This window comes from Triturus cristatus, chromosome 7 (genome assembly GCF_964204655.1).
Source record: "Triturus cristatus chromosome 7, aTriCri1.1, whole genome shotgun sequence".
Taxonomy (NCBI): domain Eukaryota; kingdom Metazoa; phylum Chordata; class Amphibia; order Caudata; family Salamandridae; genus Triturus; species Triturus cristatus.
Genome location: NC_140590.1, coordinates 105,601,470 through 105,673,558, shown reverse-complemented (window position 1 = coordinate 105,673,558; position 72,089 = coordinate 105,601,470). Strand labels below are relative to the sequence as shown.

General features: G+C 46.8%; 1 protein-coding gene across 3 annotated transcripts; it reads left to right on the top strand.

Moving 5' to 3' along the window:
• Window positions 1–51,003: 51,003 nt before the first annotated feature.
• Window positions 51,004–60,208, top strand: LOC146808940 (maternal B9.15 protein-like). Of its 3 annotated transcripts, none has more exons than XM_085614257.1 (5): window positions 51,004–51,565; window positions 53,659–53,864; window positions 55,821–55,958; window positions 56,663–56,864; window positions 57,455–60,208. In XM_085614257.1, the coding sequence occupies exons 1-5, from the start codon at window positions 51,548–51,550 to the stop codon at window positions 57,641–57,643; spliced, it is 753 nt and encodes a 250-aa protein (XP_085470383.1). In that variant the 5' UTR covers window positions 51,004–51,547; the 3' UTR covers window positions 57,644–60,208. The 3 variants fall into 3 exon arrangements, with proteins under 3 accessions (XP_085470383.1, XP_085470385.1, XP_085470384.1); XM_085614258.1 differs by lacking the exon at window positions 51,004–51,565 and adding an exon at window positions 52,229–52,640; XM_085614259.1 differs by lacking the exon at window positions 55,821–55,958 and having other exon boundaries at window positions 57,455–57,938.
• The last annotated feature ends 11,881 nt before the right edge of the window (window positions 60,209–72,089 follow it).

Sequence of the window (72,089 nt, the reverse complement as noted above, 5' to 3'; positions counted from 1 at the left end):
GGGGGATTTATTTGGTCCGCTTTTTTGTAGTATGGTGTTTCTGGGTAGTACTACAACTAGCGAGTTTTCAATCCACGAGGAGAACTTTCTGTTGGCTACTGAAGGGTTGGGGTCATGGGTGGGTATGGTTAACTCCAATTCACGAGTCCAGTCTTCTACGATCAGTTTGGGCCAGAGGCGGGCTTGGATGAGTGACGCTAGCGAATGGGAGCCCGGGGTGAATGGGTGCCACGAAAAAGGGACTAGGAAGTGGTCTAACCAAGGAAAGGGGATGGGCTCTTTCCTTTTAGTTCTGCTATGCTTGAGAAAATAGGGTCCAGGAGATGACCTTACATATGTGTGGCTTGATGAGTCTTTAGGTGTAACTGGTAGGCTGCGAGATCGTGGGCTAGGTCGTCAGCCGCTTTGTCTAAAGGGTCATCAAAATGAAAATTAAAATCTCCAAGAAGGTTAAAATTGGGCGAAGCACTGGCAAGATTTAGGACAGTTTCCAGTAGCGAGCTGCAGAATTGTCCCTGTGCTCCTGGCGGGCGGTATAGTAGAATGCCAACAAAAGTAAGGGGCATATTATCAAGCAAGGCGTTAAAATTATTGCCGCTTTAGCGGCAGAAAACTGCCGCTAAAGCTGCGATAATGGGCTTGATAATATGCCGCAGTGAATTCCAATAGAAGCCCATGTTGACACCAGAACATGTGCTTCTATGGGATTTCTCAAGGGCATATTATCAAGCCCATTATCGCCACTTTAGTGGTAGTTTTCTGCCGCTACAGCGGCGATAATTGTAACGCCCTTTCTTGATAATATGCCTCTAAGTGAGGGGGTGAATTCGATAGAAAAATTAGCGTTTTTGCAGTCTAGGAGGGGGCTGTCCAAGATGCGGCAGATTATATGGTCTTTGTAGATGATAGTGATCCCGCCGCCCTTACTACTCGTTCTATCTAGGTGCTGAATCAAGTAACCAGGAGGGAGCGCTTTCATCATAGTCTAATGTAGGCCTCTAAAAGTTGAAATCACACACACTTTTGTTTTTTAAGATACTTTAAAAGTTCTGACTTATTTTATTTCAACAAATACTTCTTTTAGCTTTTACTAGAGAGTCTGTGCATGTGACTCTCTGAAATCATTTAGATAAAATTAATTTTATCAGTGATCTGCTAACAAAACGTGTTTAAATTAGGGACTGTCACAGTGGCTAACTTCAGATAAAACAAATGCTCAAAACTCCCTGCGTTGGCATTTTTTTAGCTGTGCTAGTTAGAGCTACATACAGAACTTGGCCTCTGACCCTTAAACCTGTTGTCCCTTGTCTGAGCAAGATTACCCCCATGTGGCCATCACAACTCAAAGTAACTCTCCAGAAGCAGGACTGAGGGTGCCTCCCTGCTCCGTGCCTGTGAGCTGATATTTTAAAGGTAGGATGTAACTTTTGCTGTTTTATTCTTTATTCTTGTGCACTTTGCTTTCTAGCACCTAAAGAACTGGCTCAAAATGTTAGTTTTCAGAATGCCATAATGCACCCAGAACTATTGTGCATTAAGGCGTGCAATGTAATTCACATGTCTCTAGAGCTACTCTCTTTGCATAACTTTTAATAGCCTTTGTATTTGAGACTGCAGACATTAAGCCATACTAGAAATCATATTTTAAGTTTGTCACTAAGATACAGTAATATTGGCATTGTTAGAAAAACTAATATTCACCCTTTTAATTTGGTGCACAACATATTTAACAATTTAAACATTGAAATCTTAATGCGCACTTTGCACATGTTAATTTTTTACATTACTAAATTTTATTGAATTTTCACAGTAGGGTTATTAGACATTTTAAAGATCATGAAAATGCAAAAAAGATTTTAGTGCAAAGACTTTTAATAATATTTTACATGTAGTCATTATTGAATAATAATCACTAACTCGTTGGTTGTTTCTATGTATGAAAAGCAAGCCTCATTCCGTTCATTTTCTCTTTAAAAGCATTTATTTATAACACTTACAAAACTTCTTTTGAAGCTAAGCATAGAAGCTTTAATGAAACATAGAAAGTTATTTTACCCTTTTGGAAATAAGCCATTATTTACCATTAGAACCACAAATGTGCTTCTGAGGAAAGAAAGTCCTGACTTTCATCCTTTTTCTTTTATCCAAAATAATGAAGTTATATTTCTAACTTTCAAGACTAGTTGTCTGTATTGTACGTGCTTTTATGTGCTATTTGATACTAATTTAAAACCTAGTTACCACGGTCTTTACTTGTAGCTTGTGCCTGGGTAGGCCCTGTCTTATTCATCTAGCTGTGTTTTATGACTGACAGGTGTCAGCTTCTACATTTTTTCAGGAGAGAAGGCATCGTGTTCTAGGACTCATAAATCCTGTCTGACAATTAAATGACACAGTCTCCCAGCTGACCAATATGACAGCAATGTGCTGTATTCTAATGTCTTCACAGAAACCCATATTACCTCCCTCTGCTCAGACAGTCAGCTTCCTTCGGACAGACAGCTTTAGCAGCTGGTGTTAAGACTGAACTCAGTTTATTGTATTAAAAACCAGGAATACCAAGCCAGTCAAAATCAATTGGTGGCAGTTTTGTAACCGTTGAGTTTGAGGTGGGATGAGCTCATCCAGCTAGCGACTTCTTTGAGACAGGAGCACAGTTCCGTTGAGGACTGTTCCGCCTGGTTCAATGCCACGATTAGCTGGGTGTCATCCGCGTAGGTAACTAGTTGGATTCCGAAAGGGGCTACTATCTCTGCCAGTGGGGACATGCACACATTAAAAAGTGTGGGGCTCAGAGACGAGCCCTGGGAAACCCCACATTGCAGCGGCACTGGTTGAGATCGGGTGTTCCCTCCGAATACCTGGAAGAATCTTTCTTCCAGGAACGATTTCAACCACAATAAGGCCGTGCCTGTTGCTCCCACTTTTTTGAGACGGTGCACCAAGGTGCAGTGGTTTACTGTGTCAAAGGCTGCACTTAGGTCCAGGAGGATGATGGCTGAAGATCCTCCTGAGTCAAGAATCTTTCTAGACTCGTCCCCCACCGCTATCAGGCCTCTGTGCCCTGGCCAGGGCGGAAGCCAGTCTGAGAGGAGTGGAGCAGTTTAAATGTTTCGAGGTGCGCAGAAAGTAGGCGGTTGACATATTTTTCTGCGTCCTTGCTAATTCCAGGGAGTAAGGAGATGGGGTGGTAATTACCCATCTCCGTTGGATCTAAGTGTTTTTTTTTCTTTAGTAGCGCCTTCACCATGGCATTTTTCCAGTCTTGGGGGACTGTACCCGATGCTAGAGAGGCATTGATTAAATTAGTGATGGGAGAGATGATGGTGGGTGTTGCCAACTTCAGGATGTTGAGAGGGGCAGGGTCAAGCGGAGAACCGCTCTTGATCGAGTCTAGGATAGGAGGGAGTAGTTCCTCGGTGAGTGGAGCATATGATTCTAGGCGATGGGTGTTATTCTGGGGTTCTAGTTCGTGGGACTTGGTGAGTGCTCATTGTCAGTGAGTGGGAGGAGATTGAGGATATTTTGGTGGAGAAAAATCCTGCTAATTCCTCAAAACAGTGGCCAGACGGGTCAGGGGCTGCGGGAGGGTCAGGGACTTTCATGAGTTTTTTTTCGATCCAAAATATTTCTCTGGAGGAGTTGGAGGAGGATAGGATTTTTTTCTCATAATAGGAAGCCTGGGCTGCTTTTACTGCTACTTTGTAAGAGGCAAAGGATGACCTGTATTCTGATATTTTCTCGCTTGCAAAGTCTTTCCTCCATGCTCTTTCTAATCTTTTACACTGTTGTTTCAATTTGAGAAGTTCAGGGGTGAACCAGGGGGATTTATTTGGTCCGCTTTTTTGTAGTATGGTGTTTCTGGGTAGTACTACAACTAGCGAGTTTTCAATCCACGAGGAGAACTTTCTGTTGGCTACTGAAGGGTTGGGGTCGTGGGTGGGTATGGTTAATTCCAATTCACGAGTCCAGTCTTCTACGATCAGTTTGGGCCAGAGGCGGGCTTGGATGAGTGACGCTAGCGAATGGGAGCCCGGGGTGAATGGGTGCCACGAAAAAGGGACTAGGAAGTGGTCTAACCAAGGAAAGGGGATGGGCTCTTTTCCTTTTAGTTCTGCTATGCTTGAGAAAATAGGGTCAAGGAGATGACCTTTCATATGTGTGGCTTGATGAGTCTTTAGGTGTAACTGGTAGGCTGCGAGATCGTGGGCTAGGTCGTCAGCCGCTTTGTCTAAAGGGTCATCAAAATGAAAATTAAAATCTCCAAGAAGGTTAAAATTGGGTGAAGCACTGGCAAGATTTAGGACAGTTTCCAGTAGCGAGCTGCAGAATTGTCCCTGTGCTCCTGGCGGGCGGTATAGTAGAATGCCAACAAAAGTAAGGGGCATATTATCAAGCAAGGCGTTAAACTGATCGCCGCTTTAGCGGCAGAAAACTGCCGCTAAAGCGGCGATAATGGGCTTGATAATATGCCGCAGAGAATTCCAATAGAAGCCCATGTTGGCACCAGAACATGTGCTTCTATGGGATTTCTCAAGGGCAAATTATCAAGCCCATTATCGCCACTTTAGCGGTAGTTTTCTGCCGCTAAAGCGGCGATCATTTTACCGCCGTTTCTTGATAATATGCCCCTATGTGAGGGGGTGAATTCGATAGAAAAATGAGCGTTTTTGCAGCCTAGGAGGGGGCTGTCCAAGATGCGGCAGATTAAATGGTCTTTGTAGATGATAGCGATCCCGCCGCCCTTACTACTCGTTCTATCTAGGCGCTGAATCAAGTAACCAGGAGGGAGCGCTTTCATCATAGTCTAATGTAGGCCTCTAAAAGTTGAAATCACACACACTTTTGTTTTTTAAGATACTTTAAAAGTTCTGACTTATTTTATTTCAACAAATACTTCTTTTAGCTTTTACTAGAGAGTCTGTGCATGTGACTCTCTGAAATCATTTAGATAAAATTAATTTTATCAGTGATCTGCTAACAAAACGTGTTTAAATTAAGGACTGTCACAGTGGCTAACTTCAGATAAAAAAAATGCTCAAAACTCCCTGTGTTGGCATTTTTTTAGCTGTGCTAGTTAGAGCTACATACAGAACTTGGCCTCTGACCCTTAAACCTGTTGTCCCTTGTCTGAGCAAGATTACCCCCATGTGGCCATCACAATTCAAAGTAACTCTCCAGAAGCAGGACTGAGGGTGCCTCCCTGCTCCGTGCCTGTGATCTGATATTTTAAAGGTAGGATGTAACTTTTGCTGTTTTATTCTTTATTCTTGTGCACTTTGCTTTCTAGCACCTAAAGAACTGGCTCAAAATGTTAGTTTTCAGAATGCCATAATGCACCCAGAACTATTGTGCATTAAGGCGTGCAATGTAATTCGCATGTCTCTAGTGCTACTCTCTTTGCATAACTTTTAATAGCCTTTGTATTTGAGACTGCAGACATTAAGCCATACTAGAAATCACATTTTAAGTTTGTCACTAAGATACAGTAATATTGGCATTGTTAGAGAAACTAATATTCACCCTTTTAATTTGGTGCACAACATATTTAACCATTTAAACATTGAAATCTTAATGCGCACTTTGCACATGTTAATTTTTTACATTGCTACATTTTATTGAATTTTCACAGTAGCGTTATTAGACATTTTAAAGATCATAAAAATGCAAAAAAGATTTTAGTGCAAAGACTTTTAATAATATTTTACATGTAGTCATTATTGAATAATAATCACTAACTTGTTGGTTGTTTCTATGTATGAAAAGCAAGCCTCATTCCGTTCATTTTGTCTTTAAACGCATTTATTTATAACACTTACAAAACTTCTTTTGAAGCTAAGCATAGAAGCTTTAATGAAACATAGAAAGTTGTTTTACCCTTTTGGAAATAAGCCATTATTTACCATTAGAACCACAAATATGCTTCTGAGGAAAGAAAGTCCTGACTTTCATCCTTTTTCTTTTATCCAAAATAATGAAGTTATATTTCTAACTTTCAAGACTAGTTGTCTGTATTGTACGTGCTTTTATGTGCTATTTGATACTAATTTAAAACCTAGTTGCCACGGTCTTTACTTGTAGCTTGTGCCTGGGTAGGCCCTGTCTTATTTATCTAGCTGTGTTTTATGACCGGCAGGTGTCAGCTTCTACATTTTTTCAGGAGAGAAGGCATTGTGTTCTAGGACTCATAAATCCTGTCTGACAATTAAATGACACAGTCTCCCAGCTGACCAATATGACAGCAATGTGCTGTATTCTAATGTCTTCACAGAAACCCGTATTACCTCCCTCTGCTCAGACAGACAGCTTCCTTCGGACAGACAGCTTTAGCAGCTGGTGTTAAGACTGAACTCAGTTCATTGTATTAAAAACCAGGCATATCAAGCCAGTCAAAATCAATTGTTTGCAGTGTGGTAAAAGGTAGGATGCTTTTTTTTTAGCATTTTACCCATACAGCAGCCACCAATTACTCATACAATGTGAATGCTTTTAATATTTAATATTATGTATTTAAGGAGAGTGCTGTAACATTTTGCACAGGAGCCTTTTGAAACCCTAGGCCTGTGTGCGCATTTTACTGCTACTTTGACTTGGCATTTGAAACTACTTTCCAAGCTCTGAACCAGTGGCGGTTTCTGTGAATGGGCGTCGGGGGTCCGCCCCCTTTACATTTACAGCAATCTTTGCCAAAGCTGTTTAATTAAAATAATACTTACTTGCAAGGGGCAGTGCCTGTACCATTCAGCTTCATTGCGATGTTGTCTACTGATCCTTTTGATGACACACACTCATGGACTAGTGTGTAGCTGTCACTTCACGTGATTTACAGAACTTTCACTTTGCCCTTCTTCTTTGCCGGGCTGACAACCTCACTGCCCTGAGGGCTGTGATGTCATCAACTCGGCAAAGACTGAGTGCCAAGACACAGTCTCCACCCCTATTTGACATGGAGGTAAAGCGAGCCCCGGGCGTTTCCAATGCAAGCCCTGTATCACTAAGCCTCCACGTCCATCAGGGAGTGGAGATTATTGTCACACCACCCTTTTCTAACTCGTCACAGGGTGGGGTGGGGCCCATTGATTTCGGCGCATACTTTATCTTCTCTCTTTGTGCGCATTGCAGGCAGTAACGGCATTGTATATGAGGCGGGAGTGTCGTGGACTTAAGAGCTACAGATCTCCTGATTGACTCCACCTTGTGACCTTGGCTCCGAGATCAGCTGAAATAAACTAAAGGCAGTAGTCTGAGTCGCGAGAAAAGGCACGTAGCCACGGGATAAAAAACATATTTAACAGCCAGGTAAAATAACTTCATTATTCATACGTCATTTGAGAGTTTTTTGCTATGGTTGCAGATTAAGTGATTACCAGGCAAAACAGGCTTTATTCTACTTTGAAATACATTTTTCACTCTTGGTCTCGCTTTTACTCCACACATTTATGCACACAACATGGAAAACAGTAGTGTATGTCTTGTGTTACTGCATTTAAAATCACTGGGCGTTGCTGCAAAGGCCTGCATGACTCCTGTTTTATAGGAGGTGCAGAAAAACTGGAGCTTCCAACAAACGAAACGGAGTTGCAAAATAGGATTCATTACACGATAAGGTGCCATAAAAGAGGCCCGAATCGAACAAATACTGACTGATCTCGTGTAACCCAGGCTCACCCCTCTCTCCGGCGTGTTCAATGTGCGTCGTCGCTTCTTGGCAGCAATCTGCTAATTGCTTAAGTTTTCCTGTGTTGATTGTAGAGCTCCATCAATAGGCCAGTGATTTCATCGGACATGTCCATAAAGCAGCGATTCAGGGAGCATGTGTGGTGTTATCCGCTGGCGGTGCACTGCTCGCTTATTTGTAAACTTGGGGGCATATCAGCCACAACCGGCGATAATTATCGCTAAGCGCACTTAGCGCTAGGATAATTATCGCCGGCTAATGTGGATTTTTATCGCTGAGGTAGTGTGCTATTAGCAACGCTCATCTCAAAAGCGATAAAAATCCTAGCGCTAACTGCCTAACGCGAGATTATTGCTGGAAACCCAGAGATAATCTCACAAAATGTGCCGTTAGCTTGTTGATAGGGACCCACAAACTTAGCCATGATATCCACCTTCCATAGGATATTATGGCTAAGTCAGTCCTGAAGCAGGCGTAAGGAAAGTAGCGATAACAGGGGTTATCGCTACTTTTCTTGCCGCTATGCTTCATAGCGTGGGGCTTGATGATAGGAGAAATGTCGCTTAGCGACATTTCTCCTGTCATGTCAGGTCAGGAACGCCCACTTTGCATCTCATTAGAGATGCAAAGCTGGGCGTTAAGAATTTGTGTGCTAATGCAAGGTTTCACGCGTTAGCGTGACCTTGCTGATTAGGCGATAAAATTATCGCCGCTTTTCGGCCGAAAACAGCCGCAAAAGCGGCAATAATTTTCTATCGCCGCCTTGTAAATATGCCCCATAGTGCTGTACTGTAAGTAGCTCCCATTTACCACTGGTGGTGCGCTGCACATCGTTCTCGTGCACAGTAACAGTGGCCACTATACAGAACCTACGTACACAGGCAATCGGGTGCATTAATACTATTAATGGTGCACTATACGCCAAGGGAAAGATCCAGCTGTCTACATTATCTCGTTAACATATGGATGCATTACAAACAAATGCTTTTTATAACCCCGGTGACTTCACACACATTTAATGTACACAAGTAGAGTCCGTTGCTCACAGGACAGATTTCTAAGGAAGACGGGCCCTTTGCTTGCCCTGGGCCGGTATTTAAATAGAGATAATTGGGGATGGACACACAAATATGCCCTGCTGTCACTGCACCTGCTGCACATCTTACGGATGTCCATGTTCCTCATTTCACCTATGTTTCCTTCTCCATGCCTCCACCTTCTCGTCTTCTTTGTCCCTTTCACTTGCTCCTTCTTAGCTCCTTCCTCATTCTCTCTCCTTTCCTCATTCACTCTCACTTCCCGTCACCTGTCTCTCTCTAGCCATTATAACCTTTCTCCCAGACGTCCTTATTTCAGTCCCTTTTCTCTTCTTCCATTGCCCCTTTTTCTCGCCCTCCTCGCATTTCTCTTTCCCGTTCATAATTATCCCCTTCAATTCTGTTACTTATTCCTCTCCTGCTCTCTCCTTTCTGCCTTTCGCCTCTCCTTTTATTTCGTTCCTTTTGCCTTTCTTCTCCATGAAGCTCCCCTCCCTCTCTGCATGAGGTGTAGACACAGAGGTAGGCCCCAGGCAGACTCTGGTCTAAAACAATCTGAGCGAGCGGCCTATAAATCAACCGTAGAAGGTACAGGGCAGGATGGGCCTCCTCCCTCTACTAGACCCTGGTGCCACTGCACCAGCTGCACCACTCATAGCTACGTCCCTGAGGTATGGCAAACTTTGCAGTGCACGCGGATCTTTTTTATTACACTACCAAATAGTGAGCACACATCAGCATGATTTCATTTGATAAATAGGAGTAGTGTTAGAACGGATACCATGGGGCATATCAACAAGGGCTTTATCTCTGCTTTTTGGGCTTTAAAAGCCAAAAAAGGAGAGATAAAACTAGCGCCCTATCAACAACAGGGTGCTAACATGCAAATTTGCATGTTAGCACCCTTTTACTCTACGCTTCCCCTTGCATCTCTAATGAGATGCAAAGGGGGCGTTCCAGAGTAAAATAATAGGAGAAATGTCGCTAAGCGCCATTTCTCCTATTATCAAGAATGTCGCTAACCCTGTTAGAGACAAAAAAAGCAGCGCTAACCGCGGTTAACGCTGCTTTTTTACATCTGGTATTTTTCTGACTTAGCCATGATATCCTATGGAAGGAGGATATCATGGCTAAGTTTGCCTGTCCCTATCAACAAGGTAACGTGAGATTATCGCTGGGTTTCCAGCGATAATCTCACGTTAGCCTGTTAGCGTGAGGATTTTTATCGCTATTGAGATAAGCGTTGCTAATAGCACGCTATCTCAGCGATAAAAATTCACGCTAGCCGGCGATAATTATCCTAGCGCTAAGTGCGCTTAGAGATAATTATCGCCGGTTGTTGTTGATATGCCCCAAAGTGATTATGTATCATTCATATAGATGCAGAATGGAAAGACCTTACTTTATTTTCCTCTCACATTGCCTTACATTGAATTGTGATGGTTAAATGTGTATTATTAAGAGACTTGTGGTTCTAATTATATGAAAACTGTACTGCTTAAAGGTGGTTTGTCAGCATCCCAAATTTTAGAGCGGCACTGCAGTGATCGATCAAAGATACACATCAGTTCGTTTAAAATGCGTCATCACCAATCTATGTCATTTTTAACTAAAAGGGTAGCGTAACTGTGAACTAGTTTACACCGCGAAAAGTCCCTATTAAATGAACTTTGGCGCCCAGAGTGTGACCAATTGTCCTGTGTCTGTTCTTCGCATATTTGACGCAACATTTGCAGTGTTGCAGTGGCACTCTGGTTCAAGCCTGCTTGATTGGAGAGACCACCTTTTGTAAGGTGATGTGTCCATTGATGTCGAGCTGTATGGATCTTGGTTAAAATAGGGAATCAGCAAAATCATTTATGAAATTCAGTTACACACAACACTGTGTGCTTAGTATGTCACCTTGGGCTTCAGATTGCCTGAACTGGTCCCTAATAATTATAACATAGGACAAAATAAATAGTTATAGTTTAAAAATTAAGATCATTATAGTTTCCTTTTTATATAGGACTTGTAACCACCATTTTGTTCTTCCCTTGTGATTTTTTAAATGACAACTTGCCAGGCATTATTTTTGCTCATCTGTATTGCATTCTTTATTCTACCAGCCTCAGAATAACGTAGAGTGTAGACAAAAATGAAAGTCTTTGACGTTTTGATTTAAAGGTCTTGGCAGCAGCATGATTGCAGAAAATTCTAATATTGTGCACCACAATCTTGGCTTAGTGCATGAGCATTGCTACCACAAGCAGTCCTTAATTTGAGCAGGTGGTGCCAGATGGTGGGCACTGGCTACGTTTAAGAGATTTGGACTTTGTTTTTGTTATCAGACTTTGACTCAGGGCAAAATAAAGAAAAGCAGAAAGAAATAGTAAGAGAAAGGTAGAAAACCAGTCACAAGGGGAAAGCTGTGATGAAAGAGAACCTACAAGAATGAGGTAAAGGAACTGAAAGCGTATGGTGGTGGAAGAAAGAGGAATGAGGTGGAATCAAGATTAGGCGGCCCGGAATTCAGCAATACGCCATTCTACAGCCCTGGCAGTGGGCTCCTAAGAAGCCTTTTGCCCTCTACAGTTTTTCCTTTCTTTTCTCTTTTTTTTTTTTTTTATAAAAGAATCACTGGCAACAAGCAGATAAAAGCATTACACGATGGTCCATAAAAATTTGTAAAAAAGGAAATATTTCTTGAATATTTTTTCATTTGTTTTAAATAAAAGTTAACTGAGTAATTTATATTTAGGCATGTTGAATTATTGGGAATTATTTTAACGACAAGGCTTTAAATGCATCCTATCATGTTCAGAGAATGCACTTGCAATGGTTGTAAAGGCTATTCTTAACAACTAACACCATCCCACCATTTTTCACCTTCTTTATAGTGACTTTCCAGCCAAGTTATTTAATAGTCTATACAATTTAATAGTCCATACAATATCAAAGGCAGAGTAGAGTTTTGCGTACCCATCAGCAACCGGTGTTTTCCCCAACACTAAGGTTTACATATTTTCTTTCATTATGGACACTTTCTTGTTGCACTTATGTCTTTGCACCTTATGTAAATTTAACAAAAATATTAAACTTAAAAAAAGAGACAATGAAGGTAAGCAATGATAAGCACTGGCAAGCACAGCACATTTTATCTTTCAAAGTTATGGATTATTGCAGGAAAACCAATCAGTGGAACATTTAGCATTTTATGACCCTCTTCTTTTCTAAGGTCTTATTCCCATTAAAAGTTTGCTATGTTTGCCCTCGCAAGGAAGCATTTGCCAAACAAAGCAGTGTAACGTCCAAGACTAGCAAACCCTGCCCAACTCAAACCATGCGCGGCCTTTCGTTTCGTTTCTACCACGCCTCCCTCCATATACAAAAGAAACACACACACACACTTCTGTGTGTGCAGTGCTTTATGTGGGATGAAAAAACTGGGGGGGTCTCTCGTAGGGGCAGCCGATGTAATTATGAGCGTGGCTTAAAACTGCTAAGCTAAAAATCTGTACTTCGCATAGTGTGCTGCCCCACTGGTATTGTGCTTCTTCTGTCATTGCCTCCAGATATATAATACGAGTGACATTAAACCTACAACCAGCCAGGACTATAGGCTTTGCAAATTGTTGTAAGTTGCATAAGACACATAGGAACAAACAGCAGCATTTTTATTATTATATACAATGAAAACATAGGTGGTTCAGAGATGTGTTACAGGTAGGAGGCACTTAGAGGGCCTGTTTCCGTTGCTTGTATGTGCTTGGCTTGGGGGTCATTTTGCAAGCAGACCAGTTTGAGGATTTGGGCACATTTTTTTATTTGATTCTAATGTTTTCTTCACACTTGTGCTTCAAAATGCTATTTTTGGATCCCCCTTTTTTCAACAATTTGCAGTAAATATGTGGTGTAAAACCAACCATTCGAATACATTTTTTTCAAAATGTTCTTGCGGGGGAAGAACCCCCCTCACCCTCCTTTTGCCATTCGGGCTCGCTTGCTTCGCTCGCTCACTTATTACATTAGGGTACAACATTTTTCACCCCACTACTTTACAAATACACCAGCCGCCACTGCTCTGAACTCCTATTTTTCTAAATGTAAGATACCCCTAAAATGCTGGGTAGCTGATAGGCTGTACTAACAAAATGTTGGCCATCTATTTTTAACTTTTGTTAAGTCCTAGTTGTGTAAAACACACAAATTCGTTTTTCTCTGTGAGGCCTACTTTTTCCTGTTGAGTGCCCTTTTCTAGGTAAAGTTAGTTTTAACATTACTATGTTAAATTTATTATTATTTAGTATTATATAGCTCTAGCTATACCCAAAGGTATCAGAGCGCTTAATTTGCTATGAGATAACATTTACGAGAGGTACATAAAACATGAACAACCCTTCATACATCAACCATATACATAAACAAACACAAAATATCTTCTATGAAACACAGGACAATGTATGCAAAGTCCATTCTCTTTTAATATAGAATGCTAGGCATTTCTGCCTTGAGTTTTAATTCTAATTTTTACCATTCTGGGAATATAATAATTGAAGTTTCACATCTCTATACTTTGTTGCAGCTACACTTTCCATGGTAGCGCGCAACTACTTGACATATTTGATATCATTTACATTCTTACCTTTATTTGCAGGGCTATATGGTGATGATTTGTTTTGAACTTTTCTCTCCTGCCAGTTTTTAAACAACTTTCTAATGGGCTTACCATGATTTTCTCCAAGATCTACTCTTATGAAATGTGGTTGTTTTTTTCCCAATGTGCACTTACACCCTGAAAGAGGTCTCCTACAAAGGAAAAGTTGTTAGGTAGTGGATAGAATGAGTTAAAAAGAGGATAGTCAACAGTTATGGACCAGCCACAGACATCACATTAAACCATTTTGTTTTTCTAATTCTCTATTATTCATATTATTCAAAGAAACATTTCAAGGAATCAAAATCAGTACACTATGTAAATGCAGTCATTCATGCATGATATACTACGCATATTTCAAAATAACTTCCCTGTGTTCCGGTGCAACCCGCAAATCAGAAGCTCCACTCACTATATTCTGGGAGGGTTTCTTTTTCTGGGTAAAAACAATACCCCATCCTAGCACAAGTTCTCCTGTAATGGTTTTTATAAAACCCCTGAAGGGTCTAGCCATTTGTCAAAATGTATTTGTTAGAAGGTGGTTCTGACACTATGGGCCGCCCGGATTTTTCGCTTTTTGAGCACCTAATTGTTGAGCTTTTACTGTGGGGAAGCCTCATAAGTTGGGACTCACCCACAGTGAACTCAGGATGTAAGAGACTGCATGGGGATTTCACTGGTGTTCCCCTGGCTTGACCAGGCCACTGCGCAGCAGCTGGAGTAAGGGACACCGGGCTGGTTACATGCAGACACATGTGTGCATGCGTGTGTACACGTGTACGGGCTGCACAGGGGAGATTCCTACCGTGCGCAGTCCAGGAGCAGCTACAAATTGAATGGTGTGGCAGGACTTATGCAGTATTGGGTGGTGACATGGAATAGGCTTTATACACTGAAAAGAAACATGCCAGGGATAGTCAGTGTGTTTTACTGTGTTTTCACTTCATTATTCTCCTATGGGGATGTGGGGCCCATGGCTAGATTAACTTCCGTTAGGCCTACAGGTTCCAGACACGCACTTAAGTCCAATGTAGCGAATGTGAAAATAAGTATTCTGCAGAGTCCAAAGTCATATTTGTACTGCTTTTGGGTCATCCAGAACTGTCATATTTCTCTGAGCCAGCCATGACCAGACCCAGGCTGAGGGCTGACCTCAGCAGAATGGATTGATAACCTTTCTTCCACAAGCGAGGGCCTCCTCTCCACGAAGAGAAGATGGGTGGGGCTACAGGCCAATCCATCAACCGCTGTCGCTGGGTGCCAGGCACCAGGCTGCACCAAGGAGGGAAGGCAGCTTGGGGGGAAGGTGCTTCCAAGACATGTGGCCGAGACCCTGGACGACACCATTTTGAACAAACCCAGAGGCTGGACAAGAAGGAGGGAGCAGGGGCAGGAAAGTGATGTGTCGCTGTTTGATAGGACCAACAGGGACTTCCTGCCAGCCCCCTACTCAACTTTTAAAAAGTGCTTGCACAGGAAGAGAAGCTCTCTGGGGTGTGGTCTGCTGAGGCTGAAGGTGCTGGAGCCTGGCGCAATGGGCAGTTGGAAGGAGAGACCCCCTGACTGCCCCCAGGACCCTAACAGCACCAGAAGAAGAGCCCAGGACCGGTGCGCAGGAGCAGTGGCCTCTGCACAGGGAGAAGAGAGGCCACGGAGGAGAGCCAGGCGAAAGGCTGGCGCAGGGAGCCAGTGAAGACAGCACCCTGCTGAATCAGAGACCCCGAGGGCGGAGGAGAGTGTTCCCAGTGGCTGGGGCTGGTAAAGAGGAGCATGAAGCGCCCCTTAATGCCTCGCCAGGCATTTGGAAATCTGCCGTTTTGGTGCTTTGTGGCCCCCAGAGGAGGGGGGTCACCCTCACTTGTGAAAAGGTGCTGAGGGAGCTGCTGGAGAAGCGCAGTCTTCCCCTCCCCCACAGCACGAAGAAATCTGCCGTTTTGGTGCCTGGTGGCCCCCAGAGGAGGGGGTCACCCTCATGTGTGAAAAGGGGTGCAAGGGGGCTGCAGGAGCACCGCAGCCTCCCCCAGCATAAAGAAGAACAGTCCACCCATAAGTTTCACGGGGCATCTGAAAGAATAACCCCTCAAGGGCTCAGCCAGCCTTTAACACGTTCTAGGCTGGAACTTATGTTCTACAGCTGAGGGTGTACTATGAAGTGCATCATGGAGTGAAGGGCTGAGTTGGGGATGTCTGCAGAAGGGCATCCCCTGGAGGTGAAGTGGTGTAATTGCCCCGAAATGCATTTTCAATTGGTTATTTCTTTTAGGTGGATTGAAAGTCACATGTGTAAAGTGAAGTACCTATGTAAAGTGATGTTAAGCTAAATGGAGTTATATTGCTGGACCTTCCTGCTAGGGGGTCTGGCTGTATTTACGTAATCCCATGCTTTTACCTGTGATTCCTTTTCAAATGAAGAGTCGCACTGCAGGTGAAGTGTAGTTGCCAGGAGTACTTCTTTTGAAGGGACTGTAAGTCACATGTGTAAGGAGATGTCATAAGCCAAGTGGGGCTATGTTGCCAGACAGTCCTGCTAGGGATTCTGCCTGTATATGCGCAATCCTGTGATTTCATCTGTGATGCCTTTAGGGGCTGTAATTGCAATGCATTCAAATGATCAACCAAGGTGGTGAGTACTGTCATTCTAAAGTGTGCGTAAACATGGATTCTTGCTGCTGCGCTTAGGTGAAGACCCCTGACTGCTAGCCCTTAAGATATAGAGGTGCATACTTTATGGTCAGTAGGAGATGCTCAGTCAGGGTCATGTGTCACCAAGGCAGGTTTACCCCTTTTTAATGCTTGTTGAGGTAATGGGGTGGGTCGCCACTGGGATGGTGCCAGTGCGCAGGGCCCTTGCTCCAGGTTATGTCCAACTATCTGCATTGGGGGCAAGTTGATGTGCATACATGGGAGTGGTGGTACTAGACCCCACCCCCCCCTTTGCGGGAGGGGTGGAGATGTTATGCAATGTCACAAAGTAATTACAACAGCTTATGTATATTTGTAACTTGGTGCATAGTATTGAGTAGTGTGTGTGTTTAATAAATGTACTCTTACTTTTATAAAGCAAAGTACAGACTGGACAATCAACTATTGAGTGTTATTTTTGTGCACCTGAAAATGGCGATTACTAGCCCACACCACCTCCCTTGAGTAAGCCTCAGACTGCTCTGCAACGCTACCCACTGAGAGTCAGGCGCTACAATTGGGTGTTTGGTTCCCAGTGAAGGACAAATGTAGTCATGTTATTTGTGCAGGCCTCACAGATGCTGCCTCGTTTTCCAACAGTATTGACATAAAGTAACTTAGGGGGCCATTATGATGGCAGGCGCATCGTCACTGCCCGACCGGCGGTGGCGATCCGCCCGCCATAACTACCTGCCCGCCCGCCATTTCCCCCCCGCCATATTACCATGGCGGGGGGGTACCGCGGCAGATGGAAAGACCGTCCGCCGCTTTACCGCTGGCAGGCAATCGTCACGAGTGCCTGCCGGGCGGCAAAGGCCCACAATATGGTGGCGGTGCCATTATGATGTGTGCGGTGGAGATGCCTTTCCATGGTGGAAGCTCCGCCATGAAAAGGCATGCGGAAATTGACTTTGGAGGCCCGTTGGGGGCCCCCAGGGGATGTGGGGGGTGGGTGGCTGCACTGGGGGGTACCTGTGGTACCCCCCTTCATTGCCATGCACAAGGTGGCAGGCACTGCGCGGTGCCTGTCACGTTGTGCATTGCAATGCACAACATGCACCTTTAACATTGCGGCGGGTGCTATTTACAGGAATGCGCCCGCCAGTGTGGCGGGTGCATCCTAATTTGCCCCATGGGACCGCCGCACCTCTGGCAGTCGGTCCCGTTTTCCATTACGGCGCCATCGTGATGGGGCCCTTAGTTACTTATCAGTCACCTGTTTCACTACTTCTTATATGTGTAGGTACACATACATTATTCTCTAACCCAGGCTCTCCTGCAGTGTATGCCACATATCAATTAAGTATTAATACAGAGAATATTTTTAAAACATTCTCTACAGTCCCCTGTTTAGTTTAAAGGCCAGTTAATGCCCCTTTTATTAATACTATGTGTCAAATACGCATTTGAAAGACTGAAAAGTGTCACTTGCAGCAAGGCAAGTTAGTTATTTAGTTTACAGCTCACTTACTGACTGGTGACATCACAGTCCTCCAATGTCCCACTGTTTCTGACACCATTCTGATGGGGAGATACTGGCACACTCCCCAGCAAATGAATGAAACTCACCAGACATAGCAGGTTTTCTTAGAAACAGAGTGAAATGTATTTTATTGGTATCAGATCCAAGATGGCCACCGGAAGGTCGAGCCTCTAAGAGGCTCCGGATTGGGATCACTTACTTAGTCTATATCCCTGTTCTAGCCGACCTACGACGCCCTACCGAGACAGAAAAGCTTGCAGCTTACCCCTCGAAAACGTTGGAGCAGCCTGCCTGCCTGCCATTCTCCTACCGAAGCAGCGCCTGGATAATCACCCGGATTCATCACCTCACGACACCTGCCTGACCCTGGAAAATGGTGAACCCGAGGTGAGTGATACAGGTAGACACGGTGGCAGCTGGATAATCCTGCCTGTCTCGGTGTTCCACAACCCACAGCCCGGAGGCTGATAACAGGGCAGTCAGTGCCAACTGCATTAAACCTCTCCACTCGCTCCATAGTCCAAGGGTGCCCACCATCTTAGAAGAAATAAGTGAGGGCGCCTGACCAACACCTCACCTCACCATAACCTCAACTATTAAAACTGCCATCATCTCCAGATGCTGGACCCTGTCAAGGCCTCCAGTGCAGAATCAATCGCCACTCTGGCCTGTGCGAATCTCCGTCGTCAACGACATCCAGCTGAAAGCCCTGATGGATTCGTCTCTGCCTAATTTGGGTTAAGGACGAGGTCGTTAGGCGCAATCGAAAGAGGACTAAAGTTCTGCGCTGCAGTCACTTTTCTGCAATCGCCATTGTCTTCTATTGCACAAAATAAATAAAAACTCTTCAAAATAAATGGAAATCTACAGTGGCACACCTCATCCAAATGGTAGATTACGTGGGAGCTGCATAGTGCAACACAAATTGTCTACCCTGCTTCGAAGAAACTAAATACACCGGGCAATTTCTAAACGGCTGATCTGCCAATTGTGAGTGTCATCCTTTGTAACTTCATCTGGGATTCCGACATCAAAAAAACTCTGGCTCCCATCGCTTCGAAAACAGTGCACACTTTTGAAAAGGAAAGCAAGAATAAAAAAATTAAGTTTCAGCGCCATCTTCTCGCCCTTTTTTATACATCTGACAGATAAACAACTCTAAACCAAGTTAAACGTGATAGAGCCTCCATTTTGCCCCCTGCTCATAAAAATGACATTAAACAATTCTCAGTGAAGCTACATGAAGGCAATTGCGATAGAGAGAATTTATCATATTTTAACTGAACTGTTCCTCAGACCTCCTTCATTGCTGATCAGATCAAGATCATCTCCCATCCCTTTTCCTATACACTCGAACATGCCTAGTGGTACCTCTCACACCAGGAAGGTCTGCATTACCATTTTCAGGTTCACGTTCTCCATCCTCAGAATAGTAATTACTATAAAACTGTCTGGACAAGTAACCTGTGATCTTAATTTAATCCATTATCTGACATTTTCCCGGCTCTAACAGTATGTTGCTATACTCCACTCCAATCACAATACATCCTGTCACTCTTTGATTTGTCCATCTACATCCAGCTCCCTATGAGACATGCATCCTGTTTCACTCAATGCAATAGACACCTACCTGGAATTTGACGGCCGTAATGCCCATAAAATTAAATACCCTCCCAATCTAACCAAAAAGGCCTCCAAGAACTTCGAACACAGACTTCTCAATCTACACCCAGAAACCCTAATCTCTGATCCCTAATACTTCACATCTAAAGAAACCATTATAAATGATCTCATCTTCTACACAAAGAAAAGAGCCCAATGGAGGAAAGCCATCTACTCGACGCTCTTGATGTCTACATCCAGGAAAATCTCGCACAGCCTAAGACTATGCGTTGCTCCCTCACCCACTTTCAATGCAAAAATAACCATCTCCATTTATAATAATGGGATAATCCTCATCCAGTCATCAAATCGCAACCTAGATCTATTCAACAAATATTTCCCCATCATCAAACATGCAGTATCTAATAAAGATTCAGCCCCCTCTCTAGATCATCCTGGATCTATAGACGACCGACATGCACCCCAAATATTGTCCTTGCCCAGGCTAGCCACATTAAACAGTCCACTCTTATCCCCTACACACCCCACCATAGAAATCAGTCCACACAATACCAACTCCTCCATACCCCCTGATGCACCAGAGTCTTTCCCATCGAATCACCAAACCAATACGCACCCACAAATCACTGCAACAACAAGGGCCACCAAGTCACACAGCAACAAAAATATCTCCTCCACTCTGACCCCCACCCCCGATTTCAGAAAACAAGCCTAAAACCATCGCCAGCCAGACCTCCCCTTGCCATCACTCTCAGACCAGCACCAACCCAACTACACAATCCAGAGCACCCCTCTACCTCCCGGCCCCCTGACCCAAACCACAGCCACATGCTCCCATGCCTCATTAGAATCTAGACTTGACAAAATTACACAAGATCTATACCAACTCAAGTCTGACCTACAGAGACTAATAAATATCACGTCAGAGCTGGCCTATAACGGATGGCCAAAAAGGACTCCAGAAAGTAATAGGCACATCCACCCACAACCCAACACATCCCACTCACGGCTACCACAAACAGGCACTCCTTACAACAGGTTGGCAACCACCTCACCACACCCTCTCACAAGATGGCAATCTATACCCTACCACAGCGCCCCCACGAGGCCGGTCAGGCTTAAGCATTCGCTATCGGACAATGACATACACTCCCTTCTCCTCACATATAATCCGGCACACCACGAAAACCCAGACATCCTGACTCCCATCCTAACAATTGCCTCGAACCCAAACAGAGAGCCTAGGCCTAACTCCAGAGAAGTAAATAAGTCCAACCTTAAGCAGGTCCCCATTGTACCAACAACCTCAGTAGACACCAAACCACACCTGCAATGCATGCTTCTAAATTGCAGATGGGACATGAAACATGCAATGGACATTGCTGACCTCATTCTTGCCCACAAGCTTGACCTCTTACTCCTAACAGAAACATGGCTAAATGACTCCTCTGCACCAATCCTAGACATATTAGTTCCACCTAGCTATGACATTATAAGATCAGACAGACCGAATGGACCGGGTGGAGGCATTGCCTGCATATACCACAGTGACCTCGCGGTGAACCAGTTGCAAACCATCGAGCTATCCGCTTGTGAATACCTTTACATAAACATTGCGAGTAACAACAAACCACTATGTACACTACATGTGATCTACCACCCTCCACGTGACAACCTCTCGTTCATCGAACAAATCATGGAAATCATTACTACCAACGTAGGACAACACTGCTCCCGGATCTTCCTCAGAGACTTCAACCTTGATTGGAATTATCCTAATGACCCCTCAGTTAACAGCCTAAAATCCTTTCTAGTGGACCTTAACCTGAACCAAATCTGTGAAAGCCCTGCGCACAACCTGAGTGCGACCCTGGATCTAATCATAGCTACAGCAAACTCCATTCAACTCGAGCCTATCGTCCCATGCAACTGGACAGATCACCGCTGCCTCACCGCTCTCATCACCGAATCAGTGAGGACACACAAACCAGAACTTAAGAAACCCAGACAATGGAAAAGGATCACTAACAACATAGACCTTAATGACTTGACATCCTTCCGCAGTAACATTTTGCCTCCTCCAGCAGACATGTCTGATGTCAATGACCTTACAAACCACTACAACAACTCCATGACGACCATTCTTGATACCGTTGCGCCCTTACATCAAAAAAGACTATCCACTAGATACTCCAAACCATGGTACAATGGGAGCCTAATTGAAGAAAGACGCAAATTGAAACTAGCCGAACGAGTGTGGAGATCCTCGCCGTCCCTAGAACACCTCAAGCACCTGCAATCCCTGAGGAACACCTACAATATTCACATCAGAAACTCCAAAGCAAATTTCTTCAGAGTTCAACTAGACAAAGCCAAAAATCGTCCAAGAAAACTGTTCGAAATTATCAAGCATCAATCTACTCAAAAACCCAACCCCTGCACAGTGGGATCCCTTCCGCTGCCAAACTGCAATATATTTGCCTCCTTCTTTCTTGAAAAGTCTAAAAAGATTGAAAGTGATCTCCAGACAGCAATTGAGCTCCTCCCAATGATACCCCCGAATAGCCCAGGCCAGCATATGATTGTTCAGCACCCAGACCTACATGGACTCTCCCTCAAAAACAACACGTTGTGGGACACTTTCAAAACCTTTGATGAAAATGCCATTCTTAATATCTTAACAACACTTAAACCGTCAAACCACTTCTGCAACCCACTACCAGCTAACATCGTCAATGAGATTAAAACCTCTTTACTGCCTCTCTGGACTAAGATAGTGAATGCTTCACTACTCCAAGGGGCTTTACCAGACTGCCTAAAATCAGGGCAGGTAACCCCCATTCTAAAAAAAACCACATCAGATCATACAAACCCCGATAACTTCCGTCCCATCTCCACCATCCCCTCTCTGGCAAAGCTCCTTGAGAAATGCGTACATACCCAGCTATGCAATCACATTGATCAGTTCCACCTTATTGACCAATTTCAATCTGGTTTTCGTCCAGGTCACAGCACGGAAACTGTCCTTACCCACATAGTAGATGACGCACTTAAAATGCTAGATCAGAACAAATCTTGCCTCTTAATCCTGCTAGACCTATCCTCAGTCAAACATGACAGCCTCCTTGAATTACTTGAACACAGAATGGGATTATCTGGGGTTGTCCTAAATTGGTTTGCCTCATTTCTACACAACAGAACTCAAAGAATTAAGGTTAACCAATCCTTGTCCACTACCACTCCTGTCACTTTAGGGGTCCCCCAGGGGTCCACCTTATCACCTACTCTCTTTAACCTGTTCATAGAGCCTCTACTCGAAATTCAGAAATTTTCCAATGTACAATACCACATGTATGCAGCTGACACCCAACTATACCTTAAAATCTCCTCCCATGAGGATATCCGGCTACTCAACACAACCCTCCCAAAACAAAACTGGCTAACCAGAAAGCACCTTAAACTCAACTCGCTCAAAACCGAATTCCTCTTAATTGCCACCAAAAAGATCCCTCGACATCGAAGATGGGATGAAACACCTAACAGTTTTCAACTGCATTCCACACATTATAGATTCCACAAGATCACTAGGAATTACACTTGACAAAAATCTCAACATGCAAGAGCACATCAGCTCAGCCACCAGAGGAGCAAACTCTCAAAGGAGGATTCTAAGAAAAACAAAACCCTTCCTCCCCTGCGACGACCTTGAATCAGCGGTGCAAGCGCTAGTTATCCCCAGATTAGAATATGTGGTCTGTCAAGATCCAGGTTGGCTCCACTAAGGGCATCCCTTAACTCTGCTGCAAGGCTTATCACTGGATCGAAAAGGTACAGCCACATCACTCCAGATCTGAAGGCACTAAACTGGCTCCCTTATGAGGCAAGGATTCAGATGAAAATTGCTTGCATGACCCACACAGCCCTACACTTCAATACACCGAAATACCTAGCTGACAAACTGGAACTGTCCAGTGGTGGCAGATCATCTAGAAGCAGCAGCACTCTACTGTTGAAACCTCAAAGATTTCGAAAAAAGAAAACCTACAACCGAGCCTTCTCTGGATTGGCCCCTAGAATCTGGAACTCCCTGCTCCCTGAAATCAGCCTAATCCCTTCAATCACTTCATTCAAAAAAGAAGTCAAACTGGTTTTAATGAACACATCTCTACCCTGAACCCACAAACTTAATCTCTGGATACTGATCTGACCAGCTGTTCTACAACCAGGGCTTGCACGCCGTCTAGTACTGGTTTATAACTCACTGTCTCACTCCTGATTGCAACGGACATCGTCATCGTCAATGTTTCTTGGTTATCTATTTTCTACTTATTTAACTAATCTGTAAAGCGCTCTGATACCCTCTAGGGTCAAGTTAGCGCTATATAAAACTTTATAAATAAATAAATAAAACCTAATGCATGCATCATTGCTAATTAGCAAGGAAGAAGTCAGGTCTCCTGCCTTAGTGGCTCTCAGACTGCTTCTTCCCAGAGTGGCTGGTTTCTGGGTGCTATATACGTTTAAGAAATGCCATGTCAGCAGAACTAGAATAAGGCATCAAGCCAAATATGGCTAACAGGGATGTGCAAGATCTGTACCATGCCAATTATAAACAGCAAGATATGGGCAGACCAGAAAGGTTGGCTTGGCCCTGTGTAAGCACATTTGCGCACCCAGATAGATAAAGAAACTATCATGAAGTCAAAACAAGCAAAGTGACCTCTAAGGTGGTTCAGAATAGCTGTTGAAGCTTGTCCAGGCAACGTCAGATAGGAAGCCCTTTGGAGCTCCGGGCCTCATGTTAGTGTGATATCTGTAAGCATTATATCTTTTGAAGTGCATACACATGAATTTATATGGATATACATATATATTTTAACCAAGCCTGTTAGACCTGGCACCTTGGCGTGAGTCTCCCTTCCACTTTTTGTCGCTGTGCCTCATGTGTTTTGCTGGTGTTAGCTGCTCAGAGCACTGTGCCACTGCCAACCAGTGCCACGGTGCAAGTGCTCCCTATTTAAAATGTTTATGTTGGTTGGATTCCATGATTGGCTTATTTGGTTTACTGTCAGACCCCAGTAAAGTGCACCAGGAGTGCCCAGGGCTTGTAAGTACAAATGCTGCTGGTGGGCTTGCAGCACTGGTTGCGCCACCCACAGAAGCGGCCTAGTAAAATGTGTCTAAGGTCTGCCATTGCAGAACCTGCGTGCAGTCTGGTACTGTCATGCTGACTGGGCAAGTGCACCCACTTCCCAGTCCCTAAACCTTTCCTTAACTTCATATTAGTCGCCCCTATGGTAGGCCCAAGGGCAGGGTGCATTGTAAGCATAAGGTAGGACAAGCCCTGATGTGTGTGGCATGTCCTAATAGTGAATTACAGCCATTTTCAGTTTTCACTATTGCAAGGCTACCTGTTCCCATAGGCCAGAATGGGCTGTTAGAATTATTACATCCTATGATCCTAACAGACCCTGGGAACATGGTAGAAATTCGAGTTTAGTATGCCTGAACTCAGAATGATAAAATACATCTTTTAGTAAAGTTTATTTTAATATTCTGTGTTTGCAAATACCACTTTTAGAAAGTTGGTATTAGCTTGCCTAACCATTTCAGCCCGCCTCTGCTATGATGTGTATCAGCCTGTCTGGTTTGTGTGAGTGACACAGCTGGGGAAACCCAGAGGGGCCGGGCTAGGTAGCCTAGTGGTGAATAGAGAGATTGACATCCAGATGGGTGGGAGGAGTGCACCTGGACTCTGAATAGGGCTGTGCTCTGCCACCACAATGCTGGCTCCACCTCCTGTGGAGCGGCTGATGTCTCTGCCCTGCACCCTGAATAGAAAGTCAGAGTCATGTCAACAAAGTGCTCAGGAACTGTTTTGGACTGGGCAAAGGCCCCTCTACCCCAGAGGAACAAAGGAATTAGGGGTATAAGCATTGGGACCCTGCTCCCAAGAAATTAGATCCTGCTTGACAAGAAGACCCTCTGCCTGAGGAGAAGGAACTGGGAAATCTGTAAGGAGGAGTACTGTCCCTGACCAGGGGGATTGGCCTGCAGTGGTTGCCTTGCTGCTGAAGGAGAGGAGAAAGACTACAAAGACTTTATTTCAACTTGTACTTAAAAAGATCTCCAAGGGCTTGGAATAGAGCTTGCCTCCTGCTGAAGTCTCAGGAACAACAGACTTCACCCCCCAGCTCCCCAAAGATCTTTGGAAGTGCCTGCTGCTGTTGTTGGGCCTTCTGAGGGACTGCGTGTCGCAAGGAGCTGGAAGCGCGACTCAAGGAGGAGAAGCGTGCCGCCGTCTGAGCTGTTGTTGTCGCATCACATAAAGGGTGTCGCCGCTGCAGCATCGCATTGAGCGGAAGCGTCTCGCATCATCCAGGAAGTGTCTCACAATGCCGAAGAAGCGTGTCGCCATCGCAGCCATCGTAGCTGACGCATCGCACCGCATCAAGAGAAGAGTCTCGCATCGAGGAAGAAGCGTGTTGCCATCGCAGCCATCGTAGCTGTCGCATTGCACCGCATCAAGAAAAGCACCTCGCATCCACGGAGAAGCGTGCCGCCGTCGGAGCTGCTGTCGTCACATCGCGTAAAGGGGTGTCGCCGCTGCAGCATCGCATCGAGCGGAAGCGTCTCGCAAATGTTGGAGAAGAGTGCCGCTGCCAAGGCCGCTGTCGTTGCATCGCGTAAAGGGTGACGCCGCTGTAGCTGACGCATCGAGTCGAGTCTTCTCGCAACATCGGAGAAGCGTAATGCATCTGGAAGATCTTCACGTCTTTATTTCTTTACACCAAAAACTTCATCGCATCAACATCGTTGCAACACTTTCGTTGCCCTGCGTGTCGCATCTCAAAGGTACATTGACTTAAAGTGTCGCACTTAAGAACTTAAGAGAACTAAGCAAAATTCTACCATCTAAAGTAACAGTATTGTGTATTTTTGTCGTTTAATGGTCTTGTGGTAACTCTATATAAAGAATCCTTATTTTTAATATAAAACCTGTGTAGTGTCCATTTGTAGGGTTGTCACTTGGTTACTGTATGTGTTCACAAATGCTTAACCTATAACGCTCTGAGATAAGCCATGTCTGCTCGCGCCAAGCTACCTAGAGGGTGACCAGGGGTTATTTTAGGAGTGTACCCCCTTATCCTGACTAGAGGAAAGGTTCCCTGCTTGTCACAAGTACCTACCTGTGCCAACCAGAGAACTCGGATTCTAACATTGGTGGTCAGCGGTGAGGATTCTGGACTTGCATTTGTGACTCATGTACAGTGATTGGTGAACACTACTTAGTGAGTGCAGACTTAAGGCAACCAATACTTGTTGGTAAACTCTTTTTGGGACTTTCTATTTTTGAGTACTGCCAAGCTTAACCATAGTGGAGAAAGCAGCATCCATAGTCTCTGTTGATAATGAATGGGAATGGGAAGAAGAGAAACTGGACAGCTACCCAGTTAAACAGCTGAATTTCTTCTGCAAAAAATTTAATGTTTGCACTACTGGATGCAATAACAAACCGGAGTTCTACAAGGCGCTGAGGGCCTGGGTAGAAGCAAGGAATGCCACTGATAATGATAATGCAGAGGAGCAGCTGGATGGGCCAGTGGGTCCAAGAGGAAGGAGAACCCCTTCCCCTGCCGGTAGCAGTGTTTCCAGTAAAAGTCTATCACCAGAGGAGCTGGCAGATAGAAAAGAGTGTAGGGTGCATGAATTGGAGCTGACCGAGCTCAAATTAAGTGGGCAGTTAGAATTTGAAATGAAAAGTAGAAAATTAGCCCTAGAAGAAAAAAAGCTACAGTATGAACATGAAAAGGTTTTGAGGGAGTTGGAGCTGAAAGCCAAGAGTTTAGAAAATGCTCCCTCTGGTGGCAGCACACCATCAATGCCTGTAGAATCTAGAGTTTACATACGAAAAGATGTAGTAAAAGAATGTTATTTAAATGATGACATAGGGCAGTGGTTCAAAGCCTATGAAGTAGCCATGTCTTCCCACTGGGTCCCTCAGAAGGATTGGGGAGCGGGGTTGTGGTGACGGTTCCTTAGTGAGGGGCGGGACACACTGCTAGACTTGCATTCAGATGATTATAATTCTTATCCCCATATGAAGGCAGCATTGATGACTAGATATGGGTTGACCCCTGAGTTGTATAGACAAAGGTTCAGGGGTTGCACCAAGATTCCAAACAGTGCGTATGTTGAGTATGTGACTTTTTTTTGCAGAGCACGGACTGGTTGGGTGAAGGGTAGCAAGGTTAATGATTTTCAAGGGCTTCTTGATTTAATGGCATGGGAGCACTTGTCCAGTAATTGTTTTCCTGAGCTACGCCAGCACCTGATTGATAGTAGGCTGAATAACCCTAGGAAGCTTGCTGAGGAGGCGGACCGCTGGGTCAGTACCAGGGTCCATAAGGGTTCAGTGGGAGACTCCGCTAAAGGTGGGCAGGGTCCCCAGCAGAAGAGTGGGGGGGACAAGGGTAAACAGAGGGAGTTCCCAAGAAGGCCCCAAAGTAATCCCCAAGGGAACCAAGGGAAAGGTTCTCAGCCTCCCCCACCCCAGAAACCGACCGGGGCGCCGACAGGTCCACCTGTTCAAAAGGGGCCCATAAAATGTAACAAGTGTGGTAACATGGGGCATCTTGCCTCTGATTTAAAGTGTCCTTTGTATGGTAAACTAGCACCCACTGGTGTTTCGCCCCGGCAGATGGCTAGTGTAGCCTTGGGGGAGGAGATGGCAGTCCAAGGTGGGTGCGGTCCTGCAGAGATGTCCCTTGTCTCATTAGGAGACTGTGAGATGGTCCCCCAAACCCAGCTGCCTGATAACACTAAGAGATACAGGCAGTGGGTGACCATTAATGGCCGTAGGGTTGAAGCTCTCAGAGATACAGGAGCCAGTGTGACAGCTGTAAAGTGCACCTGGTGTCTCAAGAGCAGGTTGTCCCAGGAGCATTCTATCCAGTTGTTGCCGCTGACAACACAGAGAGTCACTGCAAGGTGGCTCAGGTTCCCTTTGAGTGGGGGGGGGGGGTCTCTGGTACTCTTCAGGTAGCTGTGAGGCCCGCCATGCCTGTAGACTGTCTGTTAGGGAACGACTTGGAGAGCTCACCTTGGGCTATGGTGGAGCGGAGTGCTCACCTGGAGATGTTGGATATGCCGGATTGGGCGTGTGTCACCACATGGTCCATGGCAGCAAGTAGAGGTGCTCAAGAGGTCCTGGAGCCTGAGAGGGAGGCCCAGGGACCAGCCTTAGAGAGAAGAGGCAGGGGGCGCGGGAAACCGGCCCCTGAAGTTCCCACGGCCCAGGAGGAAGCAAACCTTGAGGGGGATGCCCTGGAGCCTACCGGGGAACAGATAGCTGAACTGGGGGACCTGCCTGAGCTGACCCATTGGCAGCAGGAAGGAGGCCCCTCCTGGGAGGACTTTTGTAAGGCACAGAAAGAATACCCTTCTCTCGTGGGTATGCGGCAGCAGGCTGCAGACCAGGCCGCAGGTGTTCAGTCTGGGTCACATTTCATTTACTGGGAGAATGACCTCCTATATACAGAAAGGAAAACAAGGAAAGGAGTAGAGAGGTACCACTCAGCGAGTGGTGGAGGTGGATACTTCCTCCCAGTCAATTATACATAAACAAAGGGATCCACCCACGGGTATAAGAGATCTCCCGATTACTCAATATGCATCCCACGGTCGTGGAGAATACACATTAGTTGTTTAAATACCCCTCACACACCAAAAGGGCCCTTGGTGTCATGCTTCATCATGGGGGTCTTCCTGCCCCTCTACGGGACAGGGCGTGCTACGACCTACGTTTACGTGGGAGCACTGTTGTTAGTGAGACAGCTATGTGTGATGCGGGGGTGTGAGAGGAAGGGTCAGGAGTGAATAAGGAGTGAATTAAAAAATACCTGGCTCTCTGGTCTCGAAAAATGTATTCTGCCGTTCGAGCTGGTATTAGTAAAAGGTGGGGTGAGGAGGGTGTATGCCTCAATGAGCTATGCCTCTGTACTGCTCGATTTTCCCGGCCTTCCGGTGTTGCAGAGCAATCCATATGACTTCAGTCTATTTCCATCCGAGTCTAAGGACTGGAGTAGTGAGTAGGGCCTATCCATTAGACACTTGTGACACCATCCCGTGCTCCTATCCTTAGCTCAGGGCCTACACACATAGCCTAGGGGATAGATTCGTTAGCCTTGAGGATAATTTGCCCTATAGTGAGGTTGTTTCATGGAGCTGTGTTGAATTCAGGCCTGGTAGGCCTCAAACGGGAGAGACTCCATCTTTCTTTCTGCTCCGGCAGCCCGGGACCTTTCCAGAGGGAGGGGGATGTTTTAGTTATGAGGTGTTATTCGCTCGGAGAGAACCGGTTCAGGCCGGCCCTTATCGAAGGATTGTATTTTTCTTCATGCCGAAGACACTACATCAGGCCGGCCGGCTGGGAAAGTGTCCTTGGTACGGGGAGGTACAGGAATTTGGTGGGCGGCAGGTTTCGAGCTGGAAATTTCCATGAGGGAATGCACTTCTATATTAGTGAAAGTCTGAGTGAGATAAGGGCACTTGCTTCTAGACCATAGGCGGCATCTGGCCGTTAGCAGAAGAGCTATTACTTATTCCAGGGAAGACTGATGATGAACTTGAATCCAAAGAGGAGAGAGTAGCCGATAAGGACGAGGTTCCAGTGACTCGGAGAGGGAGAAGGGAGCAGACCCACAACTGCAGAGGGGTGACTTCCAGGCTAAGCCGAGGCATAGACGAGAAGGGAACCTAGATGACCATTGAGCACGGGCTACGTACCATAAAGGTGAAGTCGACCCCTTTTTCTTTAGAGTATACAACTTAACCTTTCACTTTCCTTGCAGGTTGTATATATATATAATGTATTCTGCGAATGTGCATGTGGCATTTAAATAAAGTATTTAGCTTGTTGTACGTTAGCATGTGTTGTGTACTTTTGTATAGGAGGATAGCCTATTCTTTAGTCAGAATTGCCTTAAAATGAACAGAGGTTAATCCTGGTCAGGTAAGTGGTAACTGGATGAGGGGGAAAACAAGCCCCTCGAACTAGAGAACAGGTTGTGCTCAACTAATAGTCTTTGTGTGATCTGATATATAGTCCCAATTCCCCTGTCGTGTACTAATAGGATGAGCTCGTGCTAAGGCTGCCGTGTAGGTAGGAGATTCTGGGTCTGACTGAGGCCGCGAGATCGTGTGTGTGTCGCTGCCGAATGGGTAGGAGATTCTGGACCTGACCCAGGTCGCGAGACTTTGTGTGTTGCTACCGGATGGGTAGGAGATTCTGGGTCTGACTGAGGCCGCGAGATCGTGAGTGTGTCGCTGCCGAATGGGTAGGAGATTCTGGACCTGACCCAGGTCGCGAGACTTTGTGTGTTGCTACCGAATGGGTAGGAGATTCTGGACCTGACCCAGGTCGCGAGACTTTGTGTGTTGCTACCGGATGGGTAGGAGATTCTGGGTCTGACTGAGGCCGCGAGATCGTGAGTGTGTCGCTGCCGAATGGGTAGGAGATTCTGGACCTGACCCAGGTCGCGAGACTTTGTGTGTCGCTGCCGAATGGGTAGGAGATTCTGGACCTGACTGAGGTCGCGAGATCGTGTGTGTCGCTGCCGAATGGGTAGGAGATTCTGGACCTGACTGAGGTCGCGAGATCGTGTGTGTGTCGCTGCCGAATGGGTAGGAGATTCTGGGTCTGTCTAAGGCCGCGAGACTGTGGTTGCTGAGATTGCGAGGCTGTGAGGTCTTGATATATATATATATATATATAATAGGAATTCCCTGTCCTTAGGTGGTACGTATATATGTGGTTATTTGGGTGTAAAAAGACCCTAGGGAGGGGGTAACGTTCTGTTTTGGGTCAGAAGGGCTCTGTAGAGCGGGTTCCACCCGATCCGAAAACCCAAGCAGAACATTTGGCGTCACGAACTGTTTACGTAACCTGTGTGCGTTGTGGTTGTCTTGTGTTTGCTTTCGGCGTGTGCGTGATTTTCTTTTTTTGTATATTTGCGTGTATACTTTTTCTTTCTCTTTCTTTCTCTCTTCCTTTCTTTTCTCTGCGTTTCTTTTTCTTTCTTTTTCGCGATGTTTTCTAGGAAATCGAAATCTACTCTTAAATTGTCCGTTGATATTCCCGGATGGGATTCAACGCCTTACGGTGCCTTGGCCCGAGAGTGGGCTGATTCTACTGGTCTGAGTGAAAATTGGAATTCTTCTTTGGAGTCGGCGGAACCGGCTGACGTGATTACTTGTTTGCAGACGGCACCTGTCTTGAAGGGTGAGGAGGTTCCCGCTTTGGGGCGCAGAGGTTGGGTTATTCTGTCTGCGTATCGGATTTTGCATGAGAGGTTGCTGAAATTGCAGATCTCTCTTAAGGATGCGGAATCGCACTTTGTTGAGGTTCAGAATTCCAATACTTTATTGCGCTGTCAAAACAAGTTGCTTTCCGACAAACTTGACACTTACCAAACGGTTGCTGAAAGGGCGGCTGTGCGGATTGCTCGTTATAAGTACAAGAACAGGCGTGGTCGTGTTTCGTCGCGTAAAGTGCGTCTGGTCGTGGCGAAAGCTGGACTGGATTGGAATCCTGATGAATGGGATGGTAATATCTGGGACTCGACTACGTCTTGTTCCTCGGGTGAGGAATGTGCTATGCATGAGCTTTCTCGTTCCCGTCCTGACAGTAAGTCTACTTCTCGCACCTCTGATGGTGCACCCCGTGATTGCGCTCGTTCTTCGGGCGGGATTGATACTTTTCACACTGACTGTCCCTCTACTCGTACTGCTCGGGCTCCTTGTGATGCTCGTCCCGTTGTTTCTGCGCACCCGGTTTTTCGTCGGAAGTTGCAGCAGTCTCCCAATGCTCCGCAGGGTGTTTCTTTGGACTGTTTGGAAGATTTTACCCAGCAAGAAATTAGTGATATTTTGCAACGCTTTCGGCAGCGGACTGGTGAGGCTTTGCTCACGTGGATGGTGCGCCTTTATGAACTAGGCGCTGCTGGTATTATGTTGGATACTGGCGATTGTTTGAAGTTTTGTTCTTTGAGTTTGGATTCTACTGTGCAAGATCATTTTCGTAACTATAATGGTGATGGTCAAATTTCTTTGCTCCAATTGGCGACTGAAGGTTGCAATTTGAAGTATCCTACTGAATCTGACTGGCCTGTCAATGACAAGCCATGGTATACCTTGCGTGATGCTGCGCAACGTCTTAAGGAGGAAGTGATGAAAACGGCTATTTTTCTGGGCACTGCTGACAGGTTGCTTGATGGGTTGTTGACTTCTTCGGTGCGGAATCGTATCATTCGCTCTTCTCCTGTTGCCTACAAGCAGGTCATGATGACTTTGTTGATTAACCAGACTGGTAATGTACTATCTACGGTGTTGGAGTCGGTACGCCAACTCGGTGAGTTGGGTGAGTGGTTTAAACCTGAACGTCAGTCCCGGTCTGACACTCGTACTCCTGGTGAATATAAATTTACTAGACGTGATATCTTTACTGGTCTTTTGGCTGATGGTGTGCGTCGGGAGGATATTGATGGTGAGACTACTGCTCGTTTGTGGGAAATGTTTCGCAAACGGGGCTTGGACCGGAAGGAGGGTGCCCGGCGTGTTCGGACGACTGAGTGTGATCGTGGTTGTTCTGATGGTAGCGGTGATGATGATCGCCGTGGGCGCTTTGATCGTCGTGATGATCGGCGTCCTGTACGTGATCTGTCCCCTCGTCGAGAGCGGGACAGGGAGAGAGAGGGGGAAAAGGAAAGGGGGAGAAATGATCATGCTTACAGTAGACGTAGAGATGATAGGGATCAATCCCCTGAATTGAGAAGGAGGGAGGATCGATACAGTTTGGCCGATCGAAACTCGCAGTGCAATGTAGAGAACAGGAATCCATTTCGTAATAGAGATGGATATGAACAGGAGGTACCGATACCTAAGAAACGTGAGAGTCTTTATCCTGATTTGTCCTGGTACACAGAATGCAGTAAGAATGACTAGGAAATAGGTCAAGCTCCGGTACACAGATGGGCTCACAGAGATAATAGACCCTATGTAGATATTGATATTTTTTGGAGACATCGTAATATCCAAAGGGCCCGAGCATTAGTTGATACAGGAGCGGAGGCCACTCTTATTCATGGAAAATCAAAGAAATTTACAGGGCAGCCTTTCACTATTACCGGATTAGGAGGAAAGGAAACCCCTGCAGTTCAAACTTTGCTTGAAATGAGAATAGGTAGAATCCCTAGAAAGGAATATTCTGTATTAGTGGTGCCACTTCTAGAATTCATAATTGGAATTGATATTTTGAAGGGAATGACATTGCATCTTGATGATGGGTGTTACCAATTTGGAACGACGCATTATATCTCGTCCAGACCTATACGGGTTGGTCGTTTAAGGATGCCCCCCATACAAGTTCCCCAGGCGACCAAAGTGGTTTGTCAGAAGCAGTATCGTATTCCGGGTGGTCATGAAGAGATTAGTACCACCATTCAGGAGTTGGTTGATGCAGGCGTTATAACTCCAGTTACTTCTGCTTGGAATAATCCTGTTTGGCCGGTGCGTAAAAGTGATAATTCTTGGCGCATGACTGTTGATTATCGAGAATTGAACAAACACACGCCCTCTTTGACTGCTGCAGTACCGGATGTTATCACCCTGATTGAAAGAATCCAAACACATCCAGGTACATGGTATGCGTCCATCGATATTTCTAATGCTTTCTTTTCTATTCCAATTGCCCCTGAGTGTCAGGAACAGTTCAGTTTTACGTGGAACGGGCGTCAGATGACGTTCAGAAGTCTTCCTCAGGGCTATGTGCATAGCCCTACGATCTGTCACCGGCTGGTGGCAGAACACTTGACTGAGGTACCAGTTCATCCCAAAATTCAGATATGTCATTATATTGATGATGTTTTGATCCAAGGCGAAACACAAGAGGATGTTCAGACACAATTAGATAGAGTCATTGAGTGTCTGCGTGGGAAAGGTTGGGAGATCAATCCAGACAAATTACAAGGTCCGTCTCAAGCTGTAAAATTTTTAGGTATTAATTGGCATGAGGGACACCGCGAGGTGATCCCTCAAGTTAAACAGAAGATTCTTGATTTTTCGGTTCCGAGGAATAGGAAGGAAGCCCAGAGCTTCATTGGTTTATTTGGTTTTTGGCGCCAGCATATTCCTCACTTGAGTCAAATATTGGCCCCGTTGTACCGTGTTACACGTAAAAAGAATGCATTTGAATGGGGTAAGCAACAACAAGATGCATTTAGTCTAGCGAAAGAGGCAATTCAACATGCTATGGATCTTTGGCCTGTACGTGATGGTGATGTGGATTTGAATGTGTCTGTGCAAGGCCCTTATGCAAACTGGAGTCTGTGGCAGAAACAAGGCAGGTGCAAAGTACCATTAGGGTTTTGGACCAAAAAGCTACCTGATGCTGGTGAGCGTTATACACCCTTTGAGAAACAGCTACTTGCTTGTTATTGGGCTTTGGTGGATACCGAGCAATTAACATTGGGACATGACATATTCTTGCGTCCTGAAATTCCTATTATGCAGTGGGTTTTGAGTTCACCAAAAACTCATCGAATTGGGCATGCTCAGGAGGCGAGTGTGATTAAATGGAAATGGTACATACAAGACAGGGCACGTGTGGGTCCGAAAGGAGTTGCGTCTTTACATGAGCAAGTGGCGCAAGCACCATCGACTGAGACTGAGAGTGAGTGTTCTGTACCTTTAGAACAGGAGTCTCCTGTCAAGTGGGGTAAACCTTTTGATGATTTGTCCGTCGAGGACAGGAACCATGTGTGGTTCACAGATGGGTCAGCAAAATTTATTGGAACTACACGGCACTGGAAGGCGGTGTCTTATAATCCGATCACACAGAAACTGTTGAGCACAACTGGTGAAGGGAAGAGTAGTCAGTTCGCAGAGCTCTATGCCGTTTATCAAGTTTTGAAACAGGAGTTACCTGGTGTATGCCATATTTTCACCGACTCCTGGTCCACTGCCAATGGACTGGCCGTTTGGTTACCGACCTGGCATTCCCATAATTGGAGGTTACACTCCAAAGAGTTATGGGGAAAAGAGTTATGGCAAGAGATTTGGGAAATGCTCCCACAGAGTACTGTTACCATCTTCCATGTGGATGCTCACACCCCCATAGATTCTCTTGACAAATTTTTTCATAACATTGCAGATGAGAAATCTAAAATTGCTGAGGCAGTGGTGGACAGACAAGATCCTGATATTGCGGGATTGGCGAAATGGGCACACCAGAAGGCAGGACATTTTGGAGAGAAGGCCACTAGCAGGTGGGCTGCTGATAGAGGAATTTATATTCCCCTGGACCTAATCAAAAATGTTATTCTACATTGTCCCGTCTGTCAGCATATTAGACAGCGTAAAGTACCCCAAATTGTTAGAGGTCATTTACATCGCGGGAAATTGCCCGCTCAAATCTGGCAGATTGATTACATCGGACCCCTTCCCATGAGCAGAAATTGTCAATATGTTTGCACAATTGTCGATACATATAGTGGTTTGCTGGTAGCTTTTCCATGTAAGCAAGCCACCCAATTGAATACCATTAAAACATTAGAATTGATTATGATGTATTATGGTGTGCCATTCCAAATTCAATCTGATAATGCATCCCATTTTCATGGAAGATTGGTACAGGAATTCTGTGCGGAAAATCATATTGAGTGGATCTTTCATATACCTTACTACCCGCAGGCCTCGGGCCTGGTGGAGAGATTGAATGGCCTGTTAAAGGATCAGCTACGTAAATTAACAGATGACAAGTATAAAAATTGGCGAGACTTTTTACCCCAAGCACTATTAATCCTGAATAATCGTCCTTTTTTAAATGCTGAATCTCCACTTATGCGTTTGTTCCCCCCAAAGGTTGAGACTATGCCTAATGTAATTAATGAAACTGTGATGTATTGGGAAATTACTTCCGGAGCTCTGGCTCCATGCAGAGCGACTCCAGGGTCGGCAGGCTTAGATTTGCATGCTATGGATGACACCGTTCTGGAAAGCAAAAATCGGGTCATCATTGCTACCGGTGTTGGTATTCATATACCACCGGGGAATTTTGGATTGATCGCCCCTAGATCGGGGCTGGCTGTAAAAGGCATCCAGGTACTTGGAGGGGTAATTGACAGCGACTATCAGGGAGAGATTAAGGTACTTCTGCTAAATAGCAGTGAGAATGACTTGCTGATACACCGCACCGACCGAGTGGCTCAATTACTCATTATGCCTGTTTTCAGTGGTGAAATAATGAAAGGCACTGCCCCAACTTTGCTAACTGTACGAGGCCAGAAAGGCTTTGGCTCTACGGATAACCCTGGAGCCAAGATTTGGGTGCAATCGCCTAAGAATCCCCCTGAACAAGCAGAGGTTATTGCCACCGGTCAGGATAATACCATTTTGGTTATGAGGCCAGGGAAAGATAGCTGGGAAGCTGTCCCAGCTAATAAATGTTATTTACGAGAATGATTAATGCCTGTGTTTGGTTCTTTTTCAGATCATTCTTTGGATTGTTGCTGCAGGATGTGTCGGTACTGGACACCGTTCGGTCTACTTCGGAGAGAGAGAAGGGATCCCATTAACCCGGGATGAATTGGGAACCAGAGTGTTGCGTTCCTTCAATGCGTGGGACTCGTCATCGAACTTTTGGACACTGCTGGCGAAAAGAGTAACTGATGCCCCTCACTTCTGTTTGACACCGATGAGATCTGTGCACGATATCTTAGCGACGTGCCTAGTTGCTGTCCCCGCCTCGCTGGAGACGTTAATAAGCATCTTTAATGTTTCAAAGGCTCGTCCGAATATTATTCTGGGTGATTTTGCTACCCATGCATATTGTCCTTTATGTACTGAACTGCCGAATGAGCAACTTCCCATCCAATCCCAAATAACTACGTATAACATTACACAAGGTGATCTATGCTTTTTCCTCACATGTAATCCTAATGCAATTTCTGAATGTCTACGTCTCAAGTTAAGAGGCGCCACTGTTCTCACATCTCATGAACGAACTCTGTGTTTCCAGAGGACACCGACCACATGTGTTTCAGTCCAGAATAATATGACTTGCAATAGTTTGGTAGTTACTCCCAGTCACTATCGTGCAATATTGCTACCTGCCGGATGGCTTTTCTCATGTGGTAATACTTCCTGGCCCTATGTCCCTGCGAACATTTCCGGAGGCCCGTGTGCCATTACTAGACTTAGTTTACTTATGTTCTCATCACATCCAAATGCCAACTCTCGTGTGCTCCGAGATACAACTACGTTACAGGAGGATTGTGACTCATCTTTGCATTTATATTCCAAGTCTGAATACCTTAGTCTAGCTGTTTCAATTATTGGTGTCCCTGCTTTGGCGGTTTATAATGCCAAATCCATTGGGAAAATGGCTTGCTGGATGGTCAAATCTATTAATCATACTTCTACAGTCTTATCTGACTTGCTATTAGACGCCCAGGGTGAACGTAGAGCCATCTTGCAAAATAGAGCAGCCATTGATTATCTTCTGCTTAAACATGGACATGGCTGCTCGGACTTTGAAGGCCTCTGCTGTTTTAACTTATCTGATCATACACAATCCATTCGTGCACACATAGATAAATTGCATGACCTAACTAATGAAGTTAGGAAACACATTGATCAGAGCTGGTTTGACTGGCTCTTTAACTGGTTGCCAGACATGAATATGCTACGCCACACATTAGGTGGCATTTTGATTGCTCTTGTTGTTTTAATTTCTATCTGTTGTTTTATTCAGTGTATCCCTTCACTGCTTCAATTCTGCACATCTGGTACTAGACATAGATCAGTTAGTTTTGTTTCATATTATTCTTCCACAGATGTTAGTTCCATTTAATATATATATAATAGACTGAAGTCAAGGGTGGAATGTACTGCTCGATTTTCCCGGCCTTCCGGTGTTGCAGAGCAATCCATATGACTTCAGTCTATTTCCATCCGAGTCTAAGGACTGGAGTAGTGAGTAGGGCCTATCCATTAGACACTTGTGACACCATCCCGTGCTCCTATCCTTAGCTCAGGGCCTACACACATAGCCTAGGGGATAGATTCGTTAGCCTTGAGGATAATTTGCCCTATAGTGAGGTTGTTTCATGGAGCTGTGTTGAATTCAGGCCTGGTAGGCCTCAAACGGGAGAGACTCCATCTTTCTTTCTGCTCCGGCAGCCCGGGACCTTTCCAGAGGGAGGGGGATGTTTTAGTTATGAGGTGTTATTCGCTCGGAGAGAACCGGTTCAGGCCGGCCCTTATCGAAGGATTGTATTTTTCTTCATGCCGAAGACACTACATCAGGCCGGCCGGCTGGGAAAGTGTCCTTGGTACGGGGAGGTACAGGAATTTGGTGGGCGGCAGGTTTCGAGCTGGAAATTTCCATGAGGGAATGCACTTCTATATTAGTGAAAGTCTGAGTGAGATAAGGGCACTTGCTTCTAGACCATAGGCGGCATCTGGCCGTTAGCAGAAGAGCTATTACTTATTCCAGGGAAGACTGATGATGAACTTGAATCCAAAGAGGAGAGAGTAGCCGATAAGGACGAGGTTCCAGTGACTCGGAGAGGGAGAAGGGAGCAGACCCACAACTGCAGAGGGGTGACTTCCAGGCTAAGCCGAGGCATAGACGAGAAGGGAACCTAGATGACCATTGAGCACGGGCTACGTACCATAAAGGTGAAGTCGACCCCTTTTTCTTTAGAGTATACAACTTAACCTTTCACTTTCCTTGCAGGTTGTATATATATATAATGTATTCTGCGAATGTGCATGTGGCATTTAAATAAAGTATTTAGCTTGTTGTACGTTAGCATGTGTTGTGTACTTTTGTATAGGAGGATAGCCTATTCTTTAGTCAGAGTTGCCTTAAAATGAACAGAGGTTAATCCTGGTCAGGTAAGTGGTAACTGGATGAGGGGGAAAACAAGCCCCTCGAACTAGAGAACAGGTTGTGCTCAACTAATAGTCTTTGTGTGATCTGATATATAGTCCCAATTCCCCTGTCGTGTACTAATAGGATGAGCTCGTGCTAAGGCTGCCGTGTAGGTAGGAGATTCTGGGTCTGACTGAGGCCGCGAGATCGTGTGTGTGTCGCTGCCGAATGGGTAGGAGATTCTGGACCTGACCTAGGTCGCGAGACTTTGTGTGTTGCTACCGGATGGGTAGGAGATTCTGGGTCTGACTGAGGCCGCGAGATCGTGAGTGTGTCGCTGCCGAATGGGTAGGAGATTCTGGACCTGACCCAGGTCGCGAGACTTTGTGTGTTGCTACCGAATGGGTAGGAGATTCTGGACCTGACCCAGGTCGCGAGACTTTGTGTGTTGCTACCGGATGGGTAGGAGATTCTGGGTCTGACTGAGGCCGCGAGATCGTGAGTGTGTCGCTGCCGAATGGGTAGGAGATTCTGGACCTGTCTAAGGCCGCGAGACTGTGGTTGCTGAGATTGCGAGGCTGTGAGGTCTTGATATATATATATATATATATAATAGGAATTCCCTGTCCTTAGGTGGTACGTATATATGTGGTTATTTGGGTGTAAAAAGACCCTAGGGAGGGGGTAACGTTCTGTTTTGGGTCAGAAGGGCTCTGTAGAGCGGGTTCCACCCGATCCGAAAACCCAAGCAGAACAGCCTCCTAGTGGTGTCGACATGTTTCGAAGCTTCCCCATGCTTCTTCGTCAGGACCTTAAGGATCCCTTCCTGCCACTAACTGAGCCGACCGGGGTGGTTCATTTGGCGGGACATTGATCCTTGGAGTCGTAGCCTACCTGGCACGCCCACCACTCGGTCCACGAGCTCATGAGGTTACTTATCTCCTTTTAGCAAGTTGATAGGATTATGTAAGACCTATTAAGGCATTACGACTTCTTGGAGGCTATTTACTTCCTTTTTTTCATTTCATTTTCTTACAATTTTTGTTTTAAACACAACACAGTTAGTGGCAGGAAGGGATCCTTAAGGTCCTGACGAAGAAGCATGGGGAAGCTTCGAAACATGTCGACACCACTAGGAGGCATAGCTCCTTGAGGCATACACCCTCCTCACCCCACCTTTTACTAATACCAGCTCGAACGGCAGAATAAATTTTTCGAGACCAGAGAGCCAGGTATTTTTTAATTCACTCCTTATTCACTCCTGACCCTTCCTCTCACACCCCCGCATCACACATAGCTGTCTCACTAACAACAGTGCTCCCACGTAAACGTAGGTCGTAGCACGCCCTGTCCCGTAGAGGGGCAGGAAGACCCCCATGATGAAGCATGACACCAAGGGCCCTTTTGGTGTGTGAGGGGTATTTAAACAACTAATGTGTATTCTCCACGACCGTGGGATGCATATTGAGTAATCGGGAGATCTCTTACTCCTATATACAGAGCCTAAGGTTGCTGAGCCTGGGTCAGCCATTGTGCTGGTGGTACCCCAGGACTTCAGAGCCTTCCTACTGGGGCTGGCTCACAATGTGCCATTGGCAGGACATTTTGGGCAGGACAAGACCTTTGAAAGGCTTGTCCCCCACTTTTATTGGCCTCAAATGCGCAGGAGTTCAGACACTCACTGCAGGACCTGTTAGACTTGCCAGGCAAGTGGAAAGAGTGGAAGGAAGCAGAAGGCTCCACTCCAGCCATTCCTTTTGGTCGGTACCCCATTCCAGCGAGTGCGGATTGACATTGTGGGGCCACTGGACCCCAGGACAGCCATGGGCAACAGGTTTATCCTGGTCCTGGTGGACCATGCCACCCGGTACCCGGAAGCCATCCCTCTGAGGACAGTGACGGCCCCCGTAGTGGGACGTGCACTGATGGGAATTTTCTCCAGAGTGGGATTCCCTCTAGAGGTGGTGTCTGACCGGGGTACCCATTTCATATCCAAATATATGAAATCCCTTTGGCAAGAGTGTGGTGTAACCTACAAGTTTACCACACCTTACCACCCCCAAGGAAACGGGTTGGTTGAGAGATTCAACCGTACCCTCAAGGGCATGATAATGGGTCTGGAAGAAACCATGAGGCATAAGTGGGACGTCCTCTTGCCATGCCTTCTCTTTGCATACCGTGAGGTGCCACAGAAGTCTCTAGGATTCAGCCCCTTTGAGCTCCTGTATGGCCACCCAGTGAGAGGACCTCTAAGTCTGGTCAAGGAAGGCTGGGTGCAATCTCCCAGGAAACCTCCCCAGAATGCTACATGCTGGCCTTCAGAAATCAGACTAGGCGATTTAGGTAACTTGCTGAGGCAAATCTGGAAGCCAGCCAGGAGGAGATGAAGCGGTGGTACGACCAGAATGCCACTCTGGTAGAGCTTCAGCCTGGACAAAAGGTGTGGGTCTTGCCCCCGTGGAGTCTTGTGCGCTCCAGGATAAGTGGACCGGTCCCTTTGAGGTTGTGGAGCGCAAGAGTCCAGTTACCTATTTGGTGGACTTGCGGTCTCCAAGGAACCCCTTAAGGGTCCTTCATGTCAACCGCCTCAAGCCCCACTTGGAGAGGTCCCAAGTGGGCATGCTCTTGGCAACAGATGCTGGGATGGAAGAGGAGACCGAGCCTCTTCCTGACCTCCTGTCAGCCCAGGAGCAAGATGGGTCAGTGGATGGTGTCATCCTCTCTGACCCCTGAGCAACAGAATGATTGTCGCCAGCTGCTGGGACAATTTTCTGATCTGTTTTCCCTGGTTCCCGGTATCACTGATTGGTGCGTCCATGATGTGGACACTGGGGATAGTACACCTGTGAGGCACAAGGCCTACAGGGTGACTGACAGGGTGAGGGCATGCATCAAGGAGGAGGTCTCCAAAATGTTTGCACTCTGGGTAATTGAGTCCTCCAGCAGTCCTTGGGCCAGCCCAGTGGTCTTGGTCCCAAAGGCTGCAGCGCCGGGAGCCACACCCGAACTCCGGTTCTGTGTGGACTACAGAAGACTCAATTCAGTCACCAGGACTGACGCACACCCCATCCCCAGAGCTGATGAGCTCATAGATCGGCTAGGGGCTGCCAACTACCTCAGCACGTTTGATTTGACATCTGGGTACTGGCAGATCGCCTTGACCGAGGGGGCCAAAGAGAGGTCAGCATTTTCCACCCCAGATGGGCACTACCAGTTCCGGGTTATGCCCTTTGGGATGAAGAATGCCCCTGCCACCTTCCAGAGGTTGGTCAACCAGGTGTTGGTTGGACTGGACTCGTTCAGTGCAGCCTACCTGGATGACATCGCAGTGTTCAGCTCCACTTTGGAAGAACACCTGCGCCACCTCTGGGAAGTTTTGATGGCGCTGCGGAGGGCAGGCCTCATGATCAAGGTGAGTAAGTGCCAGATCGGGCAGGGTTCTGTGGTGTACTTGGGGCACCAGGTTGGGAGCGGCCAGGTGGCGCCCCTCCAACCCAAGATAGAAACCATCCTGAATTGGGAGTCGCCCAAAACCCAGACAGAGGTGAGAGCCTTCCTAGGTCTCACCGGGTACTACAGGAGGTTTGTCAAGGGGTATGGCAACATTGTTGCCCCCTTGACAGCGCTGACTTCTAGGAAGCAGCCCCGGAAAGTGATTTGGACTGACACCTGTCAGAAAGCTTTTGAGGCCCTGAAAGCTGCTCTGTGCACGGCGCCCGTGCTCTTGGCTCCCAACTTCTCCAAAGAGTTTATCGTTCAGACAGACGCTTCAGAGCATGGTGTGGGGGCTGTTCTTTCACAGATTAATGAGGAGGGCCTAGATCAACCTGTAGCCTTCCTTAGCAGGAGGTTACTTCCACGGGAACAGAGATGGAGTGCTATTGAGCGTGAGGCATTTGCTGTGGTCTGGGTGCTGAAGAAGCTAAGACCCTACCTATTTGGGTCTCACTTCCGGGTTCAGACAGACCACAGGCCCCTCAGATGGTTGATGCATATGAGGGGTGAGAATACAAAGCTGTTGAGGTGGTCCATTTCCCTACAGGGTATGGATTTCACGGTGGAACATCGCCCTGGTACAGATCACGCCAATGCTGACGGTCTGTCCAGATTTTTCCGCCTTAGTGATGAGGGACTCCCTGGGGTAGGGTAGTTCTCCCCACTTTTCAGCTGGAGGGGACACGTGTTGGACCTGGCACCTTGGCGTGAGTCTCCCTTCCACTTTTTGTCGCTGTGCCTCATGTGTTTTTCTGGTGTTAGCTGCTCAGAGCACTGTGCCACTGCCAACCAGTGCCACAGTGCAAGTGCTCCCTATTTAAAATATATATGTTGGTTGGATTCCATGATTGGCTTATTTGGTTTACTGTCAGACCCCAATAAAGTGCACCAGGAGTGCCCATGGCTTGTAAGTACAAATGCTGCTGGTGGGCTTGCAGGCTGGTTGTGCCACCCACAGAAGCGGCCTAGTAAAATGTGTCTAAGGTCTGCCATTGCAGAACCTGCGTGCAGTCTGGTACTGTCATGCTGACTGGGCAAGTGCACCCACTTCTCAGTCCCTAAACCTTCCCTTAACTTCATATTAGTCACCCCTATGGTAGGCCCAAGGGCAGGGTGCATTGTAAGCATAAGGTAGGACAAGCCCTGATGTGTGTGGTATGTCCTAATAGTGAATTACAGCCATATTCGTTTTTCACTATTGCAAGGCTACCTGTTCCCATAGGCCAGAATGGGCTGTTAGAATTATTACATCCTATGATCCTAACAGACCCAGGGGACATGGTAGAAATTCGAGTTTAGTATGCCTGAACTCAGAATGATAAAATACATCTTTTAGTAAAGTTTATTTTAATATTCTGTGTTTGCAAATACCACTTTTAGAAAGTTGGTATTAGCTTGCCTAACCATTTCAGCCCGCCTCTGCTATGATGTGTATCAGCCTGTCTGGTTTGTGTGAGTGACAGGGCTGGGGAAACCCAGAGGGGCCGGGCTAGGTAGCCTGGTGGTGAATAGAGAGATTGACATCCAGATGGGTGGGAGGAGTGCACCTGGACTCTGAATAGGGCTGTGCTCTGCCACCACCATGCTGGCTCCACCTCCTGTGGAGCGGCTGATGTCTCTGCCCTGCACCCTGAATAGAAAGTCAGAGTCATGTCAACAAAGTGCTCAGGAACTGGTTTGGACTGGGCAAAGGCCCCTCTACCCCAGAGAAACAAAGGAATTAGGGGTATAAGTATTGGGACCCTGCTCCCAGGAAATTAGATCCTGCTTGACAAGAAGAACCTCTGCCTGAGGAGAAGGAACTGGGAAAGCTGTAAGGAGGAGAACTGTCCCTGGCCAGGGGGATTGGCCTGCAGTGGTTGCCTTGCTGCTGAAGGAGAGGAGAAAGACTACAAAGACTTTATTTCAACTTGTGCTTAAAAAGATCTCCAAGGGCTTGGAATAGAGCTTGCCTCCTGCTGAAGTCTCAGGAACAACAGACTTCACCCCCCAGCTCCCCAAAGTTCTTTGGAAGTGCCTGCTGCTGTTGTTGGGCCTTCTGAGGGACTGCGTGTCGCAAGGAGCTGGAAGCGCGACTCAAGGAGGAGAAGCGTGCCGCCGTCTGAGCTGTTGTTGTCGCATCACGTAAAGGGTGTCGCCGCTGCAGCATCGCATCGAGCGGAAGCGTCTCGCCATCCAGGAAGTGTCTCACAACACCGAAGAAGCGTGTCGCCATCGCAGCCATCGTAGCTGACGCATCGCACCGCATCAAGAGAAGAGTCTCGCATCGAGGAAGACGTGTGTCGCCATCGCAGCCATCGTAGCTGTCGCATTGCACTGCATCAAGAAAAGCATCTCGCATCCACGGAGAAGCGTGCCGCCGTTGGAGCTGCTGTCGTCGCATCGCGTAAAGGGGTGTCGCCGCTGCAGCATCGCATCGAGCGGAAGCGTCTCGCAAACGTCAGAGAAGAGTGCCGCTGCCAAGGCCGCTGTCGTTGCATCGCGTAAAGGGTGACGCCGCTGTAGCTGACGCATCGAGTCGAGTCTTCTCGCAACATCGGAGAAGCGTAACGCATCTGGAAGATCTTCACGTCTTTATTTCTTTGCACCAAAAATGTCATCGCATCAACATCGTTGCAACACTTTCGTTGCCCTGCGTGTCGCATCTCAAAGGTACATTGACTTAAAGTGTCGCACTTAAGAACTTAAGAGAACTAAGCAAAATTCTACCATCTAAAGTAACAGTATTGTGTATTTTTGGCGTTTAATGGTCTTGTGGTAACTCTATATAAAGAATCCTTATTTTTAATATAAAACCTGTGTGGTGTTCATTTGTAGTGTTGTCACTTGGTTACTGTGTGTGTTCACAAATGCTTAACCTATAACGCTCTGAGATAAGCCTTGTCTGCTCGCGCCAAGCTACCTAGAGGGTGAGCAGGGGTTATTTTAGGAGTTACCCCCTTACCCTGACTAGAGGAAAGGTTCCCTGCTTGTCACAAGTACCTACCTGTGCCAACCAGAGAACCCGGATTCTAACAAAGCCTCTAAAGTAAACTTCCATTCCCGTAATGGAAAATCTGTTCATACCTCGCAGATCGAGCTGTCATTATGCCACTGTGCCACTCTCCAGTATATACATTACAGAGTGGCGGTAGTTATATTTATGGTTACCAGAAAATGAAAAAGTGACCTAGCAGTGAGTTACAAAAACGACTATTTGCAGGACATGATAATGAGCCACTAGGAAAAACGAATCTGAATATTTATAACAACTATTGTATTTCTTTCACTTTAGGCTTCATATATAGTACAATGCTACTAAAAGTAGCAAGGAAGCTCAAAAAATAAACTAGACTGCATATGTAAAGTTTAAGAATTACTACATGAACAACTACAAGACACATTTATGGTTGCATGATTATGTAAGCCAATAAATAAATACATAAATACAATAGATAAAAACAAAGAATTCACATTAAATCTGATTTCCACTCTGTAGTTCTACTCTATGCCACCTTCCACTGTACGCCACTCCACTGGACGCCACTCCACTATACGCTATTCCATAGCACACTATTCCACTGTGTGCCAATTCATTCGACAACACTCCACTGTATGCTATTCCACTGTATGCCACTCCACTCTACAACACTCCACTGTATGCTATTCCACTGTATGCCGCTCCACTCTACAACACTCCACTGTATGATATTCCACTGTATGCCGCTCCACTCTACAACACTCCACTGTATGCTACTCCACTGTATGCCACTCCACTCTACAACACTCCACTGTATGCTATTCCACTGTATGCCACTCCACTCTACAACACTCCACTGTATGCTATTCCACTGTATGCCACTGCCCTGTTCGCTGCTCCACTCTACGGCATTCCAGTGTTTGGAACTCCACTTACGCCACTTCATTCTTCGCTATTCCATTGGATGCCACTCCAATGTACACCACTCCACTGTATGCTATTTCACCCTACCCCACTCCAGTCTACACCACTCAACTGTATGCCTCTCCAATGTACACCACTCCACTGTATGCTATTTCACTCTACCCCACTCCAGTCTACACCACTCTACTGTATGCCACTCCGCTGTACACTACTCCTCTACACACTGATACACTCTACACCACTCCACTGTACAACACTTCACTCGGTGCCACTCCACTCTACGCTATTGAACTGTACAACACTCCACTTTATGCCAGTCCAGTCTACACTATTACACTGTACGCAACTCCACTGTATGCCTGTTTAGTGTAAGCCACTCCACTGTATGCTATCCCACGGACTCAACATAATCTCCTATGCAGATGACACTCAACTGATCCTCTTGCTCACTAAGAAGCCCTCAGTGCCAAAACTAACTTCTACAATGCAATGACCAATGTACTAAATGGATGAGAGACAACTGCCTCCAACTCAACTCCAACAAAACCATAGTGCTGATCTTTGGGAAGAACACCTATGCATGGGACTACAGCAGGTGGCCTGCAGAACTTGGACCCACACCGACCGTCCACGCACGCAATCTTGGCATCATGCAAGACAGTCAACTAACCATGAAATGACAAGTCAACGCAGTCACCTCCTCCTCCTTCTACTCACTTCGCATGCACCACAGAATCTTCAGATGAATTCCAACAAACACCAGAAAGACCGTCACCCAGGCTCCCATCACCAGCAGCCTCCACTATGGCAATGCCCTCTTTGCTGGCATCTCCACCCAGCTCCTCAGAAGACTCAAGACCATACAGAACACTGCAGCCAGACTCTTCCTGGACCTCCCCAAACAAAGCAACATCGCCCCCCCACCTGAAAGACCTCCACTGGTACCCCATCAAAAAAAGATGCCAGTTTAAGATCCTCACACACCCCTACAAAGCCCTACATAACCTAGGACCTGCCTACCTCAACTATTGACGGAACTAACACCAAACCGCCAGGCACGTGCGATCCGCCCCACTTGTCTTGCATATACTCCCTGCATCCGTCACAACTGCAGCTGCTCCTTCTCCCACATCGCTGCTAAGACCTGGAACAAACGTTGCCTACAGCTCCGTACAGTCCCCTCACTGGCAGACTTCTGAAAGAGACTCATGACCCAGCTCTTCGTTGATGGAGACACAGTGCACAGATACCCATAGCGGTGACAGTGTCTTGCTACACAAATGTGACTTGATTGATTTGAGCAAGATGGTTTCGATTTTTTTTTCTAAATGCACCTTTTTTCTAAATGCACCTTTTGTCCAAAATGTTTCAAAATGTTCTTGGGCCGTATCATAAAGACTAACACGGATATGCAATTAAACAATTTCCCATGACTGTTTTTGTTTTTATTTCAGCGCTCCTTGTAGAAGAGGTGGGTAGGTCACATGTGCACGTCCTGAATGTAAAAAATTGCATTTGTGCATCACCAGACCATTTACAGATATTGGGGCGGATTTACAAGCCCCTTGCGCCGCCATTGCGTCACTTTTTTTGGCGCAACGGCGGCGCAAACAATGCGGCCAATTTACAACATGACGCATCATCTAGGGAGATGCGTCACGTTGTAAAGCTCTGCGTTACATTATACCTGCGTCAAGTATAATGTATGCAGGGTGGGTGTTCCTACGCAAAAAGCCATGTAGAACTGATGCAGTGAAATTTTCAATTCACTTCGTCACTCTACGCCTTCTCTGCATCAAAATCCCTACGCCTGACTAGGCGTAAGGGATGACGCAGGGCCTTTTTAAATAAGACTCACCTATCTGGGGGGGGGGGGGAATGTTTCGTTGAAGGTTCGAATGTTGGTTATTGCTACTGTTCAAGCATATTGCCGGTTTGGTACACACTTCGAAGATCTCCATTGAGGGACTACCAGTTGCTGGACAGAGGTTCTGTAGGTTTGTCTGGGCAAGATTTGTAATTCTTATTCGTGATGGAAAAATTCACTGGAATTTTTCCCTCACGAATAAGAATTACAAATCTTGCCCAGACAAACCTACAGAACCTTTGCTTCAATTAGGGGGATAGGGGTCTCCCCCTGTCATCGGGCAAGAACCAGCACCAATATGACATACGCTTAATATCTGGCGAGTAAGGGATCTGGGACCTTTCTCCCCTTTTTCTTAAGAACAGTTGCTGGACAGAGACTGGGGGGATTCTTATGCAGAATTGCTTGTAAATTGGAACTGTTTTAATGTGTGTCGTGAACTGCAAAACCGCAAATAAAGAAATTAATTAAAAAAAAGACTCACCTATCTGTCGAGGCGCAGTCCTGGAGTTGCGTCACTTTCTTGAGCAACTCCAGCAATGCGTCACTTTTGGGTCAACTGATGCATCAGAATTTCTGACACATCTGTCAATCCTTGCACCATGGTGCGCCGTATTGTATGGTGGCGCAAGGGTTTCGTATGGAGGCGCAGGGAAACTGGCACATCTGCACAGATGCGTCAGTTCCTTGTAAATCTGCCCCCTGATTTCCTAATTAATTCAGACTTTCTCATTGCATTCATATTTCCCTGTAGTCCATTCAGCAGTTTTCTATAGGAATGTTGCTAATGGGCAGAGCTGTGTACCTGCGTTTACGGGTAGAAAGAATCGAGCGCACGTCTCAGGGCGAACGTGGCTGTGTTCTGTAAGTGTGTTATACATGTATTGTAAATTATATATATAGCGATTACCACCCCTGACGGAGCGTCGTCAACTCTCCACAAACCGGGCAGGACATACGTTTAACTAAAGACGTTTGTAAACTTTGTGTTTGTATTTCCATCTCCTCGCGCACCTCGGTGCCATGCGGGCACACATCGCCTCTCACTCTGCCACGCGCTCTCCCGCCTGGGCGTTGCCCGAGGTGACACGTATGTTGTGTGAAAGTAAGGACACGATGAATCACATGACCAGGGCGGGTGAGCAGACAGCGGGCGCCTGGGCGGTGTCTCTGGGGTGTGGGGCGGCGGGCGGGTGGGGGTCCTTTGTTCTGCCGAGTGCCCCTAGACATGCCGGGTATAGCCGATTACAGCCGCCATTCTTCCCAGTCCCTCAGATGTTTTTAATCAATACTGACCCTCCCCTCACAGGCGGTGGGGGGCACTGTGCCAGGGGAGAGGGGGAGGTGGTGAGGGCACTTCGCAGGTCGTTGCTAGGAGTGCAGCTGAGAGCTCATGCCCCCGGTTCACATTTGCATCTAAAGGGTGGGCAGGTCTGGGCTGGCTTGTAGGACCAGGATGTACTGGGTGGGAAGGGTGGTCCGTTTGTGGGGCGTTGCGGGGTTTCGCCCCGCCTTTCTCTTGGCAGATAAGCTAAACTCTTGGAGTAAAAAAACAAAAAAATCAAATAACTCCTAGGGCATCAGACCGGTTTGAGGTAGTGGCCCGTGGGCACTGGTACATGCCGGCTAACATCTGTACTTTTTTCAGTCTTATATGGCGGAAAATCAATCCGAATGTTTGGGGCGCTTTACAAGAGCCTCGATTGCATCACACAAGGCCGCATTCATTTTGAGGCTATAGTGAAATGCCCAGAATCACAGGATGTTGAGCTGGCGCCGAGATGTGAGCCTAGATCCCCAGTTGGAAGCTCTGGCAGTAACACCACGGCCCCCACCCCCCTCCTCCGTCCTCACAGGGCAGGGATGAGAGGGTTCAAGTCATGGCGAATGCAGAGTGGACACAAGGTGTCGTGATTTTTCGGTCTTAGTGGAGATGGGTGCTTAAATTGAGTTTTTGGTTATCCAAATCTGCCCTTGCTGCCTACCCCCGTCCAGCGGTGCCTTCTGGGGCTCTCTTCACAGCTCTACTCACGAGCTCCGTTGGATTTATTCTCTTATATGAATCATGAATTAAATGACATTGTTGTCATCTCCTCTTCTTTATCGTCCCCTTGGAGCGTCTGCGCTGCCCTAGCGTGCAGGCCAAGCGTGTGCCCGAGTTACACGGGACTTGGGAGGGTACTGACGGAATAAGATAGGGCTCTGGGGACATCTAGTGGCCAGTGTTGTGTGGCGCAGGAGAGACATAAGTAATGTCTGGGCCCGAGCGGCTGCTGGTGTCTGGTCCCGAGCGGCTGCCGGTGTCTGGGTCCCGAACGCGGCTGTCAGTGTCTGGGTCCCGAGCGGCAGTGTCTGGGCCCGGCAGTGTCTGGGCCCGAGCGGCTGCCAGTGTCTGGACCTGCACGAAAACTCCAATCTCCCGCTCAGGCGTTACTCTGGGCCCATCTTGCCACACAGGTCTACCAGGAGGTGGTAGCCAGGAGGTTCCAGTGTGTGTAATCACTCACCTCCGGAGTGGAGGGAGGCCGTTGTGTACCTGGGGCTGGGCGTGTCTGGAGCTCGCCACAGACGCATCCCAGAGGTGGTCTGTGCGCAGTGGGGGTTGGGGTGGGCGGGGCGAGACAGGTGTCAGCCTGGACTACAATGGGCACAGGCGATGAATACTCATTGAGGGGCTGAAGAGATTACGTCGGTGACTTCATACTGGGGCGAAAGGCTTCCTTTCTTCAAATCACCTCCCCCTCTCAGATATAACCCAGGGGCTCACCTCAGCCTTGATACTGCCTGAGAGGAGTCACTCACACTCACTGGGCCAGGACTGATAGCAGCATCGCACACGGGACGCTGAGCCACGAACAGGACTCTGCCCCAGGCCAGGCGGTGAACTCTACCCTACCAGGAGGACCCTGCCCTTCACGGATCGCCGTACCATTGACAGGGACCCTACTCCCCAAAGAGAAGTCTACCCTACACGGAGGAGAACCCTCCCTTACACAGGGCTCTGCCCCACAAACAGGTCTTGGAGGGGCCTGATCGGATCATTAACGCCTGGGACCGGTTCATGGAAGGGCTTCTATAAGGAGGGCACGAGTCTAAACTCGGGAACCGCTCCTTAAACCGGATACTGCACCAGAGGCTTGGCACAGCCGGATACTGCCCCGTAAACCGGATACTGCATCACAGAGTGGTCACAGCTCTACACCAAGGACATCCGGGCCTTCAAGAAGATGGAGGAACAGCACCAGGTAAGAAGACATGGGCAGCCAACCCACTCCGTCCGCATGTATGGATTGTGCGGCAGCGTGCAACATCTTGGCAGCCAACCCACTCCGTCATCATGTATGGATTGTGCGGCAGCGTGCAACATCTGGGCAGCCAACCCCCTCCGTCATCATGTATGGATTGTGCGGCAGCGTGCAACATCTGGGCAGCCAACCCAGTCCGTCGTCATGTATGGATTGTGCGGCAGCGTGCAACATCTGGGCAGCCAACCCACTCCGTCATCATGTATGGATTGTGCGGCAGCGTGCAACATTTTATGCGGTGTCCTTTGTTCTGTTTGGATGATACTACTGTCTCTTGATCGCTGCATGATGGGATACTCAATTTATGGGAATATGGTGTCACCGTGTGCCACATCCGAAGCACCGGTTACTGTGCATAGACCACGGACCACGTGGCCGGGTAAATCCCGGCCTGTTTCAGCCCAGTAGTAGTGTCCCGTTCCCGTGCCCACTTTGTATGCCACGGGCATGTGCCAGCCCCTCACAGTGACGCTGTGTGAACACTGGGCATGCATGCCTTGGACCGGCCCCTCCTTCTTCTGGAACTTTCCAGGATTTCACCATTTGCGCCTCGGGGTGTCGGCAGACGGCTGAGTGACACCTCCCCCACACCCCTCCCCCGGGACTCCTGGATTTCCCCCCTCCCCGCAGGGTAGCAGCTGAGCCACCCCCTGGTGATCAGAGCTGCCAGGCCTGTGTTTGTCTCCATTGATTTACAAAGGCAGGCTCATGCTGTGCGGGGGCCTGGCCGCTCCATGCTGTGTCCATACCTCTGCCCGGCCTTTCCGGTGTGAATGGCCTCTTCTTCTGTGTGCCGGGCCTGCGCAGTGCGTGCCACCTATTTCTTACTGCGTGATTGGCCCTTAACGTGGTGTGCACCGGGCCAGTTCCGACCTTTCTACCTGCTGGACCTCTCCATCAAGCCCGGATCAACCCCTGCCCGAAGGCTGCGCTAAGCTCTATTCAAGGCCTGCACTAGGCCCATCCATGGCGTGTGCTAGCCCAGATCTAACCTCTGCCCTAACCCTGCGCCATGGTACACGCAAGCCCCGATCTCACCTCAACATTAGACCCAAGCCGCGCAAGGCCCCTGGCGCACGTCAGCCCCTATCTAACCCCTGCATTAGTCACGTGCCGTGCGCTGCTCGAGGCTTCTGCCGTGCACCAGCCTCATCTAACCGCACTAGGCCTGCTCCGTGCTCCAATCCCAAGTCGCGTGCGATCTACCCCCTCGCCGCGTCCCAGGCTTTAGGCCGCGTGCTGTGCCGGGTCCAAGCCTTGCGCACGTGAGCTCTGGTAGCACCTCGCGCACAGCGTCTGATAGGTTGTTAGCTTTCCCATGGTTCAGACTGCATTCACTGGCTCGTGCTTCTTCTGAACCTGCACCACGTGCTCCCAGCCTGCTGGTCTGTGTCCAGCGCTTTTATGGCACCCGGGTGGCATCCTGTATGTGGGTATTTCTGTTTGTGTCACAGTCTTCTAAAGTTGGGGTGTATGCCCTAGTCTACAAGGTAGCATCACAGTGCATATGTGTGTAATCTTCCAGTACAAAGTCCTATGCCTAGACACACTTTAAAAGCGTTCACACATTAGGTGTTTGCTGTAGAATGCGTCAACATCCAATGTGCGAAAAGTAAGGAGAAACGTAAACATTGATCCTCCTTTGTGCAGGCCTCCAGGATTTTTTTTTTTTTTATGCATTGTCCAGTCTATCGATTTTAGTAGATCAGGCTTCAACATTACAAACTTTGAGTTGCTGACCAGGAACGTCCAAGTGCCACCCATGGAACACCTCCTTGACGCAAAGCAACACAAAGCGCTATTTGCACTACACAAGGGGCACTTTAACAGCACAAAAAGTAAATATCATGGGAGATCTCTGCATCACTTTCCTGCAGCCCAAAATCTTGTTTCTATCCTGAACAACGTACAACATTCCGAACCACAAATGTGCCCTGTAAGATGTGTTTTATTGTAATGTATCACCCTGTTCTGAGAAGCTGGCTCATGGCCTGGAAACTCATGCCTGCCTGTGTTTGTGTTGTGCCTCCCAGGGTTCAGCCTTGCCACTGACCGTGCCTGCCACCATGCGCGAAGAGCTGCTCGCCGGCGTCGAGTACATGGTGTCTCTGGCCAACCGAAGGAACTCACTGGACACCCAGAAACTGGAGCTCTTCAGGGAACAGCTGACTGCACTTTTGTGCCAGAAGTACATCGGACACTGGTATCCTGACAGACCTACCAAGGGGCAGGCGTACAGGTAACTTTCACCTACTACCCACTCATGGGGGCGGGGCCCACAGGAGATTTCTGCATTTCTTACATGTTCTATGTGGCCACCAAGTGCTCTGAGGCTACTCTTTGGTGGCAAGTTGTGACACTACTCTATAGAATAGTTATGAGACACAGTGCTGGTCCTCTGGAGAGGGAATACCCTACTTGTGGCCCTGAAGTGTTCCAAGTAAGCTGCCCAAAGTCTTACAGCACATAAGCACAAAATGATGCCCCTCAGCTTACTTAATGGCAAAGGCAGGAAACACCCTGCCTGGCAAAGGAGCGGCCGGAAAATGTAAATGCCTCTCACTTAGAACAGGAGCTCTATTGACAGAGCGAGATAAGTCCGACCCATTCTAGAATTGTTCATTCACCCATCTATACATTCATCCTTCCATCCTGTCCCCCCATTCTTACATGCTCTTTCACCTTTCGATCCTTTCACATTTTCATTCATCCTCTCACCATTCCATCTATTCGCGGATCATCCATCCATCCTTTTACCCATTCATCCACCATTCCATTCATTCAATGGTCATTGTTTCCACCCACCCATCCATCTTTTTATCTATTCATCCATACATCCACCATTCCATTCATTCAATGGTCATTGTTTCCACCCACCCATCCATCTTTTTATCTATTCATCCATACTTCCACCATTCCATCCATCCAATGGTCATTTCCGCCATCCATCCACCCATCCACTGTTTCAGATATAGTTTAATAGTTGCTTCCAGACATTCTTCCATACATTTGTTCATCCCTCCTTATCCCCTGCTGCCTTTTTTCATTTTTACCTTTCCTGACTTCTTTTCAGCTACCCTTTCACCCTTCCGTCTTTCTATGTTTCATTCCTTTTACATTTTCTTGCTTTCACCATTTATGTCTAGCTTTTCCCCGGTATCCTTTCCTGTTTTCAACTTCCAATCTGCTTTCATTGAATCAGCCTATTTTTAGGTCTCGCCTGAGACAGCGCTTTAGCGCTGCTCTTGCGAGAGCTTTTGTAAATGGGGGATCTGGAAGTGCAAACGAGTGCTTTCAGGCCTCCAAATACAGTGCATGTGCACCGGCCGAGCGCGCGCACAATTTGGAGGCCTGAAAGCACTCGTTTGCTTTTACTTTCGTGGGCCGCACGGCAGTAAAGATCGGCAGTAAAGACTGCAATCTCTTTGTTCCCAGCAACAGTGAGATGCAAATGAACAAACAGCGTGAGGCCAAAGGTCTTATTTTTTTAAAAACAAACCAGGTCACTGCTACAGTGAAAGGAACAACAAGCATTTACAATGCAATAGGTCTCGTATTTACGCGAGTTTGAGCTATTCACATTGCAAATAACAATGCCTTTTTTTGTGTTTTCGTTTTTCAAACATAAATAAAAGGCATCGTCATTTACAATGCCAATAGCTTAAACTCGCGTAAATGCGAGACCTATTGCATTGCAAATGCTTGTTTCTCAACTACCTTTCTGTCCCTTTCACTCGATGTGCCATACTTCCATTCTCAAGCTCCATAAATGAAATTGGCTGACATAGCAGCCATCGAGCCTCAGCAGCCATCGAGCCTCTCTTCTTAATCCTGACCCGCTATTAATGCGTTATTACGAGGTTTTGCCCGCAGAATCCGAAAATGAAGTGAATTAACTTTCTAGAGGGATGTTTTCGCAGGCCATGGGACCCAGTGACAGCTGCTATAGTTGGGGTTGACGGTGCCACAGCTGCCTGGTGCTGGCCCCCTCTGGTATTCATCAGAGACTCCGAGGTCGTCAGTGGGCCACAGAGTCACATGGCTGGCTAGTAGGTGCCGTGGGGCAGAATGGCACCCTCAGCATAGAGGCAGGACCCTGTGGAGGGTGGGGGTCAGCTGGAGAGGCAGAGGGCTCTGAGGTTGGATGCTTTTAGCTGCCTGGCTGAGTGGTTCTCTCTTCCCTCCTTCCCGCCAGGTGTATCCGGCTGAGCAAGGAGCAGCCCCCCGACGCCTCCCTCCTCCAGGCCTGCGTCCAGAGTGGCCTTGTGTTCACTCAGCTGACCCTGCCCAAAGTCATGACTCTTTGGATCGACCCCTACGAAGTCTGCTGCAGGTGAGACGTCACAGTTGTTTTTAATTGGGCACGGGATGCTGGGAGGGATTGCGCAGGGTGGGTACACGAGGCGCGCGACTCCTCAGTCCCCATCTTCAGGGGCGCGGCTCCAGTGGGGGTGTTTGGGGTGTTCATCCCCCTAAAAATGTATTCTGTAGTAAATAGTTGGGTGCAAGTTCTTTCAGCCGAGTAATGTGAAGAGTCGGTTGGATTTCAGCTGGGATTTTCACATGCCCTCTCTGCTGTCAAAAACACACTCGTCTCTGTTTTGAACATTAGTTTGACAAATTTTGCAATTTAAGTACCCCTAACAATCCGCACTCCTCTCTCTTTCCATTGCCCCTTAACCCCACCTCAGTTTCTGCTTCTCATATAATGTGGTAGTGTGGTTGTTGGGAAACCTGACGCTCCCCACTCCCCCCCAATCATACTGACCATGCTACACCACCCCCCCCACCTTCCTGCATCACACTGTGCACCGGTGACTCAGCTCAGACCCTTGCTCCTGAGAGTGACCAGGGCATCGTGTAAGAGCTCTAGAATTCAGGGTCAGACAAACCCCTGCTCTGCCACACTAGTTCTCAGCGCCCCAGCATGACCTCTGCTGTACCCCCTTCCTTGGCCTGCTGCCTGCAAACTGGACAATATCTAGAGTACAATGACGCAACGTAGCCCCTAACACACTTAACTCTCTCATTGTCCAGGTTGGGGGAGAATACGCGCCATTACACAGTGGCCAGCTTCGAGTGGAAGAAACCAGGCTTCAAGAAGACCCCAACCCAGGAGCTGGAAACCTCGGACTACTTCTCAGACACTTCTTCGGATGTACAGTCTACGAGCTCCTCTGATGATGAAGGCACTGGGACCACCCCACTCAGACCCTCAGGACCCGCTCCGCGTGCACAGGTACTCTCTACACACCGCTGTACTTTAAGATCTTTAAAGAAGGAAAAGCAAATACCCAGATAATGTCTCAGCTAAAATAGGTCTATGGGAGAAAAACCCTGAAAAAAACCCTTTCAGAAGCAGAATTCTTGTAAAGAGATTTGCTGGAAAACTTCTCATACAAAAACTTTACAGGCAAAACCTTTTCCAAAAGCAAACTTGGGAAACTCGCCAATTCACAAACTGCAAAGCAAGAAGTTTGACAACTTTACTGAGTTTTGTGTGGCAAAGTTTGACATTTTGTTCCCACCTACCCATCATTACTCAAATAGAAGCGCCTGGTTCCGTCTCTCCAAAATCCAAAAATAAATACGTCCCCAAGTACCCCCTTAATGAGCCTAGGAAAATATTTATAGACCTTTCTAGTCTGTTTTATAGAGACGACTATAAAGCTTAATATTTCTCTATCCAATAATTTCTTTCAAATTTGCACCGAGGTCTTTGGAATATCATTGTCTGTTTCTGCTAATGAAACTGGCAGATGCTGGGTTGGGGCGCTGCTGGCCACTGCCCCGGATGATTCTCACTCTGTTCATTCTCTGTCTCTCCAGGTTCCCCGATCAGTTTACCGTGCTACGCCTCTCTGGGTGCCTGACTGGAGGATGGCGCAGGCCTACTTAACCGTGTTCCATACTGGCGGATACTTTTACCCGGACATCGAGCACCCGATGAGTTACTCCCCTGTCAGCATTCAGGCTTCCTCAGGGCAAGACCACCCGAACAAGGTGTCTCCATTCTGATCTCCTCTCGACCTCAAATACTCAACAGTTCTCAGCTTCAGCAGCACAAAAGGTACCAAAACAGACGATCAAGCAAAGACCCTCGCTGTGGGGTCACAGTCCTCTTGTTAGGGTAGAGGAAAATACTTTCTATGGCAGTACCTTTCTTTTCCCTTAGTCCCCAGACAGCATGTATCAGGATACAGGAGCCCAGCAAGCAGGACACAGGAGCCCAGCAAGCAGGACACAGTAGCCCAGCAAGCAGGACTCAGGAGCCCAGCAAGCGGGACACAGGAGTCCAGCAAGCTGGACTCGGGAGCCCAGCAAGTGGGACACAGGAGCCCAGCAAGCAGGACACAGGAGCCCACCAAGCAGGACTCAGGAGCCCAGCAAGCAGGTCTCAGGAGCCCAGTAAGCTGGACTCAGGAGCCCAGCAAGCGGGACACAGGAGCCCAGCAAGCGGGACACAGGATCCCAGCAAGCAGGACTCAGGAGCTCAGCAAGCAGGACTCAGGAGCCCAGCAAGCGAGACTCGGGAGCCCAGCAAGCAGGACACAGGAGCCCAGCAAGAAGGACTCAGGAGCCCAGCAAGAAGGACTCAGGAGCCCAGCAAGCAGGACTCAGGAGCCTAGCAAGCGGGACACAGGAGCCCACCAAGAAGGACTCAGGAGCCCAGCAAGCAGGACTCAGGAGCCTAGCAAGCGGGACACAGGAGCCCAGCAAGCGGGACACAGGAGCCCAGCAAGCGGGACACAGGAGTCCAGCAAGCGAGACTTGGGAGCCCAGCAAGCAGGATACAGTAGCCCAGCAAGCAGGACTCAGGAGCTCAGCAAGCAGGACACAGTAGCCCAGCAAGCAGGACTCGGGAGCCTAGCAAGCGGGACACAGGAGCCCAGCAAGCTTCAACACACAAAAAGCCATAACCACTTCTGGAGCAGCTCACATTTTCACCAATCACGTGCAATCACATTGGAGTTGTGCTAGTGTAACACTGGAACGAGGATGATGATCGGCCGACAGGCACATGTTATACAAAAACTTCAGTTACTAAATAGCTCTGGGCAGGTCCCAGATCCTTCTCTGTGCCTTCTTTTAGTAACAAGAGAACCACCAAGAAACAGCAAATGTGCACACTGACAGCCATTGTTAACATTTTTTCCTATAAGCAGGGAAGGAGGGACACCACAGGAAGTGTTCCTCCGCTACAGGAAGTGTTCCGCCAGCTGTGCCTTTTGTACATACCCAGCTCTGCCCATTGCTTTTCATCCAAATTCTCATTTTCCTACATAGCTGGCTTCCACCTCTTCCCATTCCTCTGTCTTCTCCAATCTCTGCTCACCAAATTTCTTAGGTGCCTGCATATCATTATCAACCTGTTTCTGGTCGTCCACCTCACCTACTCTCAGTCAACCATGTCCGCTTCTTCCTGTCGTTCCTACTCACTCATATCTTACTTATTCTGTTCATTATCGCCAAAGCCCTCCTGTTCCTCCTCAGTGAAGCCGGTTTACTCTCACATCCCATCTTCTTCCTTGTTGCCTACCTCTTCCTGTGCCTACTCAGCGAAGCCGGTTTACTCTTGCATCCCATCTTCTTCCTGGTCGCCCACCTCTTCGTGTTCCTAGTCCCTGCGGTCCTCATGTTCCTAGTCACCATGCATCTCCTGTTCCTACCGACCCTTCTCCTTTTCATGCTCATTTAACATTTCCAAGTCATACTAATGAGACTTTATAAATCCGAATCACCTGCCATCTGCCTTTTGCTACTCGAGACCCTCCTTGCTTCTCACCCATTCATTTTTCCAGTTAACACAGCTTTTTCAGTTACCTCTCTTCCACCATCCCATGTTGCCCTCCCAAAAAGCTGTGGACATGTTGGTGGGCACACACTTTCCTGCTTTGCTAGGCCGGGTTGTTTTCTGTTGGACCTCTTGGAACAGTGTGTATTTACTGGAGCGTTACACCTGGTATCCAGGCTTATCGGTACACAGCGTACCACCATTTTAATGAGGGCTGGTTCATAGGGCTAGACTAGAGCACTCTAGGAAAGTGGACGCAACTTTGTGAACATATTTATTCTTTATGACTACTGGTGCACGTTTTTAGTGCAGAAAACATAAACGTCTTTGAAAAATGGGTATAAACAGGGTAATAGAAACAAAGGGGGCAAAGCTAAATTAAAGGAAAGGATGCCTTTAACTTGTACAGATCATGTTCAGATATGTTTGAATGTTCAAATACATTGTATAGCGTGACTGCCCTTCGCTGGACGTGGGGCTAGCCTTTAACATGTGGATTTGTGCTCGCTTTTTGAAGCTAAAATGGCCAACTTATGCCCATGGTGTGTGATGAAATCATTTACTGTGTACCTTTAACTGTTGGACTGCCCAGTGCACACCAGTCTTTTCTGCTATTTATGTGCAATGTACATTTACAATAGTGAGGTTACCCTACCGCATTTGTGTATATTACTGTTGTACATAGAAGCGTCTCTGTATATACAGCTCTGGTGCTAAGCGTGTAAATACAACACAATTTTATTACTGCCAACCAGGAAATGTCCAAATAAACCTTATTTTTTATTCATAATCCCTGTCTTGCTTACTTTCATCATAAACCATGACATTTACTACACCCTGATGTCTAGGTGCTGGCATGCCAAATGGGTGGATGTATAGAACAAACTGAGTACGGGCAGAAAAGTACCTTCTTGAGCAAGATACAGCGCTATGGATAGCCAACATTTTACCCAAGCATTTTAAATGCAATAAGTCTCGCATTTGTTGGAGTTGGAGTTATTGGCATTACAAAGGCCAATGTTTTTTTACCTAGCCATGTTACAGGGTGCAGTACCATAAGTGGCCAAAAGAGGTCCTTAGGACCTCTTATGGCCACATGGTTTTACACCCTGCATCATGGCTAGGCGTAGGATTAGGCGTAGTGGTGAGAACTGTCGACTAATGAGCTGGGGAACCAGGTCCGAGTCTGCTGTTAGGCTCAACATCCTGTGATGCTGATTGTTTAATTTCCCTGAGCCCATGGCTTGGTGCGATTCATAAATAAGCGTGTTGTGAAGTAACAAAAACAGGAGCAAAACAGCAGTGGCCTCTGAGGGGTGGTGGGGTCTGCCAGCAGTGTTGTGGTAGGGATGAGGGGGAGGCACAGGGAGATAAAGGGACGGCAAGCAAATGTTGCACAGAAGTTTCACTGCACAAGTAAACAGAACAGTTAAGGAAAAAAGAGGCAGGCCAATTAAAAAACGAGTTCTCTCTAAGTATAAATAACCTGAACAGTAAGAACACATGTCAGATGAGCAGTCCTCATGGGAGAATACAAAATTCCAAAAGAAGGGACTACTAGTATTCACTAATGAAAAGACAGCATTTCTAAAGGACAGCAACAGGAACCAATAAAAAAGATGGGCGTTATTTCAAGCCCATATCCTAGATACAGCATGTTTCAAGTAGACAGCGCAAGCGTTGCCTAGACGAGACCTAAAAACGGCCTAGAGCATGGACGAATTTGCATTGCACCATGTTTGCAAACTTCCCTAATTTCACTTACTATGCAGAAGAAATATTCCTCGTTAAATGGTCTTTGCAAGACAGTTGCTTGCAAATCTTTTTATTTCTGAGCTAAATCTCTCCATAAGCGTGGGTTTTAATAGTTACTTTGCTACAAAGCTACTTGACCAGAAGTTTTCTCCAGCTAGATTTTATTGTTTAACTTTGCCATGGTAACAAATATAAATAAAAATACTTTTCGAATGAAGGTCTCAAAAAACGGACACTATAAAAAAAAGAGAGTTCCAATGTTTAGAGCCATGTAAAATGATCAGCAATCTCTGTGACATTTTCTTATTTGCATTGAAGCCAGAGACGCGCTGCAGTGACCTAGATGATAATATGGCAGGAATTCTTGAGCTAGGGGATCTGTATCATGATGGGATGTTTTTAAGGTTAGAACAGCTCAGCTATTGTTCACGTATTATAGGCTCCGACATGGGGGCAAATTTATGAGAGGCTTGCATCATATTTGCACCACGCAACGTGGTATATGTGTGATGCAAAACTCTAAATCAGACTTTTGAAGTCACGCAAAGCCACTTTGCGTGGCTCTGAGTGGCTAAAAATCTGGATTCACGCAGAGCAAATCACTATGTTTTGCATTACTCCGCCCTGCAAAGGCGTTCCCTGGTTGTTGCGTGGGTGTTCCCACGCAACCCCCATGGTTTTTGACGCATTCACAGATTTACCAGTACTGGTAATCCTGGGAATGCACCAAAAAATTACACCTTCAAAGGGGACGTGTAATGAGGAGAAATATCTCTACTTCTCGTTTCTTCCACTTTCTATGTGTGCGGCATTCTTTAGCACACATAGAAAGAGAAATATGCCTCTGAGGATTGTTTTTGTGCCGGACGGTGCCCCTTCCTGCACAAAAACAATCCTGCATGCAACACACCCCTTGCACTATGGTGCAAGGGTGCCTGCATTGGCGCTAAGCTGCCAAAGGGCGCCAGTGCAGGGGAAAGGACAGGAATGCACCGTATTGCCTTAAATACAACACACTCGTGTCATTTTCCTGTCTTGTAGTGCAGCACAGCATGATGACTTGCTGTTCTGCACTGCATCACTTAATGATAAATGAGCCCTATGGTATATACTCTCTACTTACGGATTTCCATGACTTACCCCTGTTGGTGGCGGCTGTAAAGTAAATGTATGTGTCTTGTAAAGCGCACTGCTGCCCTGAGGCGTCCTGGTGCTGTAGACCGCTGGGGAACCCGTCCTGGCTATCCCTGTGAGATGGTCCCTCCAGGGTATCTCCAAGGTGAAACCAGGCATCCCCGGCAAATGTGGGGGGCCGTTGTGGAGATGAGGCAAGCTAATGCCCAGAGTTGCCGAGTGTGTTCCTGGTTAGAGTAGGTACCGAGGCGAGAATTATCGAGTCCGTTTTGACCCTGGTCCACGACCCTGCCGCGTCGGGAATTGAACCCTGGTCCCTGGCCGATTCTCTGCTTACGGATCTGCCGCCTCTAACCAGTGAGCCACACCTCTCCACTGTACATATGCAGGGCCTGGAATACTTGTCTCAAAATTGTATCAAATGCCCTTATTAGGTACGGATCTGCTTTCACTAACAGAAGTAGGTGGAACAGCTTAGCCGTGACATGATATTTGACGAGGCCTGGCAGTGCATTTCTGAAGAGGCCAAACTTATACCTTCCAATTACAGGCACAAATTACTGCAGTTCAGAATTTTACAATAAATTTAACAGCGGGCGAACATAGCCTACCTGGAATCATCTGGGAGACCTGTTCACGTAAGGGTTGATTTTATGCATCTGACATAGGAGTGCCCTCAAATTAATACTAGCATAAAGTTGGGGGTCTGAATGAGCTGCCATTTTGCCACTACCACCATCCTGGACAGCAGAAGTCTAATCCATCTCAAAACCAATGACTCAAGTTTATCTGGAGCAGTCCCATAATTGCTATGCAATACAGTATCCATAAATCTGCTATCTAATTTTGCCCAGACAACATTTGCATCCCAGTTCCTGACCCTTTCCTGGTGTATGGTCTATAAGTGCTACAAGCCTAGGCTTGCACCAGTTAACAAGCAGGCCTGAGTGCCTGTTGCATTACAGTATCACTTCCAATAGGAGGTGTGCTCCTATCGAGACATTCAAAAATATCCCATTGGCATACATATGCAAAAGGGTAGTGTGTCCACAGAATGTGATGCTTCTATAACTTCAACTATGGAGACAAAGGCATTCTTGCGTAGTCCTGTGGCGTTACAGCATTGGTTCTTGCATTAGTCACTCATACTGAATAAAGTAAGCCAATAAGCAATTAGAAGTATCTCCCAGCTTGTATCCTCCAAGCATCTCAAAGAGAATGGGTCACTCCACACAATAAAATGCCTTTTTGGCATCCAGTCTCACAAGAGCTGCTTCCAGCTCTAGGTTTGTAGGAAAGTGCGCCTTTTGCATGGCTAACCCTCAATTTTTGCCTGATATCTGATGCACTTTGAATGTGTTCTGGGTCCCTGCTAATCAGGTTTCCAGTGCCTGTGTTCATTCCCAAAATTGTACCTTTGTTAACACAATTGGCCCACCTATTAGTCCCTTGTAAAAGGTACCCCTAGTACCAAGGGCCTGGTGACCAGAGAGGGTCTCTAAGGGCTGCATCATGTATTGTGCCACCCTCAGAGAGCCCTAACCTAACACATAGCCATTGCAGACTGTGTTTTGGTGCAGACAAAACTTAAGAGTCGACATGGCACACATCCCTGTGTGCCATGCACACAAACACTGCCTGTGGCATAGGTAAGTCACCCCTCTAGCAGGCGTCACAGCCCTAAGGCAGGGTGCACTATACCACAGGCGAGGGCATAGCTGCATGAGCAATGTGCCCCTAGAGCAGAGGTCTTCAAACTGTGGGGCGCGCCCCCCTGGGGGGCCGTGGCAGTTTTACCAGGGGGGCGCGTATGCCTCAGTAAGAAGTTGTAAATGACAATAGCCTGGAAGCATGAATTTGTTGATATACTGCGTTTCCAAGCTTTCATTTACAAACAGCTGAAGTGCAAGGCAGGGTCAAAGACACGATTAAAAAGAACATTTCTTTAACTATTTTGTTCTGTTTTTTCACTTGCAGGTAACTGCAGATAAAATAACACACATCTGAAATGAAAAATAATTAATACTTATGAGACCTCAATTTGTTAATGAAATCATTGCAGAGGTCTGTGTGAGGTCAAACAGTCACAGCATTGAATCCTGGTGGGCGCAGTGGGGAAAAGGGAATGTATGTGTATATATAGTGTTACAGATCCCCTCCTCTAACATAAAGCACTGTGAATGTGAATATGTAAATCATTATTTTAAAACTGTATACACAGTATAAGATATGGTGCTGCAGAATAGTTTAGTCAGAGCCACGGGAATTATATGACAGAGGAGCACCAAATTATGCAGCCGTGTTGAAAAAACTATACAAGAAGAAAATGCACATAATGCGGCATATATTCTGACACTATTACTTCATTATTTTGTACTTTTCGTACATAATACTATTTGACCTCATTAGTACTAGTTTAACAAATAGAGAAATAAGCAGGTGAAAGGTGGCCAGTTAACCTTTGTGAAGGGCCTTCCACTGCGTGGGAACATGGCGCCACATTTTAGTATCTTTTCATCCTTTTGAGTTAGAAATATTTTTTTTCTAAAATCTGCAGCATGTGCACCAGGTGATGGCTTATGTGGCAAATGTGGACGATCCAAAATTATGTGAAAAAAGCCACAGAATCGTACATTTCCAGTGGCTCTGGGTTTAGTGTTTATGATAAAACAAGGGCTTTCAAAGCATGTCTTTAGTAATAGGTAATCAGACTGTACCTGTACCTAGTGCAAGCATTTCTATAAGTATCCATAAAAATTATACTTTCCAGAATCCAACGCCCTTATGGCACTTGTCATCATGAAACTTCCAGTGACTCCATCAATTACGGCTTACACTGGGTCCCAAGCAGGCCTTACATTTGGGGATTAAAACCAATTGCACCCAATTACATTTTCAGGTAGCAGGCACCTTGATCGCTGTCACACCCTCAGCTTCACAACACATGAGAGCCCCACACACCGCTTTGCTCAGCTTTACCACTTCCGCTCGCCCCAGTCTTGCCATAAAGTTTTGGAGGGGGGCCCGACTTCAAAACATTTTCCTTAGGGGGGCTCAGAGCAATAAAGTTTGAAGACCTCTGCCCTAGAGTGTCTAAGTCCATTCTTAGACATTGTATGTGCAGTGAAGCCATACTGAGAACATGGTCTGGGAGGTTGTCATAATGAATTCTGCAGCTCCCTGATGGCTTTACTGAATGCTATGAAGTTTGGTTTGAAACTTCTCAGCATAATAAATCCACACTGATGCCAGGGCTGGATTCATTACAAAACGCCCTCAGAGGGCATCTTAGAGATGCCCCCTCAAAAAACGAACAACTCCCTCCAGCCGATTGGTCTGCACCAGCCTGCCACACAGACATGTTTCTGACCCCCTGAGGTGGGAGCCCTTGGTCTCTCGTGGGTCAGGGACAAAGGCTGCCTGGGGTGGAGGTGCTTCACACCTATCCCCAAGCAGGAACAGCCTTCAGGGCAGTGAGCATCAAAGGGTTCCTGCCCTTTGATATGCTAGCCAGGGCCTCTCCCACTAATCAATCAATCGGGGGGATTATAAGCACTACTCACCCGTGAGGGTCTCAAGGTACTGAGGAGGGAGGGGTTGGGGGGATCCGTAGATCTGTTCAGCTTGAGAGTCTTCTTGAAGGTGTTCAGGGAAGGGGCGCGTCTGATGTGTGCCGGAAGCTCGTTCCAGGTCTTGGCTGCAATGTGAGAGAAGGATCCTCCACCTGCTCTGGCTCTGTGGATGGTGGGGGTTTCGGCCAGTGCGAGGTTGGAAGATCAGAGGTTTCTTTTGGGTACGTGGAAATTGATTCTGTTGTTGAGGTATTTGGGTCCGGTGTTGTGTAGGCATTTGTAGGCGCGGGCGAGGATTTTGAAGGTGACTCTTTTCTCCACACTGAGCCTTCATAGGTGTTGGTGTAGGAGAGCAGAAGATATGGGCTGTGATACTTCCCACTCTGTCCTTCTGTGGCCCATTCCCAATATACTGCTTCCATATACACATTTTTATTATATAACATACTACATAGGTAAAAAAACATTGGTGCTTATATAGAAGCCCCTGTGCCACCGATACGTCACTTTTTGTGATGCTGCGGTGGCACAGGAGCCTGCTGTTTATTTACCAGGCAGCACTAAGCCACTTTTTTTGGCTTAATGCTGTTTTGTAAATATTGTTCCCATTAACACAGTTTTCTGAGTTAAAGAGGTGCGCAATGGGTGTTGCTGGGGGCATTCTGAGCAACATCCATGGCTTTTTGACACTGCCCCAGATTTACAAGAAATCATAACTCTGAGGCAGCGCCAAAAACTTACGCTTTACCAGGGGAGGCGTAAGGGAGGCATGAGGAGGTGAAATATCTTTATTTCTCCTTGTTTTTTAGGTCTCGCCTGAGACAGCGCTTTAGCGCTGCTCTGGCGAGACTTATAGTAAGCACTTTTGGAAGTGCAAACGAGTGCTTTCAGGCCCCCAACTACTGTGCATGTGTGCCAGGCGCGCGCACCATTTGGCAGCCTGAAAGCACTCGTTGTATTCCACTTTCGCGGCCGCTTTGATGTTTTATCGTGATCGCGATGCTTATCTTTAGGTGTTTGTCCTTGTGTTTTATCTTTATAGCTGTGCTCTGCGAGTAGGCAGTGCCCTGGAGAGTGCAGTGCCCTGCGTGGCACCCTGCTGGCACACCTCTCCTAGTTCTCTATTCCGCCTGCATTTTACTTTCAATCGTATTTGCTTTTCCACGGACTACAGTAAGCGAGCAGTAGGTACACGTGCAGACCGAGGTGCAAGTACCTTTTGGTTAACTATTATGTTTTTTTTTTTCATTTTCATTTTAACCTTGTTTTTCGTATTACGCGTTTGCCTTAAACAATGGCGGACGTGCTTTTTATTTCTCCCCTTATACTCCCCCACCCCGTCGTCCTCCCCACCGCTACCCGCCCCCTTTTCAGTGCTGGTTTACTTTATTTCGGAGCGCAGCGCCAGATTTAGGGTCACCACGCTCCGTTTATTTATTTAACTTTTTTTAGAGTGCTTGTTAACTCCTGTCCTGAAGCTGTTGGGCTGTCACTTGTACCTTCGCTCCCACCACTGGCTACGGAAGTAGAATAGCCCCCCTGCCGCCTGCAGTGGTAGTTGTCAGTCTGTGCCACTGCTCCGTCACAAAGCTCCAAGTGAAAGAAAGTATTCATGGGGCACATCGTAGCCACTCCCGTGGCTCACCCGCCCCTTTTATTCTCATTTGGATCACTATCTTCAGTGTGCTATCCGTCCCGAAGTGCTGCAAGCAGCTGAGCGCTTATCTCGTACATTGGCTTAACACATAAATTGTTCTCGGTGCGAATGGTTGATCCCATGTAGGATGTTGCCGAAAAAATGCTATAGTGCGCAGCTCTCTTTTAACCTGGCTTAAAGTGTTACAATCGACCCATACAAGGAAAACTAAGCCACATTCTTAAATTTTAAGTATCAGTAGAGGGCCTTGTATACATCTCCCTCTTGCTCTGACGTTTTTTGCAACAGGAACTGACACCAAGATCAATAAGCCATATCATTTATTTCAGCTTTAAGGAGTTGCCTTATAATGAAGTATTATCCAGAGTGTGGCTGCAAGTATTTTAACGTGTTGGAGCGAGGTCTTGTACAATTTTAGCTTTCCTCCGGTCTCCGGAGATTACTTAAATGACAATCCGACGCTATTCAGCCCCTGCTGTTAGAACGCTGAATTTTATATTGTTTATTAATTCAGTTTTAATAATGACGTATGGAACTTCTCGAAGTTGCTATGGTTTTCAATATTTTGTTTCAGAAAAACGAAATGGTTTTAATTAACTGAAACAAACTTACTAAGCAAACTGTTAGAATTGCGCTCGTCGTGCCTTACTCTTTTTCGGAGAGTTCCAGTGGCAGAATGTAATGCTTCCAGCACCGGGGATCTTTTATTCCTAACAAGGCAGTGTGAAAAGAAAAACAATCACCGTTAAATACCTGCCAAGCTCTGACCTAACGATGATAATGTAGTAATTCATGATCATATATATTTTTTTGGTAGTGTGGGTGCAGAAGGTTTTCTTTTAGCCTTACTGTGCTTGTTTTTTTTTTAAACTTAAAGCGCGAGGCGCGCGTGCGGCCAATGCTTGTTATTTTTGCCTCGAAAACTGCAGAACGCATAAGGAACTCTGCAGCAGGTGCTTTTCAATGAAGTTCTAAACACGGCGCCCGCTTTCCCCATCCCCCAAACTGAGCAGGGCCGATGGTGCACACTGTGCGTGTGGGAGCCGTTTGGTCCAGGTGTAGGGAATTGGAAGCCTCAAGTGCTGTGGGGGCTGGGGCCGCAACGGACGCTGTGATATAAAATGCCGGGTTTGCTCAACACTAGTTTTTTTTTTTTTTTAAATAGCTTGAGGCATTTTGAATGTTTATGCAGTGTGCTCGTTCCACTTTCACTATTTAGAAAGGTGAATTTCCCAATTTATTACAAAACACAATCTCACTTTCTCCCGCCAAATCTACTTCTTGGGTATTCTAAACGGGTGGCATGCAAAACGTACTTTGACTGGTGAGAATATCGCAGTTTGAACATGGCGCACCATGAAATAGCAACCCGAGGCCTTGCTGTCTTTGTTGAGAAGAGTGCGCCTTTCTCTTTGAATTGCTTCAGCTCTAATGGAAGTGACAAGTTCTTGACTCTGTCTACACTCTTGGCGCCATGTTGCTTTGGTCTGAAGGGATTGATGACGTGGCTTTGATGGACTCCAGCCTGCTTCTTCACACTTGGCAGTGTGATTGGCGTTAGCTCTGTATGTTGTGAATAGCAGCCACTGTCTTCAGCACTGCGAGCGAGACAGCAGCTTCCACTTCAAAGGAAGGTGACACAAAATGCACCTCCTTTTAAAAGGGGTATTTGAGGGGGAGTTAGAAGACACAGGGGACTCGCCTCTTTGAGACACCAGGCTTAGACTGACCCCCACTGTGCCATCTGCTTGCATCAAATAAACAGAAAAACCATGCTCCCAAAACTACACATTGACTTCAGGTTGGTTAGAATTTTCTTTTAGGACCGAATGCATACGTATTTTTGTTTTCTCAAACTAAAGAATAATAAGCGATATAATATTTCTAAATGCACCTAGTAGCTGCAGAATTACCCAAAATTAGATAATGTTTCTCAGCCAGAAATGTCAGGTCACCCAGTAAAATTCCGAACCCTTTTTCTCATCTGAGCATCAGCAGTCGATTTTAGGTCGAGCCTAGAACAGCGCATGCGCTGTTGCTCGAATTTTTGTAAGGGGATTTTCAAAGTGCTGCAGCCGCTGGCCTAAAGCCTGCGTGCATGTGCGTGTGAACGCGCGCAGCCGCCATATGTCTCCGTCACGGGTACTTCATGAAGGCGCTTTTGCTATAATCGGGCACCGGCGCTTTACTTTTAATGTTAACAAGCATTTGCAATGCAATAGGTCTCGCATTTACGTGAGTTTAAGTTATTGGCATTGTAAATAAAAATGCCTTTTTTTTTTTAAAACGGAAACAAAAATAAAAGGCATTGTCATTTGCAATGTCAATAGCTCAAACTCATGTAAATGCGAGACCTATTGCATTGCAAATGCTTGTTCTCTTTCTCGGTGTGCTGCATTTTGCAGCACACATAGAAAGGGGACAAAGCCTCTTGTGACTCTTTTTGTGCAGGAAGGTTTTCCTTCTTGCACAAAAATAATCCCCGCAACGCAGGCACCCTTGCACCATGGTGCAAAGGGGCCTGTGTTGGCACACGGCAGCCCTTTATGCGCCGGCGCAGGGTAAAAGGACAGGAATGCACTATCTGACAGGAAGGCCTGCAGTGCTGCCCTGCGGCAAAACTCATAAATGAGGCCGATTGTCATATACAATGCCAATAGCTCTAACCCTCACAAATGCGCGACCTATTGCATTGCAAACACTTGTTTTCTATATGGTGTTACCATTCCTAAATGTACTTTTATGGATGCACATCGCAGGCGTGTCTTTGCTACATGTAAGAGATTCATCCGATCAATGTGTCACGAGTGTCCGGGAGGCTTCTGTGTGGTAACTCAGAGTGGGAAGTTAGTGTGCACCCTCTCCCCTCTAAGTGGAACCAAAGCCTGTCATAATTCACGTGTATCAGAGCCCACTCATAAGGAGACAGTGGATGTGAATGCAAAGCAGCCCTCCTTCTCACTTGGCACTGCTTAGACCAGAAGGCAAAGAAGTGTGGTTCTATAAGGGAGGGAAACAGCCTTTACCACGAAGGCTTTTCTGCGTGTTACGTTTACAATGGTACACTTACCTCGTAAACGTCTTTACAACGCGTATTGCTTCAACGACCGTCTTTACCACGCAAGCAACGACTTCACGGAACGCCTTCTTCCTCATCCAATTCAGTCCTTTTTTAGTGTCGGCGAAGACGTGAGAAGAAGGCAAAAAAAAGTAAAAAGGGGGCTTAAAAAATGCATGGTAAAGGAATAATCGAGGTAAAGGATATGCGTAGAAAAATCATTCCGTTGTAACGCATGCGTGGTAAAGGCATGCGTTGCAACGGAATGCGTAGTAACGACATATATTCTATAAGGGAGCACAATAACCCCAGAATCAGATCTTTCAATATTGTCAATAATAGCAAAGGAGAGGTCTGTATACAACAACATTTAGATTACCACCTGCTCCCCTGCTTCCAGGATAGGGCTAGGGTGCCATTTTGGGAGGAGATGAAGGGTTCACTGACTTTTGGATAGGATCCAGCTGTAAGTTAAACATAGCAGGAGAATCCCCCACTGGGATGGACCCTCCTGAAGGAACTGAGGAGGGAAAAACAGAAACATGGTGCACGGGACACAATTTGGATGCAAACTCAGAGGAAGCGGGAAAGCCTTCAGACATCCTTTGCCAAGCATTGTCATCACCGGCTACCGAGCTTTATTCCCCTCATTGCCACTCTTACCCTTGAAACATTAATCTTGGACTTGCCTTCTGATGCCCTTGTCTGAACCATGGACCACCTACAGAGGGCCTTTCCACCTTCCGCCTCTCCATACATCAGTGTTTTTACAAATTATGACATGCCTTTCACTGCATTCCTGAACCCCATTTTATGTATCTAATGCTGCAGTACATTGGCAAGTGATTGACTTAGATCTGATGCTTCACTGACGCCGGACACAATGTTCGAAACCCCATCTACAGAGCCTCTTGAATTTAAAGAATAAGATAACCTCATTAAAGGCTTCTTTGATCTTTCCTTAGTATATTCATGCAATCAGGTGAAAGGTTGACGTATCCCCATTGAAAGAATTACAGAGCCAGGCTTCGAATGACAGTGAATGTACTTTGTCATAGAGCACTGTGTCGTGTGACTTTCTCCGATGATATTGTTTGCGCAGCCATCTTCTTTACAGTCACTTTGATAAGCGACTCCTTCCTGTACATCACTGGTGGCGCTCACGATTATTCTTGTTATGCCTTCCCTTTAAGTTCACCCTTGGAATCCAGGTGATTGGAAAACAATAAAGATATGTCTCTGACCAGCAGCTCCAGAGAGCATTCACCTTGGATCTGGGTTCATTAAACCTGGGCACATGGACATGGCATTTTGCATTTTCTGGGGCTGCAGAGGGATCTTTCTTGGGGATTGGAAGTTTGCCCAGCAGCTCTAGATTTAATTCAGGTAGTTTTCTGTGATGACACCTGTGAGTTTCTGAGATGATTCTGCTCTGGCATGCTCATTCTGAAGTCCTCGAAGATGAACCCCTGTGATGTTGATGTTCCTGGTTA

Excerpts from the sequence above, each read along its gene's own strand:
- LOC146808940 (XM_085614257.1), top strand. Across the intron at positions 53,865-55,820 it reads ACCAAGGGGCAGGCGTACAG|GTGTATCCGGCTGAGCAAGG; the intron begins GTAACTTTCACC and ends CCTTCCCGCCAG. Across the intron at positions 56,865-57,454 it reads GACCCGCTCCGCGTGCACAG|GTTCCCCGATCAGTTTACCG; the intron begins GTACTCTCTACA and ends CTGTCTCTCCAG.